The following is a 68,749-nucleotide window of genomic DNA, read 5'->3' as shown; positions in this document are numbered from 1 at the left end:
TCTTGCTGGAAGGCATGGCCTGTTGGGAGTGTCTAAGGACCCTGGGTTTGTCTTAGCTTGCAGAAGAGGAGGCTGAGGGGCGACCTCATTGTTCCCTACAGCTTCCTGAGGAGGGGAAGTGGAGAGGGAAGTGTTGATCTCTTCTCCTGGGGATCCCAAGACAGGACATGTAGGAATGGTTCAAAGGTGCACTGAGGGAAGTTCACACCATTAGGAAACATTTCTTTATCCAAGAGGTTGAGCAAACACTGGTACAGATTTCCTAGAGAGGCGGTCGATGCCCTGAGCTTGTGTTTGAGGCATTTGAGCAATGGCCTTGATAACATGCTTTAACTGTAGGTCAGCCTCAGCGTGGTCAGACAGTTGGATTAGATGATTGTTGTAGGTCCCTTCCAACTGGAGCTGTTCTGTTGTCAAGTTTACACAGCAGGTAGTGATGTGGTCCAGTTCTGTTCCAGTGACTCCCAGTGCCAGTGTCAGCCCAGATTCCCCTGGCGCTGCCCTGCCACCATGGAGGGATGGGTGTGAGGAACAGGCCAGGAAACAGGCACTTCCCTCACCTTTCTGTTGCTGGCAGTGCAGGCCAGGTGGAGTAGGTGCAGTGGGATTTGTTCCTTAAGTGGGGGACAACTGAGTGAATGCTGCTGTAGTGCTACTGCAAAAGCTGGTGTCTTCTAAAGCCCTCTGCTAGAAACCTTTCAGTTTGGATGTTACCCAGGGAGGCAAGAATTGGATCAGAACTTGGCCTTGAAGTAACTTTATAGTTGTCATGTGTATTATGAGAGACTTTGAAATGTTGTTTTTTACTGCTTTACTACCTTTTGTGTCTATTTGCAGCTTCTAGAAGAGAAGAACATTCTTGCAGAGCAGCTACAGGCTGAGACCGAGCTCTTTGCGGAAGCTGAGGAGATGAGGGCTCGCTTGGCTGCCAAAAAACAAGAGCTGGAAGAAATTCTCCATGATTTGGAGTCCAGGGTTGAGGAGGAAGAGGAAAGAAACCAGATATTGCAGAATGAGAAAAAGAAAATGCAGGGCCATATCCAGGTATGCTGCTTGATGGTGTGTGTAGGTACAGCACTAAAGGTAGCAAGCACTTAGAGTGGGCAGGAACTGGGAATGACTGCCTGGGGCTTCCCTGTGGAAATGAAGACTGATGGGATGATGGCACTTAGGGGACAAATGTCCTTTTTGACTGAAACCCAGTGAATACCATAAAGAGTATTTGTTCTTTGACTTTTATGAAACTAAAACAGTTTTGTCTCCTCTGAGTTACTTGGTTTTGCTTTGAGGTTTTGGGTTGGGGTTTTTTGAGTGAAAACCAGCTGATTTAGATGCTTCCTTTTGAATTACGGGGGCTTTGGAAAAGAATATCAGAACTTCTCTGTCTTTCAGGATATTCAAGGTACTTGAAGGGGAAATAAACCTCACATCACAGCTCTTGATGCCTTTTAATAAATGTCCATTAATGTGCGGCTAAGAATCTTATTTAAAATCACAAATGAATAGAAGCATTACTTACTGCTTTTGTGGTCATATCTAGGTACCTGTGTCAATATCTGAACCGTTTCAGCTGTAGCACTGAGATCTAGTTTCATAGTGAAATCAGGAGGTCTGTTTCCTCTGGTGTCTCTTTGTAGATACTTGCCCTTCTACACCAGATGCCCTATTCAGATGCAGGATGCTACAAAGTCTGTGACATAAAGCCTGAACTGTTAATGGTTGTCATTAAGTGGAATGTTCAGAACTAGAAAGGTGAAAGAGTGGTGAAGTGACTGTATGTTTCCTAGACAGCATAGTTCAGCTTTGGCTGGAATACAGAGCATAAGAAATTCCATGTGTATCACATGGCCTTAATTTCATTACCATTTCAATGCTACTATAAAGGAATCTAACAAAGCAATTGCATTTTCAGTGCTGGTTTGGGCAGGTGGCTTTTGAAAATAATACATCTTTGCACCGAGTTGGAAACAAAACTAATACAAGTGAAAAACCAACCCAGATGCAATTGCCTTCCTTCCCAGGACCTGGAGGAGCAGCTCGATGAGGAGGAGGGAGCTCGGCAGAAGCTGCAGCTTGAGAAAGTGACAGCTGAAGCGAAGATCAAGAAGATGGAGGAAGAGATCCTGCTGCTGGAGGACCAAAATTCCAAGTTTGTGAAGGTGAGAGCAGTGCATGGTGGGGACCCTGCACAGAAGTGGTAGGAGGGCCAAGTGACGGCTCTCAGAATATTGGAGCCTGCTGTTACATTATCTGTCAAGTTTGGGCCTGAAGACTTGTGGGGTTTGAAGAGGTTGAATCTGAGATGCTTAAGAAGTTCCTTGGAACTGGCCTTCAAAAGGGAGGTGTTTGTCCTGTATTCTTTCCAGTTCCATGAGTCTTAAAATGGAAGAACAGGAGCCAGTGTCTTTCACAGCTACAGTTGTTCTCTGCAAACAGATTTCCAAAGCTGTGGAGGAGATGCTCTCCTAACCCAGGCCCCTGTGTGTTAAATCCCCAGTCTCCCTTTCTGGCAAAACAAATGTTCATGTTTCTGTACTATGCCAGTTGATCCTTACTGTTGACAGGCCAGTCATTTGAAATAAAACCTGTATGATATGTGCTGTGTGGGACCTCTCTATATTTTTTTATATATTGAGGTTTTTGTGCTGCTTTTAGTGACTCTGCAAACTGTGTTTCAGAGTTGCCCTTTCTCCCTTTCTCCTAACTAGGAAAAGAAGCTGATGGAGGATCGCATTGCTGAATGTACTTCTCAGCTGGCTGAAGAAGAAGAAAAGGCCAAAAACTTGGCCAAACTCAAGAACAAGCAGGAAATGATGATCACTGATTTGGAAGGTTTGTTCTTATATTTGCCTATTAACAGCTTGGACACGGTGCTAGAGATAAGTGGAGCACTTAGTACAATGTATGCAGCATCTGGTCCAGTTTGCTCAGTGTAACCTTATACCTTAATAGCTGTTATTTTTATCTAAAGCTTGAAAGAAATTCGTGTCACTTGCAAGCCTTGTTGTGTCTGGCTGCTCAGTCCTTCCCATCTTTAACTTGTTAGGTTTTTATTTCTGAGCATCCATTTCATTTTAGAGGCACTGAGAAGTTCATGTAGGTGCAGGCATCCCTTGTACCATGGTAAAACATCCCTCTCTTGGGAACCCCACTTGGTATCCCAAACATAAGAAGGACACGGAGCTGTCAGATCAAGTCCAGAGGAGGCCACGAGGATGATCAGGGTCTGGAGTACCTCTTATACAAAGACAGGCTGAGAACATTGGGGCTGTTCAGCCTGGAGAAGAGAAGTTGTGAATGCTCCATCCCTGGCAGTGTTCAAGTCCAGTTTGGATTGGGCTTGGAGCAGTCTGCTCTAATGGAGGGAGTCCCTGCCCGTGGCAGGGGTTGGAACTGGATGATCTCTAAGGACCCTTCCAACCCAAGCCATTCCATGATCCTAAGTTGCTACATTTTCCTATAATAACACGTCAGAACAACCTATTTCTGGAAGAGTGTTCCTAGGCCCTCATTAGGCTTCCAAGATTTTCTGAATCCGCCAACCTGAATTAATTTGCTTTTTGTTTAAATGCTTTGTTTTTCTAAAAAGGCTTCATTTCTCTGGCAATTATTTCCAGCCCTATATGTAACCTTTCTTGATTTGATGCTTTCTTAAATTACTTACGGCTGTAAATAGTTAGCTATTGTGCAACATTAAAGTGCCAAATCAGAGTTGCAAAATATAAGGCAAAGTTGCTCTCTGTGCCCTAATTTGGAAATGGTGTTTTCTTTACTGTATTATGGCCTGTCCTGCTACATATTTTAAAACTGATGTGCTTATGGAAGAATACCAAACTTTAATCTTATCTGTGTAGGAAGGTATTGAACTAACAGGGAAAGCAGGAGATTGATGTACCTTTTCTTTATAAATCGTATTCAGAGACCTTAAAATGGTCATAATTCAGCTTTACTCACTGGAAAATAATGCTCAAGTAGGTGGATGCTTAAAGCAGGGCTAGTGTTTCTCTGAAGATACTTGACAGATGTGTTTGGTTATGGTGCCATGCCAAGCCTGATGACCTTAGAAATGGAAATTAAAGCTTAAATATAAAGCATGCAATTTCTTGGCCAGTAAAGCACAGTAAAATGATATTTACTCTTGGGCATGATTCAAAGAAGCCATTAAGGTCTCTGCAAGGGTCTTGGCACTGCTAGGCACTGACACTTGAAGAAAAGAATCTAATTCAATTTATTGTGAACTTTCTCAATTACAAAATCGGGACTGACGACACTGTCCTCTCACTGCCCAGGGATATAATGGAAAAACAGAGGGAAAAGTGCTGGTTTTTCTCTTTGAATGAGGAACTGTTCAGGGAAAACCAGTGTTACTTTAGATTGTCTGGAAAATCCCCATTAGTCCTGGGCGGCTCGAGGAGATGGTTCTTGACCATGGCTCCCTTTCTATGTAGAAGATGTCCTGATCCAGTAGCAGGTTCAAGAAGGGTAAATCTCTGCACTGAGGACCCACAAAGTATTGAACAAGTGCAATAACTTCGGTTGATGCTAATGCACTTAGAATTGTGCTAATGCTATGCTAAGCAAACCTCCCTGTGCCTTAACTACGTTCCATACCTGGTCATTAGCTGGCTGTAAACTGTGCAGCCAGGAGCTGCCTCAAGTCAACAGCAGGCAGAGCAGCCGGATGTGTCTTCTTGCTGTGGCCCTGATAACAGGATGGTTTTCACAAAGCAATACCTCAGGGCAGGAGTATCTCAGCTGCACAAGTACGTTACTGGAGGCTGTCGGGGTTGTAAAGTCTTGCTTAAGCGTTGATGGGATGTGTGTTAGTGGCACAGATACTTGCAAAAAGGGTTTATCCAAGTTTTCTTTCAGCTATAGTGTTTTCCAGTAGGCCTGTTGGAGTCTGGCCTTGCCCTTCCAAAGCTGTGCAAGCCATCACTTTTTCCAGTCTGTAGCTGGTCTTCATTTTTGAACAGTGATGTCTGTGATTCTCTGGCCTAGCAGCTCAAACTGTCTGTTAGATCCCACTCCTTATTTTCTATCAGGTTGAGGTTATGTTTGATTCCCTTATTTCAAACTTGTTTCTCCAGTCACTGACTTTCTGTCTAAACCATGCGGTTCTACTTCGCTATTTCATGTTTCATCAGCCTTCCAGCTGCAGCCTGCAGAAGGAATTGACACAGTAGAAATGAAACTTCCCACCCTTCCTGCCAGCCCATGGCCGTGTCCCCAAACCTTCTGAGGATGACAAGATTAAAAATGCCATCTAACCATCGTTCTGTGTTTCCTTAGAGCGCTTAAAAAAGGAGGAGAAGACCCGTCAGGAGTTAGAAAAAGCTAAAAGAAAACTTGATGGTGAAACGACAGACCTACAGGACCAAATAGCTGAGCTGCAAGCCCAGATTGAAGAGCTGAAGATCCAGCTGGCCAAGAAAGAGGAAGAGCTGCAGGCTGCTCTTGCGAGGTCAGAGCGCGACGGTGCTTAGGGCTGCAGAAGTGCAATAGAAACCTGCCTTCCCAGACAGAGTTCCAGTTAATACAGACATCCAGAACTGGGCATGTTAAAGCAGGAGCCAGTTCATGTTTAGCATCTCTAGACACCTGTGCTGTGTGTAGACATGGTAAAAAAAACCCAATTCAATGTTTTATTGGCATCCTTGGGCTGACAAGCTGCCAAAAAGTGAAGTTTCACCAGGGTATGATAGTGTTTGCATTCTGGAAGCTGTTCCTGGTCTCCAGAGGTTCAGCCTTAGGAGGGGAAAATATGGAATTCTCAATGAACCTTCTTAGTAGAGTGTGTTCAGTGATTGGGTGGGATAGACACTATCAAGATAATGCCTGCCAAGTCTGTCAGCATCAAGGTGATCAAGGTTAGATGGGGCTTGGAGCAAGCTGCTCTAGTGGAAGGTGTCCCTGTCTGTGGCAGGGGGCTGGAGCTGGGTGAGCTTTAAGGTCCCTTCCAGCCTAAACCACTCTGTGATGCTCTGAAGATCGGTGTGGCAGCCTTGCAGTCCCATGTTAGGATAGAAGCTCAATGCCTTTTGTATTTTGGAGCACTTTGCTTGTTGGGATCTTGACAATAACAGAAGTGGTTTTCTACTTATGGAGTTTTAGAAGGTCTGTTTTATTCTAATGGAAAAGTTAAGGTATCATTTCTGTACGTAGCTTACATAATGTCAGACTGTTCCGAGAACAGATTTGAAGCTATGCGATGCTGACTGTTGTGCCCCTGCTCAACAGAGGGGATGAAGAAGCAGTTCAGAAAAACAATGCACTGAAGGTGATAAGGGAGCTGCAGGCGCAGATCGCAGAGCTGCAGGAGGATCTGGAGTCAGAGAAGGCATCACGCAACAAGGCGGAAAAGCAGAAAAGAGATTTAAGTGAAGAGCTGGAGGCTTTAAAAACTGAACTGGAAGATACACTGGATACCACTGCAGCCCAGCAGGAACTGAGGTAGGACCACGTCTGTGTAAAAAGGCACCATTAAAATTCACCCTAAATTCATAAAACACTGAAATGCTGACTTTGATAACCTGTGATTCTTCCTGTAGGACAAAGCGCGAGCAGGAGGTGGCTGAACTCAAGAAAGCAATTGAAGAGGAAACCAAAAACCATGAAGCACAGATCCAGGAAATCAGGCAGAGGCACGCTACTGCCCTGGAAGAGCTCTCTGAGCAACTTGAGCAGGCCAAAAGGGTGAGAAGAATATGAATGGTAGAAATACACTTTTCTGCCTCTGGACTTCTTATTAATACCATCAGTGTTGTGGTCCCCTCTGCTGAGATCTGCAGAGCTACGTTGTCTTCTCTACTACAGGCATAACAATTGCAATTGAATCAAATACATCACACTGGTTTGAATATACTGCAGCTATTTGGCAGACTCGGCATCTGGCTGAAGTGTTCATAGAATGTGTGGAGATAAATCATGTAGCACTTATCTAGGAATTCTCCAGCATTATTTGTGGAGATCTGCTGGTGAAAAGCAGTTCTCTGCACACTTCGTATGCTATAGTAATGGGAATATAGGGAATACCTCACAAGCTTCCTTAGTATTTTAAACTAAGGGAGAAACAGTAATTAAAGCTGGTGGAAATCATGGTGTATTCACTTGAAGATCTTGTGCATGTCTTCTGCTCCTTATTCATTAAGTATTTTCAGTAAGAGCATAAAAAGCTGGAAAGTTAGCCTGCAATCTGAAGCAGAGGCCCTGTGCTGGTGTCAGTTCTGTGGTAAGAGTGGCGCTTAATCATGCCTTGTGCCATTTATTACTTCTTTTCTAAAAAGGGTTTTGACAAATGTCAGTGCAGTGGGGAAAGTGCTTTGTTTGCACTTCCAGGCTGCTCTGCCTGCTAAAATCAGGGCAGCTGCAGTTGATATCTTGCCTTTTATTTGTGTGAGATGAGCCATGCTGATCTGTTAATGGGCACATTCCTTCCTACTTACAGCACTACCCAAACCAGTCATTTTACAGCACTGACATCCCAGTTCTTGTGGAATTCATAGAAGTATCTTTTGCTCCTCACCATTACCTGTGATACTAGAGTGGAATAACTTGCATTAACTTAGTCTTTGGCTAACACACAATGTTGCATAGCAGCATTTTAACACTCCCTGCTTACAGCTTGCTGAGCACTTGGTTTAGCTTTGAACTTGCTCTGATTTGTTAGGCTGAGTATTGTTCAGCAGAAAACTATTGCTGTGTGAAAGTGTTGAATTTCCTTTCTTTTGTTTTTCCCAGTTCAAAGCAAATCTTGAAAAAAACAAGCAAGGCCTAGAGTCTGACAACAAGGAGTTGGCCTGTGAAGTGAAGGTGCTGCAGCAGGTCAAGGCAGAGTCTGAACATAAGAGGAAGAAGCTTGATGCTCAGGTCCAAGAGCTGACTGCTAAGGTCACTGAAGGCGAAAGACTGAGGGTTGAGCTGGCGGAGAAAGCTAACAAGCTGCAGGTAAGGTGGGATGGAATCAGAGAATCACAGAATGGTTTGGGTTGGAGAGGACATTAACATCATCCAGCTCCAACCCCTGCCACAGGCAGGGACACCTTCCACTAGAGCAGCTTGCTCCAAGCCCCTGTGTCCAACCTGGCCTTGAACACTGCCAGGGATGGGGCAGCCACAGCTTCTCTGGGCACCCTGTGCCAGCGCCTCAGCACCCTCACAGGGAAGAGCTTCTGCCGTATATCTAACCTGCATCTCCCCTGTTTCAGTTTGAACCCATTTTAAATGGCAGCAGTGGGTGCTTTAGATAAATCAAGCTGAAGTACTTCAAAAAAGGGAATGGCCCAGATTCTCTTTGGAGGAAGCTTTCGGGTAGTCTCACTGTAAAAGTAGCATAGACTAAAACAGTAGGAGTTGGCTCCTGGCTGTACCATTTTCTCTTGCTTTGATGCTTTAAACCCAGCTGCCGCACTGATAATCCCTGAATCAATGCTCCCATAAAATGTATGGTCTTGTAATTAAAAATAGCATTTAGGTATGAATGCAGATATTGGAATGATGTGCTCTGCTGCACAGCATGCTTGACTCTTGTTATGTTATACCACTGAGGTTCAGGACTGACATCCAGCCTGAAGCTTCCAGCCAAACTTAAGTATTTTTAGATTGTTGTGTGTGTCTGTGGGGATCTGTTGTTGTCTTCCTGTACCTGGAATTCGCTGAGGTTTTGTGTTCTGCAGTTCCAGCTCCCAGTGGGACTGGGCTGTGCCCTGGGTCAGCTGCATGCTGCTAACCTTCAGGCTGCTTGCTTTGCAGAACGAGTTGGATAATGTCTCAAGCCTCCTGGAGGAAGCTGAGAAGAAAGGCATTAAGTTTGCCAAGGATGCGGCTAGTTTGGAATCGCAGCTTCAGGATACACAGGTGTGTGTGCAGTAAAGCTTCAGCTTTGCACTGAAGCTTTGTTCCTCTTTGAAATGTGAACTGCACAACAGAAAATACAGATTTTCATTCATGGTTTGGAAAGTCCCTTGGGTAGAAGTTGTATTTCCTACTGAAGTCTAGTGAAATGTGGTGTATGATGATTGCTCAGCTACCTGTGGAGCCTGTTTTTCGCTACCTAAGATCCACTGTTTGATAGGCGCTAGCCTTTCAGTTTCTCTGGGAAAGAAGAATTAAGTCAAAAGCCTCTTTCCAAGTACAATATTAATAAGAGCCTTGGGGTATACAAAAAGCATAAGGGACAATGCCCTGTCTTTTACTGGCAGCTGTAGTTCTTACGGCTTAAGTTCAAACTGCCAGGTTTTGGGTTTGAGCTAAATAATGCAGCTTTATGCATGTGTCCATCAGTTAAATATACTCCTTTTTTCCCCTGTATAAAAATGCTAATGGTAAATACCTGAATAACGTTCATGACAACTGGGGAGGTCTGTGGTGGTTGGAGGATGGAGGAGAGGGGGTGGTGGTTACACCTTTCATGAGTTTCCCTTATGACAGAAGTTTCCGCTGTCAGATTAGAGCTATCTTTAAACTGACCTTTAGATTTAAGCAATGCAGCAAAGCTGGAAGCAGAATGTCATTGCGGGATTTGCTGCTATGTGTTCACAGGTTGGTTTGGGTTGAAGGGACCTTAAAGCTCCTCCAGCTCCAACCCCTGCCACGGGCAGGGACACCTTCCACTAGAGCAGCTTGCTCCAAGCCCCTGTGTCCAACCTGCCCTTGAGCACTGCCAGGGATGGGGCAGCCACAGCTTCTCTGGGCACCCTGTGCCAGTGCCTCAGCACCCTCACAGGGAAGAGCTTCTGCCTAAGAGCTCATCTCAGTCTCCCCTCGGGCAGGTTAAAGCCATTCCCCTTGGCCTGTCCAAAGCCCCTCTTGCAGGACATCCCAGTTCTCCCAAGGTGTTTTCAAATAGGTGCTTTATATGCCTGTCTGAAAGAAGAGAAATAAATTTTGAAGGTGACTTCTGTGCTCGTTGCTTTAAAGATGGAAGAGTATCATCCACTGAATTCTAGACAGTAGCGTGGATTCCCTGCTCAGAAATGTGCTTTGTAAAGGCGTAGGTATGCCCAAATTAAATGATCAGTGCAAACCCAAATTACAGACATCCTTCTAAGCATGTCCGTGTACAAAAATGCTATGAGAGTAATAATCAAACCTGATGCTTCATGGGGAGTAATGGAGGGCTCAGCCAACGCTGCAGTTCACTCGCTGTGAACCAGACTGACCTGGGAACGTGCCTCTTTGTGTAACAGGAGGTGCTTCAGGAAGAAACCCGCCAGAAGCTCAACCTGAGCAGTAGGATTAGGCAGCTGGAAGAGGAGAAGAACAACCTGCAGGAGCAGCAGGAAGAGGAGGAGGAGGCCAGAAAGAACTTGGAGAAGCAGATGCTCGCCTTGCAGTTGCAGGTAACTGCCGTAAAAAGCAGGACTTCCCTAAGGCCCACACATTTCTGGTGAGAGGAATCAGGTCCCAAACCTTGTGAGAGGATGTCATTTGCACATGTGTTAGACCAGATTTCAGACTAAAATGTCCTGTGGTCTTTCTCTATTGCACTAATGAGCAGTGCAGCTGAGTGCAGGGGGCAGGACTCTCCCCTACTTAGCATCCTGCTTGCTCACAGGTTTTGTGTTGCTGTAGCAGTAACATCTGCTTCTGGTTTTGCATTTTGGACTTACTGCTTTTCTTCCCTTCTCATGATGCTCTAACGAACTTTATTTTCCTTTATTAAATTGCAGTTGGCTGATGCTAAGAAAAAGGTAGATGATGATTTGGGAACCATTGAAGGCTTGGAGGAAAATAAGAAGAAATTACTGAAGGACATGGAGTCCTTGAGCCAGCGCCTAGAGGAGAAGGCAATGGCTTATGACAAACTGGAAAAGACGAAGAATCGCCTGCAGCAGGAGCTGGATGACTTGATGGTGGATCTGGATCATCAGCGCCAGATCGTTTCTAACTTGGAGAAAAAGCAGAAGAAGTTTGATCAGGTACTCGAGTTCCATCATCTTCTTGCTTTGTGTGCTTTTAAAATGGCATCTTCACATTGTTACTGCATAGATGGGCCTTGTGTACAGCAGGGTCTGGTGGCGTGGTCAGTGACAGAACTTCTGTGAGCAGCTTGGCTTTGTTAAAAGTCCCCTGTCACAACTTCAGTGAGCTGAATGCCAGCTTTGAGTCTTGTTAGAGCAAGTGATTGATAACAAAAAGAAAATGATATTGGAACAAAACCTTAGAGTATTATTTGCAGTCAGTCAAATAACGTAAGAAAGGATGTGAAGACTGGAAGATTAAAATGATTTAATCTTGGTTTGTAGCTTGCTTTCCCCACCTCATCCCAGAGTAGCGGTGGCTGTTTTCTCACTAGCACTTTGATCCCTTCATTGACTAAAACACCTCAGGCAGGAAGCTGCTGGTTATAGAATGTATGAGATGGATGAATTGTTTCTTCTGTTCAGATGCTAGCCGAAGAAAAGAACATTTCTGCCAGATACGCAGAGGAAAGAGATCGTGCTGAAGCAGAAGCTAGGGAGAAGGAAACCAAAGCACTGTCTCTGGCTCGGGCTTTGGAAGAAGCCCTGGAAGCTAAGGAGGAATTTGAAAGACAGAACAAACAGTTACGCACAGATATGGAAGATCTAATGAGCTCTAAAGATGATGTGGGCAAAAATGTAAGTACGTTTCCTCACTCAATTTTGTTATATCCCACATAGGGAGTAACACAGGGAGCCTCCCTGCCTGGAGAAGTATATGTGACACTCAAACTGAACTTGTTGAAGCTGGTTCATAACCCCAAATTCTGGAGACATTAATGGGCAGAGTGAGGAGCTGGTCTTCAGTAACATCAGGCCTCCTCAAAAGATGTAGGGAGATGGTGAGCCCGTGGGGCTCAGAATGACTGGTGGCACCTGCTGTAGTTGAGAGCTTGGTTTACTGCTGCTTTTCCTGTGTGACATTGCACAGCTCATCACTCCAGTTCCAGACTGGTTTGGGTTGAAGGGACCTTAAAGCTCCTCCACCTCCAACCCCTGCCACAGGCAGGGACACCTTCCACTAGAGCAGCTTGCTCCAAGCCCCTGTGTCCAGCCTGGCCTTGAACACTGCCAGGGATGGGGCAGCCACAGCTTCTCTGGGCACCCTGTGCCAGTGCCTCAGCACCCTCACAGGGAAGAGCTTCTGCCTAAGAGCTCAGCTCAGTCTCCCCTCTGGCAGGTTAAAGCCATTCCCCTTGGCCTGTCCCTACAGGCCCTTTCTTGTTGCCCCTCACAGGTTATTGGAAGTTGCTCTGATCTCCCCAGAGCCTTCTCTTCTCCAGGCTGAACAAGAAATCTGCAGTCATGTGCACAGATGTTTAGGTTCTCTAGTACAGACTTAGAGATGCTGCTGTGCCTCTTCTCATTCATTGTCCAGTTCAGAGCATCACAAGAATGCAGTGTACTGAGTTCCTACAGTGCCTTGTTTTGCTGTTAGTAACTGCTGATGTTGTGATACCTGAAGGAGAGGGTCTGATTCATGTTTGTGGCTTAGGTCCATGAACTGGAGAAGTCAAAAAGAACTCTAGAGCAACAGGTTGAAGAGATGAGGACTCAACTTGAGGAACTGGAAGACGAACTGCAGGCCACAGAAGATGCTAAGCTTCGTTTGGAGGTGAACATGCAAGCTATGAAAGCTCAGTTTGAGAGAGATCTGCAAGCCAGAGATGAACAGAATGAAGAGAAAAAGAGGATGCTGGTCAAACAGGTATGACTGTTTTACTGTAGTTCACATTAAGAAGGGTGTGAGGATCTTTTGTCAAAGCTCTGTGGCTTCAGTGATAGCTTGCTACCAGAAAAATAAACCTCTTTGCTTAAAGATCCTGTTCTATAGAAATCCCAGGCATTGGTCTTCACAAACACCAGAACAGGTCTTGTTGAGCAGTGGCCACTCTCAGTGCTGGTGTTAGACTGACACCAATGGGCCTCCAAAACCACCCAACATGCAAGCAGAGGTTGGGTTACTGCTTTGTGGCTGTATTTCAAGGACAGGGGTACGTTATGTGGACTTTCAGCTCATCCTATTTAATCTGCAGGAACAAATCCATGGATGCCAAGGTGGGCTGACTGGCTCTGGTGAAGTGAACAGTTTCCTAAATGCAAATTGTGGCAATGGTTCATTCCAGATTTGCCAGACTTGAGAATTCCAGTAACACAAAGTAGATGAGGAGAGACTTAAGAAATATATTAAAGTATTTCATGCTTGCAAGAGAAGCTGGTGCTAAATTGACATTAAGTTTTGAGGCGAAAACACCCAGTATCTCTAAAGGAATGATTTTTTAATTCTCTTGAGAAAATGAGGTGACTCCACTTCTTACGTTCCTCTTGGTGGTTCAGTCAGGATTAGTGAGATCTGCCCTTGGGTGATACCTGAATGTGGGGAGATGTGCTGGGCAAGATGCTGACCACTATGGAGCTGAACAGCTGAAATGGAAGTGCTTCAGGTGCTGAGTTACCGTCTTTGGGTTCTTTTTTGTCAGTGCAGAGATGTGTGCTTCCCATTTATGGTTTCAGTTTTGCCATCTGCAGTGTCCTCCCGTGCAGCTTGCATTCTGGTGGCTTTTCCAATGGAGTAACGGCAGTTCTGCTCTTCCAAGGCTTTTTGGAGTCACCAACCACTTTGCTGGGGGTCTGTGTTTGCTCCACTGAACCTGTTCCATGCCTCTGTGTCACAGGTACGGGAGCTGGAGGCTGAGCTGGAAGACGAGCGCAAGCAGAGGGCTCTGGCTGTGGCAGCCAAGAAGAAGATGGAGATGGATCTGAAAGACCTGGAAGGGCAGATAGAGGCTGCAAACAAGGCTCGGGATGAGGCAATCAAACAGCTACGTAAGCTCCAGGTGAGCACAGCTCATCCATAGAGCTGCTTTCTCTCCTGGTGGCTGTCTGTCAGGGCTGTTGCTTCTCATCACATACATTTGAAGGCAAGAGGAGTCTCAGACTCGACTGTGCTGACAGTCAAGAGTATCCATCCTGAACTTAGCACTTGCTCAAAACTCCTCTCACCCTACTTCTGAGAAGGGGTTAGGGTTGTCCCCAGCAGTCACCGTCAACACTTGGCCCAAGGTCCTGCTGGGGGCTGCTTTCTAGGCTGCATTGTTCAAATTGAAATTGCCTTTCTGCCCTGTCCTTGGGTCTTTGGCAATCCTGCTTCAAAGCCTCCCTCTGCCTGGGGGCAGGCCTGGACTGAGCCCTCACTGAAGAGGGAGCGTAGGTTAAAGTCAGACCTGCTGGTACCCAAAGGGGACGTGTGAGTATGTGCTTCACGGGCTGCACACTGAATGTCACAGGTGGGTGGCTGCTGCACCAAGAACACTTGTAAGAAGTTTGGGTGGTTTTAGTTAATTTAAGTAAATCATTTACGTCAATCCAACAGCTTTACGTCTCCATCAGTTCTGTGACAAATGCAGTTGAGCAGCTCTGTATTAGAGTTCTTTTCCTACAAGACATACACCAGATAAAAGAGACGAAGTCTTACAATGTGATATCTCTGACAAGTAATCGAGTGATGGGAAGATAAGAAAATGAAGCTTTACTATTAAATAAGAACTGAAAATGCATCGAAATGGAATAAGGCCACTTTGGGAGGAAGGTCTGACCTCTAAATCATAGAATCACAGAGTGGTTTGTGTTGGAAGGGACCTTGAAGCTCCTCCAGCTCCAACCCCTGCCACAGGCAGGGACCCCTTCCACTAGAGCAGCTTGCTCCAAGCCCCTGTGTCCAACCTGGCCTTGAACACTGCCAGGGATGGGGCAGCCACAGCTTCTCTGGGCACCCTGTGCCAGCGCCTCAGCACCCTCACATGGGCAAAACCAAAAGGTCAGAACACTTCAGAGATGCCAACAGATCTCGTGCTTGTCCTAAATCAATGTGGCTTTTTCCTTCCTGCCTTCCAAACTGCAGGCTCAGATGAAAGACTATCAGCGGGAGCTGGAAGAAGCCCGTGCGTCCAGGGATGAGATCTTTGCACAATCCAAAGAGAGTGAAAAGAAGCTCAAAGGTCTTGAAGCAGAAATACTTCAGCTCCAAGAGGTGAGACTGAAATCCAGGAAACTTGGGTTTCTTGCTTGAATGAGGTGAAGATCAGAGTAAAACAAGTAAAAAGCCATCTGGTGAGTTGAACAGGGGAAGAGGAGCAGGAGAACTGGGTGACCCCCTGCCGCAGGGCATTGGTGAACTTCTCATGGCTTTGTAGGCATCATTCTGATAGTCTGCACTCCATTCCTCTGCCTGGGCAGCTGGAAAGCTTGACCATTGCTTGAGAGGTTTGAGACCTCACTGAAACTTGTTCAGGAGTCTCTGAAAGGTGCACAGCCCTGTGCCAGCACCAAAACTGAGTACTGGAGATGTGAAAACGCTGAACAGCAGCTCCAGAACCTCAGTGGAACACTTTGGTCTGTGCAGGTTTGTCACTGCCCTCTGGCATCTTCATCCCTTTCTCTTAGGGGCAGGGTTAATGTGCTCCATTGTTGGCAATTCATGTGCAAGCTGTACAGGTGCCACCCATCTCCTGTCACCTCCTTGGTCTGCCTCAGAGTCAGACATCAGCAGAATTGCCTGGTGTGAGAGCCAGCCTCTCTTGCCGTGTTGTAGCTGCAGACCAAAGCTGGAGCAGTCACTCATAAAGTTATCCATAAATGAGTCCATAAAGGAGTCTTTACAGATAACCTGGACCCTGGAGCTTCTCCACCTCATTCTTTTGTGGAGTTCAGACTCGTCAGTCATGCATTTGCAGTGCATTTAGCTGCCCTGCCTAGCAAACACTTGGGTGCTTCTGCCATTTGATATGGTTTATAGTGTGAGATTCCGTGCTGTTGATTCTATGGTGCTAAAGCTTTGATTTCTACCCTCTGCTTTCAGTCATGCCAAGTGCCCTGTAAGAACCTCAACAGTTTATTTCAGTTGGTGCCCACTTCACACTGCAGGTGTCTGTTCACATGTGACAGTGGTTTTCTTCTGCAGTTTAGGGCTTGAATGTTACTGATCTGCACAGACACTTGTCCTTAACTTCATGAAGGAACACTTCAGGGACCAGAAGTAAACCCAGTGTAGTCATGGCGGTTACAGGGGGAAACATCAAGATGATGTGTCCTGCTCCTGCAGCTGTTGCTTCTGCTTATCCATGAAAAGACCCCAGGGATATTACACTTCACAGCATCTCCCGGAAGCTAAATTGTTTGGGGAAGTTTTGAGATTCCTAATGCTGTAAGGGCTCTTTTCCTGATCCTCCACAGGAATTTGCTGCCTCTGAAAGGGCCCGTCGCCACGCTGAGCAAGAAAGGGATGAGCTGGCTGATGAGATTGCAAACAGTGCTTCAGGAAAGTGAGTCTGCAGATGTATTAACTGCGTCTGAGGAGCTTGGGGCACCAGCAGCTGCAGTAGCCCGCTTGCAGGTTCTGCACTGCCCTGCCCTGCCTTCATCACAGCGATCCCTTGTTCTGAAGGGCGCTGCTGACACAGGAGCTGCTCATGCAGTTTGCGGTGCCTCAAGCAGCAGAAGCAAAGTGGCCGGTGGCTTTGGATCAGATCTGAACACGTCTTGACCCAGATGCTTCCTTTCCAGGTCAGTGCTGCTGGACGAGAAGCGCCGGCTGGAGGCCCGTATTGCCCAGTTGGAGGAAGAGCTGGAGGAAGAGCAGAGCAACATGGAGCTGCTCAATGAGCGCTTCCGAAAGACCACGCTGCAGGTGAGCCCCCGCGGGCGGTGCTGCGGGTGCCGGTGGTGCCTGCGGGCAGCACCCAGTGATGCTGTGTGGTTCCCTGTGCAAGGTGGACACGCTCAACTCGGAGCTGGCCGGGGAGCGGAGCGCAGCCCAGAAGAGCGAGAACGCGCGGCAGCAGCTGGAGCGGCAGAACAAGGAGCTGAAAGCGAAGCTGCAGGAGCTGGAGGGCTCCGTCAAGTCCAAGTTCAAGGCAACGATTTCTACCCTAGAAGCCAAGATCGTGCAGCTCGAGGAGCAGCTCGAGCAGGAAGCCAAGTAAGGGGAAGGTGTTTGCCCGAGTCCTGTCAGTTGGGTGTCTGAAACCTCGGTGGCTGGGTTTGTGTAGGGCTGAGCTGGGAGCCTGGAGCACAGGCACGGGGTTGGTTGCCTGCAAGCCTGCTGCTCAGGGGACACGCTGCAACAGGAGAGCTGGGAAGTGGCCAGGGTTGCAAATGTCAGAATCAGATTGCTCTGTAACTGGTGCTGCTGCATGGCCCAGGTGAGCTTGGCCCAGGGACCACACGGTGCTGCTGAAGTACCTTGAGACAAGCTGAAACATCCCCTTGAGCCACCTGCTCTCTCTGGGTGAAGGAAGGAAGATGGATAGCTCAGGGGTGACAGTCCCAGAGGGCGAAGGGCTGTTATATCACCTCCATGCTTCTTGTGCCTTTGGCTCAGTGGGAGGACTGTGTTGCTGGTGAGCAGTAACTTTAAAGCTGCTCTGTTCGATCTCATGGTGAAGAAGCACTTTTGTATCCCTCTCTTCAGCCTGCACACCACACTTGCACTGCTCCAGTGCTGAGCTCATGCTGTCAAAGCTGCATCCCAGCCAAGCACCAGCTCACTAAGTCAGTTCTGTTGGTGGTGGCAGGCGTGTTAAGGGGACTCGAGCATCAGTTACGTGAGGAGGCGAGAGCCCTGCAGGAGGGGCAGTGCTGGTGGTCCCGGTGGCCCCGGCTCTCAAGCACTGGGACAAATCCTGGCTTTTGGTTGTTGCAGGGAGAGAGCAGCTGCGAACAAACTGGTCCGTCGTACAGAGAAGAAACTGAAAGAAGTCTTCATGCAGGTGGAGGATGAGCGTCGCCATGCGGACCAGTACAAGGAGCAGGTGGGTGGAAGGACTGGGCTTCTGAAGTCTGGTGCTCCAAAAAGGCACATAAACCCATCCCAGGAGCAGAAGGGGCTCAGAAAGAAGCATTTTGTGTTCTAGAGGAATCTACCTTGATGATCATGGAATCCACCTTGATGATCATGGAATCCCAGCCTGGTTTGGGTTGGGAGGGACCTTAAAGCTCACATCAATTCCAATCCCTGCCACAGACAGGGGCACCTTCCACTAGAGCACCTTGCTCCAAGCCCCTGTGTCCAACCTGCCCTTGAACACTGCCAGGGATGGGGCAGCCACAGCTTCTCTGGGCACCCTGTGCCAGCGCCTCAGCACCCTCACAGGGAAGAGCTTCTGCCTAAGAGCTCATCTCAGTCTCCCCTCTGGCAGGTTAAAGCCATTCCCCTTGGCCTGTCCCTACATCCCTTGTCCCAAGCCCCTCTCCAGCTTTCCTGCAGCCCCTTCAGGCACTGGAGCTGCTCTCAGGTCTCCCCTTCAGGAACCTTCTCCTCTCCAGGCTGACCCAGCCCAGCTCTCTCAGCCAGGCATTAAACCACAGGAGCACGCGTTCCCAGCATCCCAGCCCTCCCCAGGTGGGCCCTGTGTGATGGGCTCTTTGGTCCCTGCAGCTCTGCAGTGTGCCCAGGAGCCTGCGGTGGGGCCCATTGTCCACCTCCAGTCAGGGGGCTGGGAGGGCAGGTGCTGGTTCCCTCCCCGTCTTGGGGCTGCAGATTCCAGCCTGATCCCGAGCGCGTGGGTTTGTTTCAGATGGAGAAGGCCAATGCCAGGATGAAGCAGCTCAAGCGGCAGCTGGAGGAGGCTGAGGAAGAGGCCACGCGTGCGAACGCTTCCCGGCGTAAGCTTCAGCGTGAGCTGGACGATGCCACAGAGGCCAACGAGGGCCTGAGCCGGGAGGTCAGCACCCTGAAGAACCGGCTACGGTAGGTGCTTGGTGAAGCCCTCGGGTGCCCACAGACCCTGTGTCCCTGGGGAGCATTTGGTTGTGGGGTAGCAGCAGCAGAGCTGGGGATCGGTACAGGGCAAACTGGAGCCTGCTGGGAGCTGCTGCCCAAGCCCAGTGATGGCAACAAGGGAGCTGCCAGACCACAGGCATGTTCCTGGCACCTCCTGTGCCAGAGCCCTTCGGGGCTCACACTGGCGGCAGGTTCCCTGGCGTTGACAGCTCAATACAGCCCTAGGTCAGCACGACAGAGGAGGGAGGCGGCTCAGCCGTGCTTCGCCAGCGGCTGGTTCCCATCCCTGTTGTCCTGACCCACCTTGGTGGGAGCGTTTCAGCATCTTTGGGATCAGGGCTGTACCGGGTACAGATGGGAGGCGGCAGTGGTGATGCTGCTGCTGAACAAAAGCCATGTCAGGAGGCAGAGCAGTGCACAGTGAGCGGCTGATGTCCGCTGGGAGCACCCGCTCTGCCCTGCTTGGTCTGGGCTTGGTGCTCACTTGAAGCTGCTTGGGCCTTGCACGGTTGAGGTGCCGATAGGAGCCAAGCGGCTGGGTTGGAGCGTGTTGGGGCACAGTGCGGGCCCGTGGCCAGGGGGAGGGTTCAGGGCCCGGAGCGGAGCCCGTGGGCGCTCAGCGGGTGCTGCCTGTTTGCAGGAGGGGGGGGCCCATCACCTTCTCCTCGAGTCGATCCGGGCGGCGGCAGCTCCACATCGAAGGGGCCTCTCTGGAGCTCTCGGATGATGATGCAGAGAGCAAAGGCAGCGACGTGAACGAGGCGCAGGCGGCCCCGGCCGAGTAGAGCCCGTCCCTGGGCATGCAGAGACCTTCCCGCAGCGGGCGCAGGAGCACGGGGACTCTCCTGAGCACCAGGGCTGCCACGAGGCCCTCAACCTGCCTTACGGAACGCCGGCATGCTACTACAAGGTTACGTATCGTAGGTCAACCATGTCTTAAGGCTCTCCAGCCTCACCATACTGTACCCTGCTTCAGATAATAGGTACAACTGCTTTTTTATATATAGCAAACGAAATGGGATCGTCTCTGTTCAGTGCATCTCTTTTCCAGATACCCATTGTAAAGCCATTTTATAAAGCATCATGTGAAGGATGAAACTCTTTGTTTTTTAATCACCACAGAAACTTCATTCCCGGCGGGTGGGTGGTGGGGACAGACCCGGTGTCACGGCGATGCATGCTTTGTACAGACAACATCCCCCCTCCTCCCGTGCTCGGGCAGCCCTTGGGCACGCTGAGCCTGTCGGATCGTTGAAGACCAAACCTCACCCCATCTTTCTTTTCCTCCTCCTCGTTGTGATCAGTCGCACACAATCAGCGCGGGAACTGTGAAAAGGCCTTGGGCAGCGTAGGGAGGACTGAGTAGTGTCCACATTTACCCCGCAGCGGCACCGGGTGGTGCTCTCCGCGCTCCTCCGGCAGCGCTGGCGCAGCACGGCCCCGGGGCAGCCCCGCTCCCGCACACCCCGCATGGGACCGCTCCATGTGAACACCAGGAGAGCCCCGGGCCGGCGCGGGCACCGCTATTTATTAACTCATGGCCCAGGGCGGGGGTCCGGGGCCGCGGGTGCCCCCACCTGCAGGTAACAAACAAGCCAGTGGATGTGAATCCTTTTGTTGTTGTTTTATTTGTTTGGAGCAGTATTACAGCCCTAGTTTAGCCTTCTTTTGTTTAAATAGCTGGAAACTGACATTACAGAAAGTGCCTTAGACACTACAGTACTAAGACAATGTTACATATATAATTTGCCTCTATAACGATGATTTAATGTATTAATTTTGACTGTGCTTCATATCATGTACCTCTCTAGTCCAAGTGGTATTATGGATATTAGTGACAATGAATCAGTGTTAACTAGGAACCTTCCTCTGCCACACGCTCAAACAACGTGGATTTCCTTTTTGGTTAAAAGCTTTAACATCTGTCGCAAAGGTTTTGTTGTGTGTGTTTGGATATTTTTAATCAAACTGGCTGTTGACCACCAGGCATCTGACTGCAAAGATCTTGTTTTCTTGTATACCCATATTTCTAGACAATGATTTTTGTAAGACAATAAATTTATTCATTATAGATGTGGCCGCCTGCTCTGTTTACTTACCAGAAGAGCTCTCTCCTGAGGCTGGCATAGACCTTAATAAATGAGACTATGACTGGAAGCTGCTTTTCCCTTCTTCCTCTTTTGTTTTCCTCTTGTTTTGACCTGGATCCAGGATAAGGGAGCTGTGGTGGGGATGTGTGGCCAGAAGCACACGGAGCTCTGAGCCCTGCTGCTGCTGGCCCAGGGCCCTCGGGCAGGGTCCCGTCTGCTTCCCGAGCAGTTGAAGGTCCCATTGGCGTGTCCGGGGGGGCAGCGCAGGTCTTGGGGCAGGAGGGAGCTGGGGCTGAGGCTGTGGCTGGGGGCAGCGCTGGATGCTGAGCCATGGGGAAGGGGCAATGATGGCTCCAAGTGTGGGGAGGGATGGGAAGGAGGGGCTGGGGGCAGGGCTCTGCTCTCCAGGCCAGAGCAGGGATTTGGTGCTGTTGGCACAGGCCAGGGCCGGCCCCGTCCCCAGGCACTGGGCAGGAAGGGCTCAGTTCTGCGGGAGGGCTCCAAAGGGGAGGAGGAGGTGACTGCAGCGAGGGGGTCCCACTCCCCCCGTGCTGCTGCTGCACCCGCCAGCAGGGACCAGGCCGGGGGCTGTGGGAGCCACCCCGCAGCACCCACAGCCCTGCCCGGGGCCATCCCCTGCTGCTGTTTGCTGCCAACCCACCCCAGCGGGTGCAGCTCTGCCCCAAATCAACCCCCAGGGCTCAGCCAGGCCAGCGGGTGCCTGTGTGCTGAGCCCCCGCTCTGCCCCAGGGGGACCCCAGCACCAGCCCCAGCGCTGGTTCTGCACAACCCAGAGTCCACATTAAAAGAACTTTATTGTTGGAAGCTGACTCTCACTGGTTCGTGTTAACCCACAGCATGACCCGTGTCCCCCCGGGGGGCTGGTACACTGTCCTATGGAAACATGCCATATAGAGTTTGAATAAATAAAGCTACAAAGCCCAAGTTATGTACAAAGGAGGCCTCAGGCAAAGGTATTATGTTTACAAACCTATGTACAATAAAACAAATGTAAACAGTCATTCGCAGCAGGGGACGCAGGAAGGAGCACACAGACCCTAACAAGGGGTGGGGGGGGTCCCCATCTCCCTCCAGGTTTCTCCATGCTTGTAACTAAACCAAGATGATGGCTCTGACCAGGACCGATGAGTTCTACACCCCCAGCTCCAGCCCTGGCTGGGGTTGCTGGGTCAGTTAAAATCCACCCCCTCTGAGGCACATCGACAGAGATCACACAAACACGCTGCTCGAAGGACCCACACGGAGCACTCGCCCACCCCTGGCACCGGGGCCCACGGGTGATGCTGTAACAATCCAGGCGCACGTTACACAGATGGGGCCGGGATGGGGAAGTGTGTGGCCATGGGGAGCGGTGGCATCCTAAGGCTGTCCTGGGGTCCCTGTATTGGAGGGGAAGGCTGTGACCAGGGCAGGAGATGGTGGGGCCAGGAGGATGGGCTGCAGCTCCACAGGCACCATGCACCGAGGGAGAACGGTCAGGCTGCCCTGCTCACACTAAGGCATCTGCTGTTGGGATTGAGGCGGCTGGGATACGCTCACCCCCACGTGCAGGGAATGCTGCCCCCCCGTGCCTCCATCCCTCCAGGCCCAGTGAAGCCCCGTGTGATGTGCACAGTGCAGGGGCAGGGCTGGGGACCACACTCACCCTCCCCAGCACCCGGAGCTGTGCCTGTGAGTGATGGAGCTGCAGGAACGGAGTCAAGGCGCCAGCGCCTCCACCACGAGGGCTGAGCAGCACCGGGGGGCAGCAGCCGCCCGGCCCCAGCAGCAGGACGCTGGCGCAGGCAGGGAGGGCAGCGGCCAGCCCTTGTGTGGTGCCAAACCCAGGGGAGAGAGGAGAGAACCCGAGTGCCGAGGCTGCCGGGCCAGGGTCTGGTGAGCAGAGCCCCGCATCCCCTGCAGGGCATGGGGCCGAGCCACAGCACGTCCGCTGCAGCGGGAGAACAGGAACTGCATTAACATGACAAGGAGGCCGGGTCGTGTTCCAGCGGGGCGGCAGCGGGGAGCGAGCTGGAGCGCTTCTTCTCTGGGTGGGCTGAGAAAAGCATCCGCAAGTCCGAACACGACCTCCCGCGGGCTCATACGCTCAGGGGCAGCATTCCAGGCGCTGAGGAGGGGCGAGAGGCTCCCAGGCCGGGGGGACCTTGATCAAAGCCGTTCACTGCCCTGAGAAGCAATAAGAGAAGCCAGTGATGAGGAGCAGCCGCAGGAGGGGCGCCGCGTGCCTCGCCCCAGCACCAGCAGACACAGACAGACCGCTCCCCCTGCCTGTGCAGCAGGGGACAGGGCCCCCCCCTCGGGCTGCAAGGGTGGTGCTGATCCCTGCCTGCAGCAGGCACGTGCAGCCCGCGTGGAGCAGGAGAACCCAGTAATGTGATGGGCACAACCCGGCCGTGGAGCCTCAGCACCGCACTACCCCTGCCTGGGCTGCAGCAAGGGCTCGGGGTGCCTCCACCCCCCCCAGGATCCAGGGGTTCCTCTGGCTGCTGGGAGAGGTGAAGGTGTGGAGAACCTGGGCTCCTGGCGGGCTGGAAGGGCAGTGCAGGGCTGTGACAGCTTCTCCATCTCTACTCTGCGGTGGCATTGACAGATCTGCTGTAACCAGGTTCCTCTCTGCGGATCACCAGCGCTGCAGCCCGCACAGCCAGAAGTCCTTGCATCCCTGGACCAGGACAGCACCCACTGCTGACCCACATGAGAACCTGCCCTCATGGTTGGGTTTGCAATACTGAAGGTGGGGGAAGAACCCCATCCCCTGCAAGGCAAGGCAGGTCCCCCTTGATGTCTGCCTGCTCCCACAAAGCACTGCTGCAGCACTGCACCAGCTCGGCCTGAACCACCAGCACCCCATGAGAAGCCACTTGGATCCCTTCTGGCAGAGCTACGCTTGCGAGAGTCCCAGACTGGTTTGGCTTGAAAGCACCTTAAAGCTCCTCCAGCTCCAACCCCTGCCACAGGCAGGGACCCCTTCCACTAGAGCAGCTTGCTCCAAGCCCCTGTGTCCAACCTGGCCTTGAACACTGCCAGGGATGGGGCAGCCACAGCTTCTCTGGGCACCCTGTGCCAGCGCCTCAGCACCCTCACAGGGAAGAGCTTCTGCCTAAGAGCTCATCTCAGTCTCCCCTCGGGCAGGTTAAAGCCATTCCCCTTGGCCTGTCCCTACAGGCGCTTGTTCAAAGTGAGCTTCAGGACATCTTTGCTGTTCAGATCAGCTGCCGTGAGTGAAAACGGGAAGGAAAAGAAGAGCAAGGGCTCCATCATGAGGAAAACGGCAAATGCGCCAGGGCTCAAGGAGCACATCCTGCTCCCCCCTGCAGCGCTGCCACAGGGACCATGTGCCAGCAGCTTCTGTGCCAGCAGCTCCGGGCAGCATCCCCAGGACACAGCAGTGCTGTTCTAGGCTCCCTTTCGCATGCACACCCTTGCCCTGCAACTCGCATAGGGGTGACCTCGCACCTCCTGCATCCAGGGTGCAAAAACCCTGGCAGGAAACCCCCGAGGCTGCTGCTGCTGCCCTGGGCAGTGTCAGAATCCTCCCAGCTGAAGAGGTGACATCTCAACCCTGGCTTGCAAGGACAGATTCCCATGGTAACAGCTCCCCCAGCTGCTCCTGCTCCCTCTCTTCTTGTTCAACACCCACATTACACAGCCTGAAGCACATCGCAGCAGCAGGGCAGAACAGGGAGAAATGACCTTTCCTGCCTCCCCCTCCTTCAGCCTGAAGCTTCAACTCCCATTCAAGTGTTGCTTCAATACATTCCCAAGTGCCTCTTTGCTGCACGCAGTAAAAAGCTGCTGGACAACACTGAGGGGCAGACATATTTTGCTATCTGCAGTGGGATGAAGGGGCATGAAGCCAACCTGGTCACAGCATGACTCTGCGAATTAGTTATCAGCCAGAAAGCACCTCTGCCAAGTGGGACAGGGAAGAGGAAAACCACCACCAAAACATCCAGCACCAAACAGCATTAAAGCTGCTCCCCTTTGGGAGGGTTCAGTCAACAGCAGCAGCCTGGAAGTGCTTGTGCTCATGTTCAAGCCCAACACGGGGCTGGCTCCCAGTGTGTCTGTGCCCATGTTTGCTTTCCCATTAGGCACAACCAGGGCAACTGAGCACTGGCAAACCAACACTGGAGGCAAAACAGGACCAAAGGGCAAACTAACTTTCAAAACTACATGAAGAGCAGCGATACTTCATCCTGCGGCTCTGCTGCGACCAATCCAATCAGAAACGTGCATGGACTAGAAGAAATAATTAGATCAAGAAAGCAGCAACACTAGATCTTCCTATTGCAACAGGTCACAGCAGCAGAGGAGTTTATCTGAACTAAGGAGAGAGATTATAGCCTCAGGCTTTGATCATGGACCATTAGTTTGTAATGCTCAGAGAGCTACCTCATGCAGTTAGATAACCACCAGCTCTGCCCCTTCAAGCCCCAGGTTAAAATGCATGCAGCTTATCATTGCAAATGAATTCATTTACCCATGACCAAGGTGGGGAATGTGACCTTTTCACGCCTAGTGGAGAAAAAGTGGAAGAGTTTATGCACACCATAAAGACATCGTGGGCATCCCTGGATGCAAGAGCTGGAGCAAAGCTAAAGTGTTAACTAAACCTCACCAGACCTCTCTTCCTGCACCTCTGCGTGGCCAGGCAAGGGGACAACCAGCACTCCCACCACATTCTGCACCTTGCAGTGGCTTGCACGCAGCCAGATAAAAGCTCGGAGTACTGCAAAGCACATTCCAGCACAGGGAGTTACTCACCTGTATCCCAGGTCCCTCTTTTCCAGGGAAACCTTTTCATAAGGCAGAGCAGGCAACAGGAGGAAGACCCCGATTTCCCAGCCTGACGTATGATGAGCAGGGTGGTGGGTGACAGTGTTCACAGTGCAAATACACCTGCATGCTCCCTGGCACTGCAGAGCACCTCTCGTGTTCAAACTTGAGCTTGGTTCATTAAAACAAAGCCCAAGAGGTTCACAAAAATAACTTCAGAATAAGAATTAACTACAAGGGCTTGGACATTGAAGAGTGCAGGAGTGGAGCAGTGAGCTTGGAGCTGATGCCCCAAGGAACAGCACCATGCTGGCTCACACGCTGCCTCGGCTCTGCTGCTCAGGTGCCTCTGCAGAGCCCTGCAAGGTCCCAGGCATTTTGCTTCCTGACTGGATCCAAGCTTATATCCAATTCAGAATAATTACAACAGCAAAAATGAAGCATCTGAGAACAGGCTCAGGTGCTGCCCTGCCAGGCCCTGGCATCCGCACAGGAACAGCGCATTCCTGAAGGAACCAGCCTGCAGACACTGGCAAGATTTCCAAAAGCAGACAAGTCCTGACTTCCAATTCAAGAGCCACGCTCCAGAGCGAGCCCAGAGCCATCCAGGCCTCCCCTGCCTCCAGTGCCTGCGCAGCTCCACTGGGCAAGCTGATGGGAGATGGAGACTCAAACATTTTAACCAACCAAACGGCAGAGGCAGAAAAGGCCACAAGGATGCTCAGGGCTCTGGAGCAGCTCTCTTAACAAGGAGACACGCAGGAGCTGGGCCTGGTTAGCCTGGAGATGAGCAGACTGAGAGGGGATCTCATCAATGCAGATCCATATCTCGAAGGTGGTGCTAGGAGGATGGGGCCAGACTCTTTTCAGTGGTGCCCAGCAACATGATGAGGAGCAATGGCCATAAACTAACACTCACCAAGTTTCACTTCAACGCGAGAAAGAACTTTACACTGAGGGTGGCACAGCCGTGGCACAGGCTTCCCAGGGGGCTTGTGGAGTCTCCCTCTCTGGAGACATCCCAAACCCACCTGGACATGTGTGCCCTGCTCTGGGTGGTCCTGCCTTGGCAGAGCCTTGGACTGGAGGATCTCCAGGGGCCCTTCCAACCCTAATGATTCTGGGATTCTGTAGCTGGAACTGTAGTGATGTGGCTGTGTCACTGTTGTCCCAGTACTACTGCCCAACAACTGGCTGTTCTTTAGGCAGTGGCTGCAGATTGGATTTGATCTATGATCACATGCAACAATTAGAGGCAAGGAGAAGAGTACAAAGGCTTGAGAGAGAGCAGAGGGGGGCAGAAAGGACACAGCCCCTCATGCTCAGCCCCCACTGTGCACCCTGGATGTGATGGCTGCCAGGGACAGGTGCCAGCATGGCTGGGAGCTCAGCTGCTGCTGCAGCATGTGAGCACGATGGGCTGACCTCCTGCAGGTAACTGCTCAGTTCAGCCTACATGTGCAGACAAAATCATACAGGTTGGACACAGCACAGCCACTGCCACCCTACAGCACACACAGACCTCAACAGGGGCAGCAAGGCAGAGCAGGAGCAAAATGTAAGGGGAAAAGCGTGGGCCACCGACCCTGCTGTGAACAGCATATGGGGTGTAAAAGAGAAGGACAAGACAGCAGGGCCATGCAGGGATCTTTAACACTTTGCAGATAAGCACATCAGTCATTTCCACCGCCTTTTTTAGCCCACTAACGTCCCCCAACTCTGCTGTAGAAGTTCTCTTGCAGGAGGCTGAGTTTCTAAGCTTTTTCCAGCTACAACCTGCTCCTAACTCCAGGCAGCCAGCCCAGATAACAAGTGTGATGACAATCTGGATAATTAAAAGTAACCCCCACCCCACACAGCAATCAGCTTATTTGTCACACCACAACTCAATATAGCCCTGCTGCCTCTTAAGAACAGCCATAATCTCTCCCTAGCAACTCCCCTGACAGCTTGCACCTGAAACACAGCCTGCGCACTGCAAGCGTGAGCGCTGCTGTGGTGATGCACAGCCCCAGTCAGCCCTGCAGTACACAGACAACTTAAGGTCTGATTTGCACATGACACTTAAATCTCCAAACTCTTCCTTTCCCAAAGCAATAGTGACTCTAAAAACTCTGAATGCCAGTTTCTTAGATGCAACTTGCCCTGCTACCCACGTAGCAACGCGATTCAGCTCAAACCAGGATGACTGTAGGAAGCTCAGCTTGTCTGCTGTCTATAAAGCACTCCTCAGCTTGGTAACAGCTCATTTAATTCTCTAAATTCTGGACTGAGGATACACTGAATATTAGCAGTAAATTCCCCTGACCCGAGGTTTAGTACTGAGGATAACTATACATGGAGCACGGGGGGGGGGGAGTTTTGCCCAGTGACACCAGCACATCTCACAGCACCACCGTGCTAATGCTGGAGTTGTGCTGTGCTGTTCGTCCTGCTCCTCAGGGCTCCTCACACAACCTCAGGGCCCTGTGGGAAAATCCTCCTGTTGAACCACTTCCCAGTATCCCAGAGGAAGCTCTGACCACGAGCGAGTCACGGGAGGCACGTGGGGCAGTTCTTCCTGTGAAGGCAGTTTGTGGCTCTACAGCTGACGCACAGCATCATCAGCACCGAGACAGCTTCCCCTTCCATCAGCCAGAATTACACTGTTGATGACGTTTTCTTTTCCCCTAATAGAAGGGAAAAGAGAGCAAACAGGGCCCCACCCTCCTGTGAGGATCTGCTGCCTGCACTTAGCTGTTCCCACCGAGGGAATCCCCAGCTCTGTGGTGAATGTGCTTCCCCATGCACCAGTAGCTATGGCAACACCACCACTACTTACTTGAGAACCTGTCTAAGGGCATGTTTATTACCTGAGATGTAACCACCAAGAGATTAGGCAGCAGAGGGACAGAACAGGCCCTGCATGCTACCAGCTAAGACACAGCCACGCTTGCTTTTCTCTTCGCTTCGCAGAAATCTGTCAGTGTCCCTGTCCCCTTGAGACTTTGGCTCCACAAATTATCTGTCCTATAGGATGAAAACTGTGGTGTGCTAAAGACCAGCCAAGAAAAACTTGTGCTCCGAGTAGCATCCTGGAATGCGCTCTCCTTTCAGGTAAAAGGAAATCCTTTCTTACCCTTTGTCAAAGAAGGAAGTGTGCCCGGGGTGAGGGTACTTTGTGCCGTTGCTGTTCATCACGCTGCTGTTAACGTTCCCCGACACGTAGGATTTTCGGGATGCCTGGTCCTTTGCAAAGTTCCTGCAAGCAGCTAATTTGGATTCTAAGGCCTGGGAAACAGGAAAACCAAGATTATGTCAAAAAAAAGAGCAATACTAATTTACTAATAATTTAACAAGAGGAAGCATTTTGCTGTTCAAATTTAGGCTTTGTCACAACCCCAGGGTCACCAGGAGCAGGACCCCGATTTTCACCTTTGGCAAAAATGGAACTAAATGGGAACAAAGCTCATGTTCTCTGTCACCAACCCCAGAGGAAATGCAATGCAGAGGCAGGTCTCCAGGTGTGACTCAGTTCCATCAGGGCTCAGACTTTAGAACTCTCAATTACCTAAAAGAAGGAAGCCACCTCCCAGCAGAAGTTACCAAGCCTCCTTGCCTCAGCAGCTGCACAAAGGCTGAGGTGAGCTAACCAGAAGTCTAACAGCCTGAGGCACAATCCTCAGGTTTGGGGGAGGACTGTGTATTTGTGAAGTTGAGAAGCTGAGTTTTCTCCCCAGGACAATGCCTTTTAGCATTTCTTTCTTAATCTCTGCCTACAAAACAAAGCCGCTTAAGCCCCACTGATATGAACAAGAGGTGCTACAGCAACAACATCAGAAGGAGCAATCAACTGCATTAGCTAAGCCCATCCCTGTGGTCTGTACCTCATCCCTACTACTTCCAAGCAAGCCTGGTGAGATCTTTTTCGCCTATACAAGGTAACAGTCTCTGCCTCATCCACTGACTCCTGGCAGGAGGGAGACCAAAATCCTGATTCTCTCCTTTCTTTCAGGACATCACCCGCCCTTTCTGGCAGGTATAACAAACTGAGCCATAATGTGACTCCTTCTGGCCTAGCAGAATGTCCTTCCAACTGTCTGTTACATCCACCCTGTGCATGGGTACATTCAGACACTTCCAAATGCATGCACCGGAGACAAAATCTCATCTCCCCATATTTGGGAGCTTGGTCTGGTTCCATGTAGAACAATATTCCATCGACAGGCCACTGACATGCTACCACAAGTAAGTGAACGCTATAGGGTCTTCTAGAAATCCGTGTGAGCTCAGCGAGCACACAGGGAGATAGCTACTTCATACAGGTACCTACCTCTTGGTCGCAAAACACCTATCAGCTGGAAGGAGCCAGTGTGATCTCTCCCTGTGTCAGCTGAAGGCAAGAAAGCCTAAGGGAAACTTCTGGCAGAGAAAGCAAGTCTAAGGTTTGGGATGAGGCATCCTATGAGTGGCCAAACGCAAAGAAATCCTGAGCAGGCTGTAACTGCTGCTAAACAAATGTGTGAGCTGGAATTCTGAGCGGGTGTCTAAGGGCAGGCTGGGAAAGCAGGATGCTTATTTGGCATTTCCTGTCCTTGCAGAGTAATCACACAGGATTGTGATTAAGCTCCCTAAATCCCCTGCAGACTCTTACTCACAATGATCCCATTTTAGCCATGTCACTCTAACCACAAGTGGGCCTGCTGCCCTTTCTAACCAACCCCCAGCTCAGTGGCTCAAAACGCAAGCAACGAGGTCACTTTTCCTTCCAAACTTCACTAAAGCGGCTGCCTCTCCTGCAGCTACTGCCTCATCAGTGGTACCCACAGGAGACAGAGGACAGCCAGCACCAAGGCTACCCACGCTTCCACTCACAGCTACCCACTGAGGCACATCAAGGAGCTTCTCCTAACTTCAAACTCAGCTGGAAACCTGGCATCCTGAAGAGCACACTGACAGAGTTTTAAGCACTTGTCCCTGCTTACAGTGGTAATCCCTTTAAAGGCTCACAAGTTTCACTGCCTCCTCAACTAAAGATTTGGCTTTCTCCTCATTTCTTTTCTCGCTTTCTTAGCAAAGGTCTCTCTCTTTTTCCCCACTTTCAGCACCTGCTGCAAATGCCCACAGGCACATGAGGGGACACTGGCAGCGTGATCTCAGCTCCAGATCTCAAGCTCCCCACTTGTGTGCAGCAGGCATCCAGGCTCTGTGGCCCAGATTTGCATCTTGGTCTCATTACAGAGGAAGCTGCAGGCCCTGTTTAAAGTCAGAACAAGCAGCTGATGGCATCCAACCCCATATACCAAAGTGCTTGAGAAACTTCTTACTTCAAATATGAATTTCATCATCCAAAACTGGCCTCAGAACCCTAGCAACATGCTTTACAAATCAAGATAGTTAACCCCCCCCAAACATTACCACATTCTAAACACTGCATGTACTCAGCATGGGCCCAGGCCTTGCTGTCACTGCACACAAGGAAGAAAGCTCAGTGCCAGCACTGCAGAGTGAGGAACACTTCAGGTCAGAGCACTCACCCCCACTTTCCGTAGCAGATCCCCCACAATGTTGAGTGCAGATATTCGAGCTGAAGGAGTAAGGGGGCTGGTACCAAATCCATTTGGTATAGCTGCAAACACAGACACACTTGATTATATGCTCCACTCCTCCACAGTTCATTTATTGTTTTAAATTTAAATAAATCAACTTCTACATGAAAAGATGAATCTAAAATCCTACTGCAGAGTCTTCACACAGCCACCCCACAAGAACACAGACTACATGATCACTGGTCAGGGAAAATGCAAAAGCCCAATTCCTGTCCACTGCCCTCTTTGCATAGACCTACATGTGGAGATCATGCACTGTTCATCTGCAAGGCTATTGCCTGCAGTCCATCTACTCCAGCTAGAGCCTCCTCTGGAATCTGCTCCTTCTAATTTGAAGGATATGTAATAATCTCTGTGATTTTCCAGAGCCTTCCAGATGGGGAATGGGACTGCGCTAACATCCTGCTGCCTCACAGAGAAAACAGGAGCTGTGTGATAACAGCCTCTAGAGCACCAGAATCACTGATCGCTGTTTACCCACCACTGCTGCTCCACAGCTGAGCAGCACTACCAGTTACTACACTTTCCTGCAACCCCAAGTGTCTTCAGTGCTCCACTGCAGGCATCTACTGCAGAGTGCAAATCCCTCCCAAGCAATAGGTAAGCTTCTTTCTTTTCCATGCTATTTACTCATTATACTCCTTAAACACACTTATGCTGCCCCAGGATTTAAACACACCTTATGCAACATGTGTGGGGTCTACACACACGTACACTTGCTTCAAGCCCACTGACAAGCACCTGGTCTGCAATGGTTAGCAATGCTGCCAACCAACCAGGCACAGTTTCTGTGGATACCTTTTGGGGAAGGAAAACTATTTTCTGATCCTTTTCCAACAGGCGTGGCTGGCAGGGAGAGGGACGCCTGCACAGCCGAATCCATCTTCTCACAGTCCAGAGTTGGGGAACTGGGTGCTGACTTGCGCGTGACTTCTTGCTGCCTTTCCCGTACGGCCAGCTCCTGCCTCAGGTCTGAGGGTTGACAGAACACACACCCCAAACACCGATTAGTAACTGCTTTCTCTAACAGTCTATTCATCTGGGAGGAGGAGGAGGAGATGCTTTGCAACAAGCCTCTGTTAACTGCCTGTGGCTGGAGGGCCCCATCTCAGAGCAGTCACTGCCATTCACCATCACTTCCCATTTCAGCCCGGAGGAGAGGGGCAACAAACAGAGCCCTCCCTGGGCCCAGCAGCCCCCTTCTCCCCAGCATTCTTCCCCATCTGTAGTGTAAGTCCCATGGGAAGTGTGTCACAAACATCTGCTGAACTACGCTCAGCTCCTGCTCTGACAGAGGCTGGAAAAAGGGAGGAATGACCTATTCTTGTGTACCCAATTGCCCACATTACTCTTCCAGTCTATAATCCACAGGATTCCACACTAACCAAAAGGCTGTATCCAGTTTCTTGATGCCTCAAGAAGAAAAGAGCAGATAGGAGAGACTGAGTATTCCACATGACAGGGAAAAAGCCTGGAACCTGTTTCATTCTCACCTCCTCTCCAGCCTGCTGCTTACCCCTGCCTTGTCCCCTCCCATTCCCACACGTATTTGCTACAAAGAGCATCCAGCACAGCTCAGCAAAGAATCCATAAAACCTTTAGAAGGAACTAGATGCAAATAAAAAATATATTACAAATGGGTTGATCCTTTTTTGGATAGAGCAACTTCATCATTCACAGAATCCCAGACTGGTTTGAGTTGAAGGGACCTTAAAGCTCCTCCAGATCCAACCCCTGCCATGGGCAGGGACACCTTCCATTAGACCAGCTGGCTCCAAGCCCCTGTGTCCAGCCTGGCCTTGAACACTGCCAGGGATGGGGCAGCCACAGCTTCTCTGGGCACCCCTGGGGCTCTTGAATCAGAAATGCTGTATTTGACTTCAACACTGTAGCAGTTCTTTCAGTGGCTCCTGCTTGCTGCCAGGGGAACACGCAGCTTTGCTACCCTAACTAATGCTAAACTTTTCCAGATGACTCATCCAAGAAACAACATGTCCTTTTTGGCCAATTATTCCAGTGTTGTAGGAAACAGTCCCCTAGGTTTGCTGGGTTTTCCAGTGTTATTGCCCTAACCCCAAATTACAACACATATATTTCCTCAGAAAATACTTCCTCTCCCCTTTCATACTTATTACGAAACCCCTGTACTTCCAGCAGAGGCTTTCCATTTGTGGGGCACAAACTTGGTTCAGAGAGCTTCACAAAGGTGAGCAACTGCTGAAGGGTTTGTTGTTGTCTTACACTCAGGTCTAACTGAGGAATTGTCTTAGAAAGCCTCCCTTGGGAAAGCCAGTTGGAAGCCACTGGTCTCTGCATGACAGTAACAGCAGGCACTGACTGCAGAGCATCCCCACTAGTAGAAAAATCAGTTTCCACCAACCATTAGAAAACGCTTCCCCAGGATTCTCCAGGTGAAATCCACTGGGGAATTCCCACCTCCTGATCGTATCCCAGAACACTCTCTCAAAAAGGTCTAACCACAGTCTTTACTGGAGTATCTTAAATAAACCAGGCAATTTCCAAGAGGATTAGAAACAACACAGGAGACAGGATTTAAAAACTAATTTAGTTAACCACTTAGGTATTTCCCTGACATTTCCTGTGCTTTCCCTTCCTACGCAAGGCAGAAAACCACAGCAAGTGGGAACTTTTGAAGCACACTTCCTCAATTCTATTACATCTGTGGAATGCAGTATTTTTCTACTTACCTCTGTTAAAAAACCTGAATGAACCTGGTATTAATTTTGCTCTACACAAGGAAATTTTTCCTCTCAACTACACTGGGCATACAAAGAATAGAGAACATGCTGTTAGTAATACCTAACAGGGTAAGTATCCAGATCAGGTCTCATTATGCGAGGCTTTCTATAAACATGAGCTTTGGTTGCTACATAACTCTTAGGAAGCCAACAATGCAGTGGGACACAGAACTCATCAAGCCATACCTCTCGCTTCATCCTTTAATCTCTGTACAGAAACCAGTAATGACTCCTTGTCATCCAGTTCACTTTCTAGAAAGGCATTTCTCTCAATAGCTTGGTTCAGCCTTTGTTCAAAGTCTTCCAACGAAACTATTGTTGCCCTAGAAACAAAATCCAGAATATTGGGTTCTTCAGCTCAACCAGCATAAAAGCATATTTAAAAACATAATAGAAGAAAAATGTTAGCAGGGCCTACTTTCAAGTTAGTCATTTGAAAGCTATGGAAATAAACTCCAGAGAAGCAGGGGAATAAGATGAAAAGAACATGATAGCATCTGGCTCTCAGATGTACCAAAGGGCTGGGAAAGAGCCAGGCCAGCACTCCCATGCCATGTTTCCCAAGCCATGCTCCAAAGCTTCACATTTAATAAGTGCAGTAGCTCAGGTGGTGCTGCACTCTTCAGAGCTCTGGACAGGGAATGCAGGAGGCAGGGCAGTGAGGTATTGCCTATGACCCAATTTGTTCAGAAGTTAGTCATGAGGTTAAGAGCCTTGTGGAAACATGGCCTCAGCTCTCAGATCTTTCTGCCAGATAGCCAGAGGCTCATTCCTGGTCCCACTGAATCAGCAGCAGAATTCCCATTCTGCAGAACGGAAGCATGACCTGCTCCCAAACTGGGCACTTCCAACAGCAGCCTCTTCATTTTATGCATTTATAAAGGACACATTTGTTCCCTACAGTCATTAAGCTGTTGTGCAGGGAAGAGAAGACTCCTTTGGCCTGCTTTATTTGAAAGGGACTATGTAAAGCAACAGCTTATTTCAAAGCGGCTTTGAGCTACAAGGATCACAAATACAAGAGTCACCTAGCTGGTACTATAACAAGCAGTGCAGTGGCCTGGCTTGCTCTGTGCCTGCTCGTTTCTCACAGGAACACAAAGAGCTTTTGGGCCCCTGCCCTCCCTGTTGTAATGTAAAGCTCTCAGCTCATGAGGTGACTCCAAGGGTAAACTGCACTGTTCAAAGAATCACACCTTGGGATTTGTTTTAGGGGTTTTTTGAATGTTTGCTCATTTCCCTCTTAAGGAATAGTAAAATGATCAATCTGGGAAGCAAAGAAAAGACCTAGTGAAAACTTTAAGGAAGAGGTTTGCAGCCTTCACCTCTTGGCACGTTCCAAGTCATCGTTGGCCTGCTCCAGCTCCCTCACATACTTATGCAGCTGATCTTTAATGGCCCGTGTCTGGCTGAGGTCATGCTCCAAACAGGACACTTGCTTGTAACTTTGTGTATACTGGTGCTCCAGTTTCTCCTGAAAGAAAGGAGTAGCGAGATAAACATACACATACACGCTCCACATCAACAGCAGTGAAATGGGACAAAGAAACGAACATCCTTCCTGCAGCTTGCTGATCTGGGATTGCTGGAGATCCAGAGCAGGAACTGGAGAGGCAGAGGGAACGTGCTCTGAGCATACGAGCTGGGCACAGCGCAAAGCCACAAACACCGCACTGTGCACTGACACCTCACCACAACAGAGATGCAGGCCTGCATCTGCTCCCAGCAGCCTGCACTGACAGCTGCTCTGAAGCCTTAGACATGTAGGAAGCTGGAGAGAAATCCAACTGTGCAGCCTCCCCTCCCCTGACAATAGCCACACTGTCACCAGAAACTGACTGACATCTCCATTAGCAAAACTGAGAGCTACTGAAATGTGCTACAAAACCTGCAGGTCCACAGCCTCATAGGTGAAAGACTGTAAGAATTCACTCCCAAACACACTCTCACCAGCTCTGAGGGTACAGAGAGGGGCTTATGGAAAAACTACTGACCTTATCAAACACATCCCGACCTTCAGCTATAGCTGGGACTGGATACATGAACAAGTAATCCCATAAACTTCACTTTCACTGGGTAAATTGCTAAGCTTTGCCTTCACTGAAATAACCCAAGACTACAAAACATGATGCTTCTCCAAGATTCCAAAATAGGCAAGAGCTTGTTAACGAAGAGGCATCAATTACAAGTTCCCTTCTGCACATGCAGATCCTTATGCAATTCCTGTCTCCACAGCTACGGCTGTTCAGAGTAAGTGAGAAGCACAAACGAAATACGTGCACAAATCACTAATCTTCAGCTTTCTTCAAGGTTTCATCAAACCAAGGAGACCTTCTGGGTAAAAAAAGCCAGTTTGCAAAGAAAGACAACGCAGAGGTCTGACAAAACCTGCTTGTGTTGCCCCCCCCCCGTTGCTGCATTGATGCTGCTTGTGTAACAATAAAAGTACTCCTTGGCAAGGCTTTGAGAATTCAAACTCCATGATGAGAGCTTCATGATGTGAACAAGAAAAAATCCACCACAAAATTCCCTGGGAAGTTGCTGGCCTTATTTGGAGCACCTGCCATGCTGAAGCGTGGATCTTAAACAGACAACTCCTTCGCTTCAGTTGGACATTCAGTGACCAAGAACAGAGCAGGCAATCTACAAAGAGATCCAAGGCATATCTGTAAGAAGCAGCAATGCTGTTACAGGAAAGACCTACCTTTAATGTTTCCACTTCATACTTCAGTCTTTGGTTATCTGCTTGCAAATCTCTGTTCCTCTGCTCAGCCTGCACTAGCTGTGCCTCCAGCTCAGCTTCTAATTCCCTGCTTCCTTCCTGAAATTCAGCCAGCTCTTCCCGAGCTTCCTGGAAGCTGGAAGGAAAGGATTTCATCAGTTGAAAAGCATCTCCCAAGTTAAAATAACATCCACAGCTCTCCTAAAATAATAAACTGAAAGAAAGGGGAGTTTTAAAGTAGTTAAGTGTCATCCATAGACCTCCAAGGGGAAAAAGAAAGATGGGGAAATGAAGAAATTACATTAAGCTTAGCAATAAAAGGAAATTAATTCTCTTACATCAAACCAAACAGCTACATTAAATGAATGTGTGAATAGGAACTTGTCTCAAGGCTATTTACAGGATTCATGGGAGTATGAAAACCACTTTGTACTCCATTAGCTTCCACTGCTAAAGCCCTGAGAGAGTCAATGAATTTAGCAAGCATTTAACCTGATTTTGGTCAAGAGCTGTAAGAGAGACCATCAGTTCCTGGGGCTCTGCACTACCTGGAAATTGAAGGTTCTTGCAAAGTGTGAAGGTCTGAATCTGGGGTTGCTGAGCCCGTCAGCAAGAAGTCAGCACCCACCTACCTCACACCACTGCCAGTTATTAAGGGCTAGAAGGAGCCACTCCACATACTTTGCTTATTAAATTCATGTCTTTACCATAGGTAATAGCTCAGCTCTTAGCAAACAGCAGGGAAAATGAGCAAGGCTTTAGGAATCAGCATACCCACTGGTGTCTGAGACAGAATGTTCTGACACCCAAGAACAGGTTGGGGTTCTCTACATGGACACATGCCTAACACCTCCCCCCCAAAACCCAGCAAAGTAACAACTTGCACCTTGGGCTTGAGAAAGGCCCAACTGGCTTCAATTGCACATGGGTATCATTGAATGCAAGGCAAGCTTTCCAAAGAAAATGAACTGGGAGCCCCCACTGCAAAAATCAATCCCCAAATAATCTCCACCCCAGCAGCAGCACAGCGTTACACAAGACAGCAGCCTCCCTGGCTGTTTTGCATTGCCAAAAAGCCCTGTGCCCCCCTAACAGATATGGAGCCCTGGTACAAGATCAACTATGAGCTACAGCACACTTCAGTAAATTGCAGCAGACACCAAATCAGCCACTTCTCATACCAGTAATTCCACTACGAGAAGCTCAAGAGAACAGTAATCATACAGAGCCACCCCAAAGGCACCTTCCACGATAAAACATCAAGATATTACTTAAGGCAGCACTTTCATTATTCAAAGATGCACACGATGGCAAAAGAGCTCTGCTCTTGCTCAGACATGCTCAAAACATAGCCTGGAGTTCATGGCATGGTAACACTGTGCCAGAAAGACTCAGCTCCCACCAGGCTGGAAATGCAGATTCCTTCCAAAATATCTGCTACCCATTTTGGTGTGCTCCTGGACAGGAACTGATTAAACAATGCTCTGGCTGCCAAGAACCAAATCCAGCCTGCAAATATCCAACAGTACCTTTGTTTGTACTTCAAGGAAAGCTCTTTCCAATACGCAGTTTCCTCCTTTGGACTCGAGAAAGTCGGGATTTCTTCACTGTCCATGATCAACACGACCTGCAGGATACAAACGTAATACACTCAGGATAGAGACAGGCTGATTGTCCCCCCAGAACTGCTCCTAAACACCGGGCTTCATCACCACAACCTTCCTGCCCACGGCATCCAGGCCTGGCAGTGCCAGCAGGAAGGCAGGGATCCCCGGGAGGCGGCATTCTGCACAGAGACCTGCCCCAACAGGCACTGTGATCCCAGCCAGCTCCTGGAACTGCGCCTGCAGCACCCTCCAACCACAGCACAAGTGTTAGCTGTATTTTGTACCTGCTGCTGGAACAGCAGTTCATGCCAGAGGCCCACCCAGGCCAACAGCAGGTAAGGATATTAAAGTGTACACCCATCACATCTTCCACTTTTATTCCTAAAAGGTTCTTAAAGGGATTTTGCCTCCTGATGCGAGCCCAGCAATGCACGCTACAGCTCCTGCCAGAGCTGCAAAGGCAGGTAAAGGAGGACAAACACTTCGAGGTCAACCAATAATACACTGCTGCAGAGATTCAAATTCAATTTTCTTGTCCCATGTTCAGGCCCTGCTCATTCCTGTTCCTATGGAAAACAGGCAGGTAACAGAAGTTACTCACATAGTTTCGCTCTCTCCATCCTCCCAGACACAAGAGAGATCAGCCTCTCCCATAAAAACAATCTCAGAGCCTTCTCTTCTCCACACTAAACCCCCCAGGTCCCTCAGCCCTTCCCCATCACACTTGTGCTCCAGGCCCTGCACCAGCTCCGGTGCCCTTCTCTGGCCCCGCTCCAGCACCTCAATGTCTCTCTTGCAGTGAAGGGCCCATACAACAGTGCTTCCAGCCTGGAGGGGTCTGGAGCTTCCCATGCTGAGGCAGGGGGACCCCCGCTCTCTGCATGAGGACCTCCTTTGTTCATCTGTCTGAGCCACTGGATGCCACTGCAGCCCCACTCGGTTGTGAGCCAGTGTAAGCAACACACCCCATCATGGACTTTCATACTGCTGCTCAGCAGGGGAGCAAGGCACAGTCCAGGGGGACACAAGACATCTGAGGCCTTGACAGACACCAGCTCTCAGAAGCTGATGAAGATGATGAAGATGATGGTCATGGTCCTGGCATGAACAGCAGGACCAAGACAGGCGTTGAGATGGACACAGCTCCCAGCCAGAGCCAGGAGATGCACCACACTGTGTACCACTTCTGAGCTCTCCCCAAGCAATCCCACAGCTCTTTTACAAGCTGGCATCTTTGTCTCTTCCCAGAAGCCAAGACTCAAATTCTCTTATTAACACCCAGAAGAGACTAAGCTGAAACCAACCATTTCTCTGTTTAAAGCAGAGGCTCTAAACGAGGCTTGCATCAAGCTCATCAATAGCAGCTGACCTACAAGTCCTGACTTTCACACTCTGACAGGCATCAACAGCCAATGCTGTCCCTTCAGGCTTGAAATTGTCACGCTAATATGTCCTGCATCTCAGTGACCCACATTTTAGCCACCTAAAAGTGGGACAAATCAATCCCCTGCTTTCATCAGAGGGCAGGCACGCTCATTTCAGAGCCTGGCACTCAGCTCACAAACAAAGCAGAGCAGAAGTGGCACATTTGTTCTTCAGCTAAGCCTCCAGCTGCCACTCTCCGAGGACACCATATCAAATCTGTCCAGAGGGTGCTGAGCACCTCAGGAACACCCCTCCTCTTGCAGGGTGTTTGTTTAACTCTACAGCTCTCCTGTAGAATCACAGAATGGTTTGGGTTGGAAGGGACCTTCAAAGCTCATCCAGTCCAAACCCCCACAATGAGCAGGGATTCTTCAACTAGACCAGGTTGCCCAGAACCACATCCAGCCTGACTCTGAATGTCTCCAGGGATGGAGCATCCACCACCTCTCTGGGCAACCTGTGCCAGTGTTTTACCACCCTGTGTAAAGAATTCCTCCCTCACATCCAGCCTGAATCTCCCTCTTTTAGTTTAAACCCATCACCCCTCGTCCCGTCACAACAGGCCCTGCTGAAAAGTCTCAATCTTTCTTACAAGCCCCTTTTAAGGACTGAAAGGCCACAACAAGGTCTCCCTAGAGCCTTCTCCAGGCTGAACAGCCCCAACTCTCTCGGCCTTTCCTCACAGGAGAGGTGTAGAAGCAAGTTTGTCATGAATGGACCTCAGTGCTGGTGAGAGAACCGATGGTGTTCCCTGTCCCACACTGCCCTGTACCCAGAGAATAACCCATGGCCACGGAGCTGTTTGAGCTCCTGCAGTATGTGTCCTGCCGGTCCTGCTGCACCTCCTTGGGTAAAGACATCTTCGGGTGCCCTTGTTCCAGGAGTCACACCTATTAACAAAGCAGCTGAATCCCAGCACAGGGCAGGGCAGATCCCAAGTCCTACACCAAAGCTTTCTGCAGTAGAGGCAGAGCCCATGAATCACCTCCCAGACTGTCCTGGGTTCGCAGGCGGGTGCATTCAGGCGAGCAGAGACCTGCTGCAGCTCAGACACATGCTGGGCAGCTCTGAACCACCATTCAGATGGCCAGGAAGAGGTGAACAGCTCAGCTACTGCAGCATGCTGCCCACAGCATCAGTCCTGCACTGACCTCTGAAAGCCCTGCACCAAAAGCCTGCTGACCTTGCCCTCCAAGGCGCGCAGCTCTCAGCCAGCACATTCCAAGAGGCTTAGATCACCAAGAAGCACATTCTCCCCACAATAAATGACACACAGAACTCAACTTCCACCGCTCCAGAGGAGCTGATCTCAAAAGGTAAACAGCCAGGAAGCCACCCATCAGCAAAGTTCAGGATGTGCTTAGAAAAACATCTGTATAAGGAAGCATCTTACATCATTTCCTAGAAGTAGCAGTGCTAAGGCACAGCTGGGGCCAGGGCTCCTTCCTGCCTGCTCACACCCTTGGCAATGCACCCCTGAGGCCTCCCTGCACCCAGGGCAGTGTGGGAGCCACAGGAAGGGCTGCCTGGGACTCACAGACTCACCAACTGCCCACACAGGAGATTTATGTCTTGTTTCCCCAATGCCCTTGTCAAAGACCCTCTCCTTTTAGACACTGAAGGGAGGAGATCCAGCCCTGCAGTACTTCAGGCCCCTCAGAGCAACTCCCCTTTTCCAACCCTATCATCCCCTGCCCACCTTGGTGAAGCAGCTTGATGGTCCAGGGTCACCTAGCCCCGTGTCCACCATCATGCCCATCACCATCAGCATGGATGGGTGACCTGCTCACTGACCTGCAGAAGCACCCCCATCAGACATGATGCCAGGATGCATCCAATATCCATATCCTGCTTTGGTACACAGCTACATCACTTGTCTTCCCTCATATGGGTGAGGGCCAAGTGAAAGAGTTAGGAGCACAAATACACTCTGCAAACAAGGTGGTTCACATTGAGACAAGGAGGCACAAAAGCACAAGATGTAATCAGCTCTAACCTTAAGTTTGATGGCTTTGTAATGGAAAACAACTGAGGTGCTTGAAGGTGGCTGACACAGGTTTAGGTCCTTAGGACCTCAGTACAAAAAGCATATGAAAAACAGGATAGAAAAACAGGACCTGAGGATGGGGAGTATGTGGGACTAGCAGAGGTCCAGGATGGGCGCAGTTAAACTAACTGAGAGGTAGAAGGACAGGACGATTGCTGTTTGTGGTGTTAATGAACCCATTAAGCTGGTGTAAACATCTACTGGGGAGTATTGGGGACTAGCAGATGTCCAGGATGGGAGCAGTTAAACTAACTGATAACTAGAAGGACAGGATGATTGCTATGTCTGCAGTGTTAATTAAGCTGGTGCTTCAAAGACTGCCAAAAATGATGAAGATTGCTGGGAGAAGTAAAGGACCCTCAGAGACCACCACCACATTTTGGTAGGCATGCAGGAAACTGTCTGGAAAATGATGTAATTCATGTGTAGCCTCATGAATATGTATGTATGTATGTATGTATGCCCAGTGACTATATAAGGATGGCCTGTGTAGCAACACGGGGATACGCGTTAGGAGGAGCTATCCCCCGTGTCTCTGGGCACCGCAGTAAAGAATACCTGCTTGTCAGCTCGAGAACCTTGTTGGCGAGTTTGTTCCTGGAGTTTTCCCCGAATCAACAGCCAGAACGCTAGCCTGCGAGCTGGGAGGTGCAGGCAGCTCCCAAACCTGCCACGAGCGCACACATGGCTCTACGGGATCCCTTCACTCCTGTCAGCCTTTGCCCATTGTCACTATTGGAGGCATAGAAACACAGGCCTGGTGCACATGCCTGGCAGGACACAACTCCTGGGCATGGTCAGAACATAGCCAGGCAGCTTAAACCCCTCACGTGTGGGACAGTGGATGCCCACAGAATACCAGAGTGCAACAAAACCGCTTTGCTTCAGCCAGTTGCCCCGGCCCTGGGCATTATGTGGGGAGCTGAGAACCAGCACAGCGAGCCCTTCCTATTCACAGGCTTCTTTGCATACGTGGCACTTGCAGAATCCAGCCTTTGACAAACAACACTGAGGCTTTCAGGATACAGACAAGACAATGCAGCAGCGTCTTCCAGGGAAAATGAGAGCAGGCTTATGCTGCTGCCCACTTGAATTCATTAGAAGACAGCTCAGCATTCACACAGCGCCCTGGGAAAACTCAGCTACACGGGCACAACTCCAGGATCCAAAGCAGCTCTCAGACAAGAACTATGCTCAGAACACGGTGGCTCCTTTCAAGTCCCCCCCCATACTCAGTCAGTGGGACAGAGTAATGCTCCACTGTTAAAATGGAACAGCTTTTCTACACTGCCATCACTCTAAAAGAATGCAGCAAGTAGGTTAAGAACTTCTCTAAATCCACTGGGGTTTGTAAAGCACAAATGTGGTTTCCCGCCTCCAAAAGCATCCTCACGAGTGAGATGCTCAGTATCCTCTGAGTATTACAAGAGCCAAAGACTGAATCCAATCTGTAGTAGAATTAACTACCATGCACACAGTAGTTTTCAAGTAGCTGAAGGAATCTTGCATTCATTCATTCATTCATCTGCCAAACTGAAGTCTTTATGGAGCCACCTTTCAGCTAAGTCATGAAAACACAAACACAGCCTGAAGTGTAACACAGGACCTCAAAAAAGCTTCCCAGGCGCGCCATGGGGCTGGAGGCTGCTGCTGCTGGATCATGTGTCAGAGCAAAGCACTAAGGGTGAAATATAACACGGTGTTTTGACTTCTACCCGCCCCCTCCCACAGTGAGGAATCCACTCCTCCCCACCCACAGCTTCAACACAACTCACTGATGTAAGGGTGAGCTACAGAGGCACGTCCAAAATGATTGTGGAGGCAGCTGCACTTCACCCAGGCTGTACCTGCAGCATCTCAAGTGGCTGGACAAACCATTCTTCCCCAGCTTAGTCATCCCACAACCTCCCATTTAAATCTACCTTATAAATACTTGCTATATAAAGTGAATATCATTTAATGGTCACAAACAGGTCCTTTTTCTCCACACAGGCCAACTCTTCCTCACAATCCTGCTCACCCAGTGTTTATGGACACCAACCAAGAAGAATTAACCAGAGGCAAGGCAAGGCCACTCAAACACAACAAACTATGCTGCTAAGACTCCCCCATCTTTGCTTTGCTGTCGCCCCACCGAGGGCAATGCAAATGTCCACTGACCTTTGGAATTAACCAAATAACAACCTAAAATAGGACTTGATAAAGAAATGCTGCCAAGCTCCCATCTGGCCTTCAGCTCTGGAGATAACCACCCATTCTGGCTATCGGAGTTCCCCAAGCTGCCAAGTGCCATGTTTGCAGGGCATGACTCTAAGCAAATGCAGAGTGTATGCTAAAAAATTCTCCAAGTCCAGCAACTTCTGTACAGGAGAAATGTGGCTTCCCACCTCCAAAAGCATCCTCACTCTGCTGTTGAGTGCTGGCACTGTCCTGAGCTGCCATGGAGAGCAGGAAGGACCGTCAGCAATCAGGTCTTCTTCCTCTTCCCTTTTTATGCTGATTCATAGACAGAAAAGCAGAAGAAACCTTGTTTCCACCATTCTTCACCTTCTCAAGCTCTGAGAACCAACAGAGTAACCCCCCATATCCCATAAGCTCTATTTTTCTCCAGACCCCATCAGGATTCAGAGCAAAGGGACCTGAGCACTCCAGCCAAACACCGAACTTGCCTTGCCTTTCACTTCTAATAATATGAAAAACAAACAAACAAAAGCCATGGATTAGGTTTCACTGATCAATTTGTGCTTGTTTCTCTCATCCTGAAATAGGAGCTGGAAGCATTTTCATATGGGTTTGGAAGGCTGCCTGCATCCATCGCTGCTTTGGAAAGTGAACCTCTGTCTGTTCCTGCAGTTGGTTTGGAACCGAATGTTCTCAGGAGAACCACAACAAATGCCTGCTCACCTCTTACAGCAGCAGCACAGGAGCTTTCAGGGGAAGCAAGAAACTCAGAACACAGTGTCAGCCCAACACTCCTGCTCTGCTCTAATAATACGTCCTGCAGTTCTAATTTGGACAGCACAGGAGGTGGAACATAGCCAAATCCTACCTGCAGGAACTTTGTCCAGGTTTAGACTAACAGCCTTGAAGATAACCAAACACCACACAGCAAAGTCTTGTTACCTCCACAGCCTCTCGTGGAACTGGCTTTATTAATCACATAAAGCAGGAATGGTTTATACACAGCCATTGCTCACATGCCTGGTGAATATGTGATATCCAGAGGGGCAATAAACCTCTGGGAGGTAGCCAGCACTGCAGTGCAAGCGTGGAAACCAGAAGAAAGGTACTGATGCAATAAGTCCCTTTTCAGAAATCAAGTTACAGCCACCACTAAAGGCATCAGAATTTAGTATTCAAAGCATTTACCCCGTCACAAACATGGGAAGTTTAAAACATCTGACCTCTGTTTGTTCCCAAGTACTACCACTGAAGAACCTTAAAAAGGAAATCTGGAGAGGCTGGAGCTCCTGATGCAGGTTCAGTGTCTGCGGGGATGAAGGAAAAGCTGCTGGAGATGTGCATGTCCCAGAACAACCTGGGCCTGACCATGGGAATGATCTGTTCCCAGCTCCATAGCCAGGAAGGCCAGAGGGATGAATCCACACAGAGCAGAAGGGTGCAGAGCAAACTGAGAAAGAAAGGAAGGCTGTGAGAAGGACACGCTTCTCCCTGCCTCAGCCTCTGCTCCTGATGAGCACCAGCAGCACTGATCCTGACTCTACACCAGATGCTGACCACAGGCAGAAGCTGGAGGCCCTTGCCTCCCCCACCAGGGCTTTGCCACCCAACTGGCTTCTTCCCCAGCTGCCTGGTTTCCCTTTAAGCCTTGAAAATTACACAGCATCCTGCCCAGAAGCAATGAATTCATCCAAGAGCTTATGACATACACGGCAAAGAGCTTGTGACAAATGACAGAACACGGGTCCCCTGTGCCTCCCTGTTAGCTCAGCAATTAGCAGCAACCCGATGACGACATTCCCTAAGAAGGCAGCGGCCAGAGGGCTCAGATGCTTCTGGACACTGCAGAATGACAAACAACCAAGAAACTTAAAGGGAAAAGCACTCAGCCCGGGTTTCTTGCAAGGGGAGTGAATTCTGTTGCCTTTACACGCCTGAGGTTCTACCAGTGCCAGGGAGGAGAAAATGGTTCTGAAGAACTCTGTCCCAAAAGGGGTCCCGCGCCAGGCAGCAGCAGCAAGGGCCTTGGCTGCTCCTGTAAGCACTTAACAAGATGAGAGTTAAAAATAATCCCTCCAGCTCACTGCCGATCAGGAGAAGGAAGCAGCACAGCCTGGTGCTGAGCTGTGCTGACAGCAGAGGCCTACAGGGACACGGTCCTATGAAGACATACATATCCTGATGGGTACATCTCACTTCGTTCCCAGACAAGTGCAGTACAGAGGTGAAAAGACAGTTTGCTTGAACACAGCTCCTGGTTTATCTTGGTTATGTTTGTAAGGTCACAAATGTCAAGAAAGACTGTAAAAAGGCTGTTTCCTTTCTGCAGTCTGATATTCCCTGCTTCTCAAAAAACAAATGTGATAGGCTGAGGAAATAAATTACACTTTAATGCTGTACTTTTTTGGTAGTTTACTGCCAGACATGTCTCTAAAGACAAGACTCTGTGTGGCACCAAGCTCACAAACATCACCAGCCTTATGCTTTCTCTGTACTTCTTGTTCTTTCACTTCTCCACCAAAGGAAGAATTACCTTGCATGTCTGCAACCTCTGAAGAGTCAGGGAAAACAAAATAAAACGAGGGGGCTTTACCCTGAAGAGAGGGAAAGGAAATCAGATAACTCTTCCTCTGAACACAGCCCTTCACCTCTACTTCCCAATAACATGCAGGACCCAATCTCCACGTGTGAATATGTGGCCTCTGCCTCCACACGCACACACCACAAATACACAGCCCAGGCAGGTCTGGGTCTGCAAGCAAGGCAGAGGATCTCTTCCAGGGCAGACCTAACTGTAGTAATGAAACCCCACACTGCCCCCCCACCTGACACAGCCTGCACAAGTGCAGGTAACCAGCACCACCAGCCTGGGCAGTCACACTGCTGACACATCACATTTCAGTATAAAACAGAAGTCTCTCAGTCACTCTTCTGCCCTGGGAGAGCTCCTTCCTTTTACAGTTATATTTCTAACAAAACAGTGACGTTGACGAGGCCCTCTGCCCTCTGCTGTGTCCAGGGACTGCTTTGGGGTGGGGAGAAAAGAGAAAAGAAAATCTCTTAGGTATCCAAGGAGCTCTTCTACCACTGCTGCACAGATTTAACCACCTCTCAGGGCAATAAATGCCATGGGCATCCAAAAGTGCCCTTCTCCTCTCTGTGCTCGTCACCAAGTCAGGAATGGTTTCAGAGAACACAGAAACCCTGAGTCACCAAACAGTCCCAACCCAATCTGGTGTAGAGCAATGAGGCTGCATGCGGGCGAGGGCAGCTCTCCTCTGCCCTCAGAAGGGAGAGATGCGTTAATGGGAAGTCGCTTGACTGAAGTAGCCCACCCCCTCCTGTGTCAGATGTGTTCCTCCTCTTCGGCACGCCTGCTGCGATTCAGGTCCAACTCAAGGGGCTGTTCAAGTTTCATCATGTTTATACCAAATACAACAGGACTCTCTAGGCTGAGAGGGAGGTGATAACCACGTCAGAGAAAAAAAACCACAGAATTACTGAAAGATATTCGATAGGGATGCGCCCTGGGCACTTGATTTACTGAGTATTCTATGACAACGGAGGCAAACCGCACGTTCAGCTTCCCATCACTGACCTGGGATGGTAAAAAACCCTCTTCTGGAACAAAGCCACCTACAAAGGAGGCACAGGGACCGCGAAGGGAGCAGCGTGCTCCTGGCCGCAGCCACGCAAGTCCCCGAACTTCCCCTCCCGCACACGGGCGAGCCCCTTCGATCGGGGCTCGCTCCTCCCGGCGCACGGCCACCGACTGGAGCGGAGGGCAAAGAACGCGAGCGTCCTCCCAGCGCATGGCACCTGAGCGGTGCGGAGGCCGGCGCGGGGAGGCTTCACCCCGCCCGCCTGCAGGCCGACGCGCAGGGCGGGGCGGGGCGGGGCCAGGAGCGGGGCCCGGTCTGTGGTCACCGGTGTGACCCCGGAGTGACCCCGGAGCGACCCCGGAGCGACCCCGGTGTTATCCCGGTGTGACCCCGGAGCGACCCCAGAGTGACCCTCGTGTTATCCCGGTGTGACCCCGGAGTGACCCTGGTGTTATCCCGGTGTGACCCCGGTGTGACCCCTAGCGACCCCGGTGTTATCCCGGTGTGACCCCGGAGCGACCCCAGAGTGACCCTCGTGTTATCCCGGTGTGACCCCGGAGTGACCCTGGTGTTATCCCGGTGTGACCCCGGTGTGACCCCGGAGCGATCCCGGAGTGATCCCGGAGCGATCCCTGCCGCCGGCCTCTGCCCGGCTCCTGCTCAGCGTGTTGGCTCGCTCTGACCCCTCCCAAGCCTCCTCCCGGCCGAAACAGGCCGAGGGTTCCTCAAAGCCCCAGACCCCTTCCCTGTCCATGGAACCATGGAATCAGCTGGCTTAGAAAAGCCCTTTCAGCTCATCCAGTCCAACCCTTACCCCAGCACTGCCAAGGCCACCCCTAACCCATGGCACTGAGGCCTCGTCCCCACGCTGTGTGAATACTTGCAGGGACGATGCCTGCAGCCCTGCCCTGGGCAGCCTGTTCCAATGCCTGAGCACCCCCTGGGGCAGGAATTGTTCCTCAGCTCCATCTAAACCTGCCCTGGTGCAGCTTGAGGCCGTTTCCTCTTGTCCCATCCCTTGTTCCTTGGGAGCAGAGCCCAGCCCCTCCTGGCTCCATCCTCCTCTCAGGCACTTGTAGGGAGCCATCGGGTCCCCCCTGAGCCTTCTCTTCTCCAGACTGAACTCCCCAGGACCCTCAGCCGTTCCCCATCATCCGTGTGCTCCAGGCCCTGCACCAGCTCCATTCCCTTCTCTGGCCCCACTCCAGCACCTCAGTGTCTCTCTTGCAGTGAGGGGCCCAGAGCTGAACACAGGATTCGAGGTGCGGCCTCACCAGTGCCCAGTGCAGGGGCACAATCCCTGTCCTGGCCCTGCTGCTGCACTGGTGCTGGTACAGGCCAGGATGCTGGGGGCTTCCTGGCTGCCTGGGCACAAACTGCTCATGGTCAGCAGCCATCAGCTGGATGCTTTCCCAGTGCTTTCCCACCAGGCAGGTTCCAGCCACTCTTCCCTATGTCCATCCCTTTGTTTTCCCTGTTGTCTCCACAGCCCTGTGTCACTGCCCTTGTGCCCTGTGGGTTGGGGACAGCCGGTTGCCTCTTCAGACAGGTCCTGCCAACGGCCAACCTCCAGCTCCCTCACACTGACCTAATACTTAAGCTTTGTTTGCATGTTTAATTTCTGACCTCTGTAGTTAGCAGCCTGTCATTAGTGGCAGGCGGTGCCATGGGGATGCCTCATGCTCCCCTCACAGTGCCCTGATGCTGCCGGCAGTGTGGCACACTGGTGGCTGGAACCACAGCCATGCCAGCTATCCTTGTCGGGACAGCCTGTCCCCTTCATGTGCATGGTGCCACCACAGCCGTGTCTGTCCCCACAACCTCTGCTCTGCCACATCCACCCGTATGTAGGGTTACCCAAGGCTGATGCTCCAGTGCCTTTGCACTCTTCCTGCAGCGGATGGGATGGGTGGTTGCCGACAGCCTGAGGATGAAGATCAGGCCCTGCTCTCTCCCCAGCCAGCACTGCTGGTGTCCTCTGACGCCTGCGCAGGACTTTCCGGGTCACCCAGTGTGACCTGGGGATTGCACAAGGCCACAGGAGCTGCTGGGCAGCGTCAGCATGAGCCCAGGACGTGCAGCAGAGCACAGCTCCCAGGTGAATGCTGCGCCTCAATTACAGGCTGCAAAAGGCGAGGAAGCCACAGCGTCCTCTGAGAAGCCATCCCAGTGACGAGCTGCCCTTGGAGCTGTCTCATCCCTCCTGGAGATGGAGCCTTATTCCCAAGGTGCATTTGTGCACCTTCAGCTGTACCAACTGTGCCCAGCCACATCTGGCTGATGCCAGTGATGCTCAAAGAGCCCTGGTCCACCCCATCCACTTCCCGCCTTCCCACTTCCACTGACCCTCTGCTTGAACTCTCCAAAACCCCATGTTGGGGGTAGACAGGGAGATGGAGGTGGCTGTGCGGAAGTAGGAATCCTGGCTGGGAGAACATCTCCTTTCCCAGCATCGAGCTCTGTGCTGCTCTGAGCTGGGAGCAACCACATCAGCAGTGCTGAGGGCTCTCTGCACGTGTCCTGTGGGATGCAGGGGTCAGGGCTGCTTCAGGCTGCACATCAACCCCTGGGCTGCTCGGCATACCTTGCCACAGTGGATAACCACCCATGCTGGATGTGTGTGGAACAACCTCGCTGAAACCATCACAGAGATCACCCCTTGTGAGGGAGCTGGAAATGAGCTGGGGTGTGTGTGTGCGGGTTCTTCTTTATAGAAGTGCCAAGGGTGTATCTGTGCAACCCTAATGGAATGTCTCAAGGGGCACCCATGCAGTGGCATACCCCTCTCTGGTGGGATCCTTTAAATCCCAGCCTGAGTGCCTCAGTCCCTCTTTCCCACACTGGGTACTAAGGTTAATGAAATCTCCTTTGCCCCTCTGTGTGGCCAGTGGCACCACTGTCCCAGCACAGCTGCCAGCACAGCACCTCCAGGACCAGGGCTGAATGTCACCATCTCCATCAAAGCCGCCTTTACCAGCTGCTGGTGTCCCAGCCCAGAAGGGCTTTGCCCCCAGTGACAAAGGCACAGTGTTGGTGGGGGCTGGATTTCCCAAGGGCTCGCCTGGTTAACACTGAGTTTTAACTCAATGTTTGCTTTGAGGTCGCTCCCGGCTGCTCCCCATTGTCAGCTGGAGCTGTTCCCATGCGTTCACCGGGCTCCGTGCTTCCAGGCACACAAAGGAGCAGTCACTTAGCATTAGTGGTGGCACAATGCGGCCGTGTCTGCCACCAGCACACACAGGTCTGTGTTTCTCCAGCAAAAGCCCCTCTGCTGAAAGGCCACGAGAGACGAGGCAGCCGTGATGGATGGGAGCAAAGGGGGATCTCTCACAGGGCAGCATGGGCAGGAGCTGGAGCTGTCCCACACCCGGACTGAGGGGCTGCCAAAGGTTGTTCCCATGTGAGGGACATGGAGTCAGGATGGGTTATATGTGTACAAGGGCTGTGCCTCAGCACAGGGAGATCTGTGGAGCAGCCAGCCCCAAAGGGTGGGGTATGGGGTGGGTGTGCATCCCATGGAGATTGGTTATGGGCTGGGAATTATTGGTTCAGACAATGAGGCCCTGCAGTATGAACATAATCCTGAGCATCGCCTCAGAGAGAGGCTGGTGAAGGTTCAAGGGGGAGGAATAGCTGCCAGGAGCGAGCTTTAGAGAAGGGCAGGGATGCTCCATCCCTGGCAGTGTTCAAGGCCAGGTTGGACACAGGGGCTTGGAGCAAGCTGCTCTAGTGGAAGGGGTCCCTGCCTGTGGCAGGGGTTGGAACTGGATGTGCTTCAACGGTTTGGGTTGGAAGGGACCCCATTGTGGGGACCACGCAGCCTGGCCAGAGGGATGGCTGGATCCAAGGGAAGAGCTGTCGCTTAACAGGACATTTCTCCAAGCACAAAGGCAGCAAAGCATCTTGTACTCAACAATGGGGTCACTTCATTTCTCTTTCCTTCATCCTGCAGCCACAGTCCCCGTGCTGAGCTGGCAGTATCCATCCATCCCGAGATGGGTTTTGGTAAATGTTCCTATTTTTATTGACTGAGTGCTGCCTTTGGTGCCTGGGCAATATCTGCCAAATCACTTCCTTCAGCAGATTCCTAAAAATACTGATCTGCAGCTCCGCTTGCCCCTCAGAAGCAGAGCTGCTCTCAAAAGAGGATTTCTTGATCATTACTCAGCTCCTCACTGGGGGCAGGGGTGAACCCTCAGGCACCCCACTTCTGCTCATGCTTGTTTTCCTGGGGGCCCCACATGATGGATGTGGAGGGTGCAGGTGATGTGGGAAATGGCTGTGGCAGGGGCCACAGCCCCAGTGCAGTCTCAGGAGCATGTTTCTGTGCTGGACCCATCATCTCCCCAGGCTGCAGAAGGGGACACCGAGGCAGCACATGCCCTGTCCCCATGGTACAATCTGGCTTGGGGCATTGTCAGGACTCGTGTGTTTTCCAGCCAATCCCAGCTGGAAGGGAGGGCTGGGGTTTTCCTTCCCTTATTTTGACAACAGGGAGCACAGAGCCCTCAGGATGGTGGGATGGGGAGCTCAACCCTTGTCCCTGCTGCCATCGTGTCTGGGCAGATGCTCATCCTTCTCTCAATAACCCAACTGGGTTTCTGATTTGCAACCCCCTGAGTGATCCCAGGTGGTGGTGAAGCTCTACCAGCAAATCCTCCACCCACAGCATCACACTGGCTGTGTAGTCATAAGACCCTGGAAAAATCATTAAACGAACCCAATCTATATATTTAGTGCTCCTTTTATTCAGCCTTTTCTTTCCATGCTGCTCCAGGATGTGTGCTGTTGCAGGGCCAGGGGCTGACCTGCACTTGTTCCTGTTAAAGGCAGCAACCCCTCTGCGATTTCAGCCCTCCAGGAGCCAGGCTTGGAGTTAAAACCCAAACCACAACACAACCAGGCAGCCAAAACCCCAGGGAACATCCCATTTTGGTAGAAGGCCCCAGACCCCCAACCCCAGCAGCCTTTTCTCCTGACACTACAGGGTTTCTGTGCCACGTCCCCCAGGATAAGGCTTGAAGAAGCTTCCTGGTAAAAAGGCAGCCAGAGGGGATGGTGTAGAAAAGTCAGGTCCCATCCTTTGCTGCAGGGGACATTGGAGGTGAAACATTCCCAGGGTGGCATGGCTCATGGCATGGTAGAGACCAGCCACAGGGACTGTGCTGGGTCTACATAGAATCATAGAATCACAAAGTGGTGTGTGTTGAAGGGACCTGAAAGCTCATCCATCCAGTTCCAACCCCTGCCACGGGCAGGGACCCCTTCCACTAGAGCAGCTTGCTCCAAGCCCCTGTGTCCAACCTGGCCTGGGATGGGGCAGCCACAGCTTCTGGTTTGTGTGCTTCCCGAAGGGGCTGGTGTGCGCGCTGGTGTGGGAAGACAAGCGAGGGGAGAATCTAACATTGCTTGGCCATGTTTGGTGGCAGGGCTTGACAATGGGTTCCTCCTGGGGTTCAATAGCTACTCCCAGCCTGCCCCTGTCCCCACGAGGGGGTGCAGGACCCCAGAGTGAGCCCGGGTGAGCTCAGCCCCTGCAGTGCAGGGCTCTGCAGGGCAGCTGCTGCCCCGGCTGTGCTGCTCAATAGGTGCCTTCTTCTCCCTCGAGCATCTGCCAGCTCCCCTCAAAGCCGGATTGTTCCTCCATTACACACACAGTGCTATGGCTTAGCACTGCAGCAACTCCCTCCTGCACTGAACCAACATCCTGGAGGGGCCAGGGTGGGATGGGAGGTGGGACCGGGGCCAGGGAGGTGGGGAGGCATGTGGGAGGCAGCCCCAAGCCAGGGAACCAGAGGGTAGCTCTTTGCCACCAGCTCTAGGAGGGTTTGTGCAGCGCTGGCCTTGCTTATCGCCTGAGGTGGCTGCTTTTGGGCTGCTCCCAGATTCACCGGGTGAGCTGACCCCCTGCTTCATGAAGAGCATGTCTGGGGGCGGGGGGGGGGGGTAAATAAGTGTTGAAGAAGACCGTGGACACTGCAGTTGCCCTCCCAGGCATGAGAACCCCCCATACATCATGGGGCTGGGTGGCTCTGCAGCGGCTGGGTGGGACAAATCCCAATATCTGGTGTCAGAATAAAGCCCCAAGGGCTCACGCCAGGCTCAGGGTCACTCCCGGAAGGGTGTCAGACAGGTCGGAGCCATGATGACCCTGGACCGTGCAGGTCCCTTCACAAAGCCTGCACCATCTGACAGGAAAACAGAGCTCACAGAAGGGGCTGGGGACATGGGCACGAACCCAGCTGGGGTCTGAGGAGCATTCAGCTCATCAAATGGCTGGGCCTAACTTTCTGATCAGCCCGAGGACGAGCAGATCCCGTCCATCCCAGCTGACGGGCATCACCAGCTCCAGCCCTGGCACCCTGCGCAGGCAGGATCAGGGCTTTCGGTGCATCCCGGGCTGAGGGTGACCAAAGCGCATCCGAGAGCACCACCTCCTGGGCACGGCAAAGAGCACCGCGGAGGAAGCTGAAGGGAGAGGGTTTGTTCCGCGGTTTGGGCTGCCTTGGCTACGCCGGCAGCCCGATGGTGGGTCTGCATCCTGCCGGGTGCCTGCCGGGCAGCATGGAGGCACCACGGAGGAAAAGACACTGATTTCCTCATTATGAACTCAAGCCACGAAAGTCTGGGAAAAGATGGATGGACTCCGGGGCACCCAAGACCCTTTAGGAAGTGTCAGACTCCCTGAGCTTGTCCTGTGTTCTGATAGCACAGGACTGGATATGAGTCAGACATAACCTGGTGCTGCCAGCACCATGCAGCACTGGGAAAGTAATTTTGCTTCACTAAGCTGCTTCACCAGCTGGGAATATATCCCTGGGCTGGGGTCAAATATGGGTTTACTCTTTTCCTGCCTTCCCTTCACCTCATTCCCACCAATGCCAACAACTCAGTGTTTGAGCTGGGGCTGAGAAGAGGTGGGAAGAGAATGGAAAAGAGCTGGAGGAGAGGCAGGAGGGGCAGCATCCCCACAACGCTGCAACAGGACCTGCCCGGCAGCTTCACCATGGACACAGCTCTGTGCAGGGAAACCGACCATGGCAGCCATCATCTCTTGGGCATGGCTCTGAGGGACAATGCAGACACGGACACAGCCTTCCCCCTCCCAGCCTTTCCAGCAGCCTCCAGCCACACGGGTGGGCTGTGATGTACAGCAAAGCTCCCTGCGTGCATCCTGGCACCAAGAATAAATCTGGGATCCTCTGACCAGGATCCTGGCCCCAGCTGAGCAAAGGGATGTGGGAGACATCATTGAAAATGTCCCTGTTTCATCAGTTAGGATCTGAACAAGTGCAGCATGGATTTAGTATGAACACAAGGCTGAGATCTGGGCTGGGTCAGCCTGGAGAAGAGAAGGCTCCTCAGAGCAGCTCCAGTGCCTGAAGGGGCTGCAGGAAACCTGGAGAGAGGCTTTGGACGGGTCTGTAGGGACAGGCCAAGGGGAATGGCTTTAACCTGCCAGAGGGGAGACTGAGCTGAGCTCTTAGGCAGAAGCTCTTCCCTGTGAGGGTGCTGAGGCGCTGGCACAGGGTGCCCAGAGAAGCTGTGGCTGCCCCATCCCTGGCAGTGTTGAAGGGCAGGTTGGACACAGGGGCTTGGAGCAAGGTGCTCTAGTGGAAGGTGTCCCTGCCCGTGGCAGGGGGTAGAACTGGATGACCCTTAAGGCCCCTTCAATCCAAACCAGGCTGGGATTCTGTGATATTGAGACCTATGGTGATTATTTGCCTGGCTCATGCATAGATCAAGTTGCTTTAAATGTGCTTTGAAAATAATCATTCACATAATTATATATAATATTATTTGCCTCCACACCTGCTGAGAGTGGAAAGCTTGGGTGAAAGGGCTGTCTCTGCAGCATCCTCTTGTCCTTGCAAAAGGCTGCAAAGCTCTGCCTTAATACCAGCGTGGTCACAGGGAAAGGACCCTGCAGAGAGGGCTGTGTCCTCTTCTGGGTCAGAAGTGTCCTTTGTTCACAGGAAGCCACTGACCCCAGAGGAGGAAAGGTCTCAGCTGTGATTTTTGGACAGCAGCTGAGCCTGGTGCCACCTTCTTGCTTGGACAAAAGGATCCTGGAGCCCTTGACTCTGCCTTGGGTTTGAGAAGGTTGAAATAGTGGCCTTGATCTGCGCTTCTTAAAGCCCAAGAAAAAGATACAGGCGGGATTAGGGCAAAGCAAGTCCCAAGCTTAGCGACAACTCCAAAGCTTAGGGACCTGCTTTGCCCCTGAGCTTGACTTCTTGTTCTTCAGGCTCCTGCAGACTCAGTCCTGGCACTCAGGTAAGATCCTGCTGCATGTGAAAGTGGAGCAAAGGCCCCGAGAAGAGCAATGCCTGGGAAAGAGCGAAACTGCTGACAAAGCCCGGCCTGTGATGTGCCAAAATCCCTTTAATTTTGGCGTGGTCAAAGCAACAAAAGGAAACAGACTCGTTTTTCCAGTGCCTATGTATAGACCCATGAGCTCATAGTTTCCTATAGTGGAGAGCATTCAAAGTATGGGAAACAGGAATTTCCACCCCGCCTCAGTGCCAGCAGAGAGCAAACTGAAGCTGGGAGCTCCTCGGCTGCCCCAGATCTGGTCTCGCTGGCCCAGATGCCTTGTTCAGCACTGGAGATCTTGGTGGATGCAAACAGCCCTGGCACCTCCAGTGGCATCAGGAAGGGACCAAGGATGGGGATGGTGACCCCAGGGGTGACTGCGCAACCTCAGCCCTGGCAGGATCCACCTGGAGAGGTTTCAGCCTCCATTTCAGACTATCCCAAGAAAACCGGGGTAACAAGTGGAGTGATTTAGTTCCCGATCCTCACAGAGGTGTGGAAGGTGTTGATGTGCTCCGGGGCTCCCTCCAGCAAGGGACAGGCTTCCTGGCTGCACAGGTCCCCCCTGCGGCACAAGCCTCCCACCCCGGCTGCTCTCTGCTCTCTTTGCAGCTGCCCCAGTGCATGGGGTGTCCCAGTGGGGCTGCACCCACCTTATTCTCCCAGAAACCAGCCCCGTGTTGTAACCAACCGCTGTGCCCATGAGCCACTGATACTGCTGCCCACGCTGCGCCCTGCCCAGCACCCAGCCACGTGGAAACACCTCTCCTGCCCACGGGGGGACCCAGGAGCCATCTCAGGAGGTGAAAGATGCATCTCCTGCCTGTTACAGAGACCCTGCAGAGCCCTGGGCATCTCTGTGAAGCAGGAGGAGCTCAGGGCTGGGAACGGTTCTGCAGAGCACCTCTGCCCCAAGGCAAGACCTCCCTGTGCGTCCAGGTTTTTCCTGGAGGCTTTCCATGATGGAGATGGGGCATTCAGGCCTCTTAACGGTGCAAATCCTGGTCCTGAGCCAGGAAAACCATGCAGGCAGGAGCCTTGGGGTCACTCTGCTTGTCCTGGGGACCTTCTCTGTATGTGACAAGCAGCACCAAGGGCCACTTGGCCAGACTGACATGGGCTGGCAGCCCTGTGGTCACTGCCTGGGCTGAGGAGGGGTGGCTAGAAAGAGTTGAAATTAAGGCAGGAGCGATCCACCCTGTAAGGCTCTACAGGGAAGTGCTTCTCAGCTTCTTGCTTGGGGGGTCGGCTGAGGGATGGGCAGCACCCTTGAATAGGGGTAAAGCCACAGGGAACCTTCTCTGTGTGGGTTTCCAGCCCTCACATGGCCAAACAGTGACTCAGGAGCCAAGGAGCCACCCATAGCAGCTGAGATGGCCAAGCATGGGGCTCCTGCCTGCCCTGAGCCCCGAGCTCCTGCTGCTGCCTGGACCACCGCTCCCAGAGATGCTGGAACCCCTCAGGGTGGGTGCAAGGCGGTGGTGGCCCCACTGCTGCCTGAGTGCAAGTGTTGGGCAGTGAACCCCCACAGCGGGGCTCTGGTGAATGTTTGACAGTGTAGGATGAGGAGTGGGGGGATGAGCAGGGGGGATGAGGAGGGGAGGGGATGCGGCCAAGGTGTGGGATGGGAGTCGTGGTGAGTGGAGACAAGAAGTACTTGTCAGGAGCCCGGCCCCTGTGCTGGGTGCTGCAGCTCGCGTGCTTTGGGGTCCCGGCATCCCCTTTAGTGCCTGTTTCACTGGGGTTTGACCCCAGGGATGAGCCCAGCTGCACCTTCCCACGGGGGAAAGCAGGCTCCTGTCCCTGCCCTCCGATGCCTGATGCCGGCTCCTCGCCCACTCCCTGGGCAACCAGGCCAGCATTGGGCCTTTAAAACCCGAACGGGTTCCTCCGCATTCACTCCCCGGGAGCTGTCCCTGTCCCTGCTCCAGCCTTTGCGCAACGCAGCCGCACGGAACGCGCAGCCAACACCTCTGCGCTGTGAGTCCCTGTCCCCTGCCCAGAGGTTGCCCTGCTGCTGCGGACAGCGCATGGAGGAGCCCCTGCCCCGGTGCCCTGCAGCAGGTAAGGGGGCTTTGGGGCACAGAGCAGTAGGTGCACGGGGGGAAGGTCTCCTTCTGCAGTGCTTTTGGGGGGGCACTAAGTCCTTCTAAGTCCTTCTTCACTCCTAAACCAGAGTAGGAACCTGGATCTTCCTCCTATTGCATGGGGGGGTGATGGCTCTTTGTCTTTCCCGTGGCCATCCCGGTGCAGGGGGTGGCTCCTGTGCACGAAAAGGGCAGCCAAGGAAGGGATAGCAAACCCTCCAGAACTGGGTTTGAGGATGTCCGCGGGCATGGCCATGTGGAACAAGAGGGGTGCAGGCTTGGTTTGGGTTTGAAAATGCTACCGGGTCTGGAAAAACCTGCAGGTTTAATGAAGCTCCAGTGCCTGACCCGGTCCGAGAGCAGGGAGCTGAGCGGAGAAACCCTCCTCCCCGCTCCTTGCCCTCCTCTCCCGTTCCCCTCTCTGCTCTCCCTTCTCCCCTCTGCCTCCCCTGAAGCCGCTCCTCTCCCTGGGACGTGCCCGGGGCAGGCACGGACCGGGATGCGGACCTGGGGCTCGCAGCGTCCCCCGGTGCCGCGGGGCAGGGCGGGGGCCGGGTGAGCTGCCCGGCTCTGCCCTGCCCGCTCTGAGTAACCGGGACGCGGGAGCCGGGCGCCAGCAGGAGCGAGGGGACGGGGACGGCCTGGCCCCGAGCCTGGGGTACCCCCCACAGCCGGGGGTGGGTGCTTGCTGCCCGCCCGGCCTCCCCATGGGGCCCTGCGCACTGACCTGGCCTCCCCCTGCTCCTTTCTGCATCCGCTGAACGGGAGCATCTCCCTTCCCTTGGCAGGTCTCTTCGTGGGATGGGGGTTCCCACCCCCTGCACGGGGTCACTCGTGGCACGAGCTGGACCTGGTTTATCTGTGCCAGGCACACTCATCCAGACACAGCTCCTTCCAGGGCCTTACACCTTTTTCCATGTACTTTTGCAGCCAGGGATTATTGCCGCCAGTGGCTCTGGAGCTGAGGTCCTCCCGTCTTCTCTCTCTTGCCCTAAGGGTCACACTGAGAGGCTTAATTCTCCTGAGAATGCCCTGCCTTGCTAAGACCATGCCTGCTGGCCATTCACTGCAACTGTTAGGGGCCAGAGGGCAAAGGCAAGAGAGCAGGGAGGAGAGATGAAGAGATCGATCATAGAATCATAGAATGAGTTGGAAAGGAACTTAAGCTCGTCCAGCTCCAACCCCTGCCACGGGCAGGGACCCCTTCCACTAGAGCAGCTTGCTCCAAGCCCCTGTGTCCAACCTGGCCTTGAACACTGCCAGGGATGGGGCAGCCACAGCTTCTCTGGGCACCCTGTGCCAGCGCCTCAGCACCCTCACAGGGAAGAGCTTCTGCCTTAGATCTAACCTGAACTTCCCCTGTTTCAGTTTGAACCCATCACCCCTTGTCCTATCGCTACAGTTCCTGATGAAAAGTCCCTCTCCAGCATCCTTGTAACCCCCTTCAGATACCGATCATGATGGTCCTTGCAACACAGACCCGTATTAACCCATCGCACCTCTTCCTCGCAGCTGGGGAGTGCCTGTGGCTGTCGCAGGGATGTCTGAGACCTCGTCCAGCAAGGAGAGTGCCCCGGCCGAGTGCCCCGTGTGCTATGAGAAGTTCCAGGCGCTGGAGGCCGCGCACCGCAGGCTGAGCTGCGGGCACACCTTCTGCCACGACTGCCTGGTGAAGTGCCTGCTCTGCGCCAAGCTCGACGGCCAGCTCCAGAGCAGCATCATCTGCCCCGTCTGCCGCTACGTCACCTTCCTCAGCAAGAAGAAGCCTCCGTGGCCACCCAAAGCAGGCACCAACCCCCGGACGCTGGAGATACCTCTGTCACCTTCCTCCTTGTCCCATCTGACCAAAACGGAGGCCAGCAACACCTTGGTGGTGCCCAGTCATTTTGTGAAGCCAGTGCAGAGCTTTGACCGGTGCAGCAGCACAGGCAACAGCGCCCTGGATGTGCAGGAGGTCCCGGGAGAGCTGGCGCGGGAAGCCCACATCTTTGTTATCAGCAACCATGGGATGCCACTGGTGGACACAGACTGCGGCTCCCTGGGGAGGAGGAGCAGGGTGGAAACATGGAGCTCGGTGTCATCCAGCTCGGCCCTGGGGGTGAAATGCTGCCAGTCTCCCATCGCGCTCGCCGTCCTCCTCATCCTCACCGTGGCCATGCTGGCAGCTGTGCTCCCCTGGCTACTGCTGGTGAAGAGGGACTCGTAGCAGGGATGGGATCAACCTGGAGACTAGAGGGGTGTCACTGATGCTGGGACAGAGCTAGGGCTGGAACCTGCCCCAAAAGATCCCTGGAGAAAGCCCAGAAGCAGCTTTAGGTGAAGCTCTTTCCTCTGGCCAGGGACTGAATGGACTTGCAGACCTTTCTGCAGATCTTTGGGCACTCACAGTGTCACTGCTGGTTAAAATATGGCAGGACAAACCCTGCTAGTTGGGTTCCTCCAGTGTCAGAGAAGGTCGTGGCTCCTCCTGCACCCTGTGACAGCATCTGCAAGGAGTGAGGGGGCCTTGCCAGTCCCTCCCCTCCATCCCAGCTGCTGGCAGGCTGTGACCAAGCACCCAGAACCCAAGGTCAGCCTCTGAGCAGCAGATCAGGGCTGCCAGGCTGTGGGGCTCTTGGAGGTGCCCAGGCTCCTCAAGCTCTTAGGATCATTTGGTACATGATGCAGCCACCCTGGAGCAGAAACACATGGATGTGAAGCTCTATTGGAGCCTCTGGCTACTGGGAAACAAGGACAGTGAAACCAGAGGACAGAGAGAGTGATCCTGACCCCGTGTGCTCACCGTCCCCACTGCCAGCCAGTGCTCACCTCCACAGTGATGGGAAGGGACGTCAGCTCATCCCACAGGCAGTCCCAGCCTTGCCCTCCATCTTCCTCCCTGAGCTCCCAAGGATCCTGGATGTCATGGGCATCCCTCCTGCCTTGGGGATCCAGGGACAGACAGCAAGGTGAGGGGCAGGGAGCTAAACCAAAGGTCTGGACCGCATAAGGGGCAGATCTGGGATCCCATCCTGCTCTCCTCCCTGTGCCTTGGCAGAGGGAAGTTTCATTGTCTCCGTATCCAGCTCCTGAGGGTTAGCACTGGATGGCTCATTTTCACCTTTGTTGAACAGCTCAGGCACTGTTCTCTCTGGGCCTGGATCCCCCCAGGGGAGTCTCAGCCCCTCACCCCAGGGGCCCTGGTTTGGGAGGGGAGTGGATATCTGAGATGCTCAGTTGAGAATCTGGGATACTCTGTGTTTGCTCTCATTGCAGGGAGCTTGCTTTCAGTGGGAGCTGCTGGTCCCTCCCATGCTGAAGCTGCCCAGTGGTGCTGGGCCCCCTCATCACCCTCTTCCCCACCCCAACAATGTCTGCACCCTCATCTCCACCTTTGCCCTCCTGGCCCAGTTGCTGGCCCTGTGGCTGTCTCTCTTGGCCCTGTCATTCAGGAACGTGCCCTGAGGTCCACGGTGCTCTCATGGGCACCCAAACTGACCAGGAGCAGGAGCAGGATGTCCCTCACCATCACCCATGGGTGCACACTGTTCCCATGCTCCCAGAGAGAGGATCCTGCTGCATGGCTGAGCATCAGGTAGGACAAACACTGCCATCAGTGCCACCGAGGCAGGCCGGGATCAGCCAGAGCATTGCAGGGGGACAAATGGATCCACTTGGGGCTGGGAAGGGTGATCAGGCTGGTGCAGAGAGGGTGATGGAATCCCACCCCTTCCTCTGGGTTACAGCCAGGGCATGGTGCCTGGGCTGCCACTGCCTGCTCTTGGTGCACTCCCCACCCCGTGCCTCAGTTTCCCCACCCACACCCGGGGTGCAATGACACTGACCCCTTCACTGGGACAAGTGCTTGAGACACCGCACTGGAATGGGAAGCCTGTTTCTTAAGAACTGATTATCTGATAATGACACCTCCATACCTTGTATTTAATAATAAACCCGATTATTGGTGTGCCTGGGGAATTAATGCGGGGTTCCAGGGAGCCAGAGGGCTGCTGGGGTGGGAGTGGGGCTCCGGGGGTGGGGCTGGAGGAGCCCACTTTTGGCTGCTGCTGCTGGAGCCCCGGAGAGACTTGGGCAAAGCACTGGTGATGGGGAAGAGCTTCGCTGGCAGCACGGGGCTGAGGGGGCGTTTTGTGCTGTGCTGGGGGAAGCGCAGCGCCAGGGGAGGGGAGCCGGGACTGGGGCTGCTGTCAGCAGCGGCTGCCGGTGCCACGGGCACGGGGCGCTGGGGGGGGGTCCGGGGCATCGCCCCCGCCGGAGACGGGAGGGCGCCTGCCACAGGGTGGCGCTGTGCGGCCGGGAATGCGGCGGGGCTGAGCGTCCGCTGCCCCTGCGGGGGCTGACGGGGTCCAGAGCCCGTTCACACCAGCACGGGTCCGTCTGCTGCTCAGGGCCAGCTCCTCACCCACCCTCCCCAGCTCCTCACCCACCATCCCCAGCTCCTCACCCACCCTCCCCACCCTCCCCAGCTCCTCACCCACCATCCCCAGCTCCTCACCCACCATCCCCAGCTCCTCACCCACCATCCTCAGCTCCTCACCCACCCTCCCCAGCTCCTCACCCACCATCCCCAGCTCCTCACCCACCCTCCCCAGCTCCTCACCCACCCTCCCCAGCTCCTCACCCACCATCCTCAGCTCCTCACCCACCATCCCCAGCTCCTCACCCACCATCCCCAGCTCCTCACCCACCATCCCCAGCTCCTCACCCACCATCCCCAGCTCCTCACCCACCATCCCCAGCTCCTCACCCACCATCCCCAGCTCCTCACCCACCATCCCCAGCTCGTCACCCATCCCCAGCTCGTCACCCACCATCCCCAGCTCCTCACCCACCATCCCCAGCTCCTCACCCACCATCCCCAGCTCCTCACCCACCATCCCCAGCTCCTCACCCACCATCCCCAGCTCCTCACCCACCATCCCCAGCTCCTCACCCACCATCCCCAGCTCCTCACCCACCATCCCCAGCTCCTCACCCACCATCCCCAGCTCCTCACCCACCATCCCCACGTCCTCAGCTCGTCACCCACCCTCCCCAGATCATCACCCACCATCCCCAGCTCCTCACCCACCATCCCCAGCTCCTCACCCACCATCCCCAGCTCCTCACCCACCATCCCCAGCTCGTCACCCACCATCCCCAGCTCCTCACCCACCATCCCCAGCTCCTCACCCACCCTCCCCACGTGCTCAGCTCGTCACCCACCATCCCCACATCCTCTCCAATCCTCCTCACCCCCAAGCAGCAGGACCCATGTTTGGTGTTCCCAGGATTGTCAGTGCCTGATTTTTAGGTCCAAGTCTGCCTGCATCTGGGAAAGATGCTCCCTGCCCCTTCCTGTGCAGAGGAAAAAGTTGCCATCATCCTATTGTTATTAGAACTGACGGCTGGAGCCAGGCCTCTCTGAGCCCTTTTCCACTGACGGCCGTGGGGGCCATGTTTGGATCTCCAGCCATCCAGAGCACCTAGATGCTGTGTGGCTTATCCTCCCACAGGGCATGTGCCCATTAGAGGATACTGGGGCCATTTCCAGCTCAGTGCTTTGGTTTATCATGGTGACCTAATGTCTCAGAGATAACTCATGCCTGTGACTCTCTTGAGCTGTGCATACACCAGGGGCACATTTCCAGTTGGGCAGGAGAGGGTCCCAGGAAACCCTGTCCAGTGCTGCAAGGGGACAGAGGCCGGAGGCTGGCAGGCATTCCCAATGCAGCATTTAACAGGTTCTCCTGCACAACATCCAAGCATTAACCCTGAGTGCTCTTCCACCACTGCCTCCACCCACCACCATGGCATCATTTGACTGCAGGTGATGTCCTGCAGGCAATCAGCACATCCTGCTAACAGCTTTGCAGCACCTGGGGTGCCAGCTCATGTGTCCTCAAGTGTCCTCTGTTATCTCTTTCCCTTCCCTTCCCCTGCCTCAAAGAGCTGGGATGTCTGCAGGCCCCACTATCCTCTAGCTATTGACCTCAGAGCAGCTTCCAGTGTCTGTAGGGGGGCTACAAGGATGCTGGAGAGGGACTCTTCATCAGGGACTGGAGTGATAGGAAAAGGGGTGATGGATTCAAACAGTGATGCTCAGGTTGGAGATAAGGCAGAAGCTCTTCCCTGTGAGGGTGGTGAGTCTGGGATTCTATGATTCTCTTGCCTGGGTTGGTACCCCACCACTGCTCTACCCCTTCTCCCTGTACAAGCTGATCTCCAATGGACTGTCACCCCTCCATCGACCTCCAGCACGGGCAGCACTGCCGGCAGATCCCAGCAGATTCCCTGGCTGGAGAGCACGCACTGACCTTCCCACACTAACAGCTCAGGATCTTTGCATGATGGCAGCAGGGCTGTGAACCCTGAGTAATGGCTTCATAATGCATCATTAGCAAGAGAGGGTGGCATTCTTATGGCACGGAGATGGGAGAAGTGGGAATTGCGCGGGGCCCAGGAGTGCTTACTGGCCAGGCACGTCAGCAGGCTCCATTAGGAACCAGCCTCTGAAAGCCCCAGCTCCATCAGCTGAGATCTCACCATGAATAATTGAGGAGGAGCCTCCTCCAAGCTTCCTCCCCTCCCCTGCACCCAGCCAGGGCTCCTGGAGAGCCATGGTCCATCAGAGGCAGCCCAGTTAGTCCAGTGTGGCCAGAGTGGGACAAGGACAAGAGACGACACCAGCCTAGCTGGCTGTCCCTTAAGCCTGTGTCTCTGCAGCCAAGACCCTTTGAGCTCCATGTCCAGTGCGTGGCAGCCACCTTTTTACATTGTCCTCCTGTGCCAGCACATGGGGCACGGGCATGGGCTGGACTCTTCTTGGCTTTGCACAAGAGTGGGGCTTTCTGAGCCTACAAGGGCATGTGGCAGTGCATGAGCAGTCAGCTAGTGTCCTGCTGCGGGATCAGTGCTGATGGCAGGGGTACATCACTGGGACAGGCGCTCAGCTGAGGGATCATGGGGACAGGAGCCAGCCCCTTGGCAAGAGCAGTGCCACGGAGCAGTGTGTGCCTGGTGCTGGGCTGCTCTGCACTGCCTGGCAGCAGCACCCCGGGACACATCCTGCTCAGCTGGCTCAGGAGGTTTTACACTTCCCTGTGTCATTGTTACAGACCCTTTTGTCAAAACCTCATCAACCTACCATGAATGTCATCAAAAGTCTGCTCTTTCCTACCAGCAACTGCTGGCAAAGACATGGAGATGGAGGCTCTAGGAAGAGCTTCTTTTCCACAGGTCTCGTTTAAAGGATGTCTCATTTCACAACAGCAAATTGAGCTGGGAAAAGCACTTCTCTTGTCTCAAGTGTGACTTCTCTGCTGTCTATGGCCAGTGCCCCGCATGGTTGCCTGTAGCAGACTCGTGACTGGTGCTCCCATTGCTGGGCGCAGCAGGGCTCAGTGAGGCTGAGGTGGGATGAGCCCAGCGGTGCTCCAGGGGTAGTACTGGGCACTCAATTCACTGTGCATAGACAGATCCTGGCATACATGTGCAGGAGCTATTACATGTCCTTTCCACAGCAGAGCTGAAGACAAGCAGGGTTTGCTGCCTACCACCATCAGGGCTGCCTGAGTGAGGGAAAGTCAGGGGTTTAATATGAATCTGTACTGAGAAGCATCTGTGCTTGATAAGAAAGCCTAAGGTTACTTTACTGTAAGGTGCGGAGCCTCCTAGAAAACCCATCCTGCCCCATTAGATTCCTCAAGGGTCAGAGCTGCCTGACACTGGTACAATCCAGGGGGCCATGGGAGCACATCCCTGGGGGGCTGATGACTGCATCTGCTGGAGTGAGCTCTGTTTCCCGGCCAGCCCTGGCTCCTGTCCTCATGGAAGCGTTTGGACCTGAGGTTTTCATTCCTTGGAACTGGTACTGAGAGCAGGCATGGAACAGTGCTGAGCACCAGGGAGCACTTGGGTCAGAGCAGGCATGGAGCAGTGCTGAGCACCAGGGAGCAGCTGGGTCAGAGCAGGCATGGAGCAGTGCTGAGCACCAGGGAGCAGCTGGGTCAGAGCAGGCATGGAGCAGTGCTGAGCACCAGGGAGCACTTGGGTCAGTGGCCGTTCGGGGGAAGCATGCAGCGGCAGCAGCAGCCCCTGGGGCCGGCTCCCTGCAGCCAGGCTCCGGAGCTGCACCACGGGGATGCGGGTGCTGGACAAGGTGGCTGCAGGGCTCAAAGGTGCCTTCCAGCTGAGCAGCAACGAGCTGCTCCCTTCTGCTCCTGCACTGGAGCCCAGCAAGGGCTGGGGCCGGGTTAGCACAGCCCGGTGCGTTAGGGGAGGCTGGGCACGGCGAAGGGTGAAAGGGACCGGCTCATCCCTCCCCTTCCCCGGCTACAGGGATGGGTATCTGCTGCGGCGGGTCCCTTCTCTTCCTCATGCAAAACAAGCGGGATCACGCTTTTCCGTCCATCCGTATCACTGCAAACAGCTCCGCGGCACCAACAGCAGCTGCTGGGTGTGATGATGGGTGAGGCGGTGCAGGGACAAGGTTCAGCCTCTGCCTGGGAGAGGAGAGGAGGTTTGGGCTCAGCTTGGCCACGCGCTGTCTCTGGCTTCTGCTGAGGGCATGGAGGCAGCTGGATGTAAGGGAAGATACACACACTTTGTCTTCCCTCCAGCCCCGCAGCGTGGAGGTCCACGTGGGCTCAGCTGAAGCCTTAAGCCTGATCTGGAAACTCTTCAGCGCATCAGTCTTTGTCAGAAACCCTGCATGGGACAGGGTGGGGTCTCTCCCACCCCAGCAGTCCTTGAGGTCTACGGAGTTCCAGTCACTTGAAGGCTGTGAGGGGATATGGATGAGGTCTCCATCCATGCTGTGGGTAGGAGGGACAGCAGGCGGATGAGTTACTAGGGGTGAGGAGGAACAGGAGGTGGAACAGCTCCTGGAATACCTTCCTGGTCTGATTACTGCTAGTCCAGGATGCTCTGCACCTTTCCCTGTGTCCTGAGCCTCTTCCAAGCTGTTCTTTGTGCAGAGGACATCTTACACCAACAGGACGTGGGATTGGGCCTGACATTCAGGACACTGGGGGACCTGTAGGGTTGGGTGAGAGCTCTCTGCTGTGGCTGGTTTGATGAAGACATTCCTGCATTTACATGGTTTCCAAAAGCATTACATCTATCATACAGCCTAACCGCTGTCAGTGCAGCTCGTCCCTTTTGTATCATCTTTTAGCTGCACCTCTCCAGAGTCTGTCTCCAGGAGCACCAGGGATGCAAGGAGAGGCACAAAAGGTCTGAACTGCTCTAAGGGGCTGGCTGTTGTGGCCAGGGCTCTGCAGCCCAGATCCAGCAGTGGCTGTTTCTGCCCAGCCAAAATATGCCCGTGACCAAGCTCCCCAGCAAACCCAGACCTTGGTTTGTCTCAGCACAGCAGACCCCTGGTCCATCCCTCCGGATTCCCTACATGGGATCACATCTCACCCCAACTGATTCCCTGGCTGGTGCAGGCTTGGCCACGTCCCCACTGCTTGGATGGGCATTGCTTTGATGGCAGAACAGGAGGAAGGGGCAGGCAACAGAACCCTCTGACTGTGCCATGCCTGAGGGTGCTGCATGCCCCAAGCGTGGCTGATACCAGCAGTAGCCCTGGGTGGAGGCAGAATAAACACGTAGCAAAGCAGCGCCTGGCTCTGAGCAAGGAAATGGTCTGAGGGTGAAGTCAGCACTGGCCCAGTGGGCAGTGCTGGAGGGAGCTGCTCATCCCGCTGCATCCCACCCCATCGAGCAGCCCTGGGCACCTCCATGACTGGGCAGCTGCAGTAGTGAGGGCCGGGAGAGTTAAATCCCAGCTGTGGGAGCGCAGCTCACCAGTGGTGCTGGAACCAGCTGGGACCTGGGCTCCATGGCCATGGCAGCACTGCCTGCAGGACCGGGCATCCCGCTCCCTCCACACCAGATGTGCAGGAAGAGCCGAGTGCTGCAGGAGGGTTGTGCAGGATGTACAAACCCTGCTTGTCATCCCCCCCCGAACATGGGTACAGGGTGCTGTGCAGGGCCAGACGTGCAGGAGGAGTCTGCGCTCTCTGGCCTGGATCCCCTGTCAGGCCAAGCAGTGCTGGCTCCTTTTCAAACGCTGCCTCTTGCCTCTGAGCAAGGCTGGCTCTGCCCATGGCTCTGGGGACAGCGGGGTCAGCTCAGAATTCCCTCAGACCCTTTACGTGATAACATTCCTGGCTGCAGGCTGGCTCCTTCCTTGATCAGCCATGGATAGATACCTGGCTCCATGCTGGCAGGATGCCCTGGAGACAGTTGGGCACACTTCCCATCCGTACCACATTTCCCAGCTCTCACTCTCCCTTGTGTAAGAGCTACACTTCCACAGAGGTGCTGCAACCGGAGGTTTCCAGCACTCCCATCAGTAGACAAACAGCTTTGAAGAGGAAGGTGGCAGCTCTAATGATTGAACCCAAATAGTTGAACAGAACATTATGCTGCAAAATACCCTGGCATAGACTCTGTTCTGCTCCACATCCCCAGGAGACAGCCTTGTACTGTGAGCGATGTGTCTGATGGCATCCCTTAGTGTTATGGCCCTCTGACTGATGTTCTGGGGAACCAGGAGGTGGTCTCTGTTCTACCAGGGGTAGGGTTAGGGCCCAAACATGCTGAGGTTTCAAATGGAAGTCATTTCAGTACTTGGAGGCTCTGGGCCCTGCACAGCACAGCTGTGAGCAGGGACCCCCCTTCCTGGGAAGACAGGGTGGTTAGATGGCTGGAGGAGACACCAGTTGCTTCCTCATGGCAGCGGTTGAGATGCCTCCAGTCTCATGCCCTAGGAACTAGGGGCAGAGAAGAGGTTC

At 52.5% G+C, this 68,749-nt stretch overlaps 3 protein-coding genes across 7 annotated transcripts in view; 2 read left to right on the top strand and 1 right to left on the bottom strand.

The window, feature by feature from the left end:
* The window catches only part of MYH10 (myosin heavy chain 10), a 93,158-nt gene extending 73,319 nt beyond the window's left edge, over positions 1-19,839 (top strand). For all 4 annotated transcript variants that reach the window (XM_057423516.1, XM_057423499.1, XM_057423507.1 and 1 more), the window contains 20 exons: positions 838-1,044; positions 2,022-2,159; positions 2,709-2,832; positions 5,293-5,464; positions 6,241-6,453; positions 6,552-6,696; positions 7,741-7,947; positions 8,752-8,856; positions 10,188-10,340; positions 10,671-10,919; positions 11,388-11,600; positions 12,457-12,669; positions 13,637-13,798; positions 14,863-14,991; positions 16,194-16,282; positions 16,524-16,647; positions 16,730-16,938; positions 17,662-17,770; positions 18,536-18,708; positions 19,382-19,839. In XM_057423516.1, coding sequence (XP_057279499.1) covers positions 838-1,044; positions 2,022-2,159; positions 2,709-2,832; positions 5,293-5,464; positions 6,241-6,453; positions 6,552-6,696; positions 7,741-7,947; positions 8,752-8,856; positions 10,188-10,340; positions 10,671-10,919; positions 11,388-11,600; positions 12,457-12,669; positions 13,637-13,798; positions 14,863-14,991; positions 16,194-16,282; positions 16,524-16,647; positions 16,730-16,938; positions 17,662-17,770; positions 18,536-18,708; positions 19,382-19,526 — 3,279 coding nt within the window. In that variant the 3' untranslated portion in view covers positions 19,527-19,839. The remainder of the gene's footprint in view (positions 1-837; positions 1,045-2,021; positions 2,160-2,708; positions 2,833-5,292; positions 5,465-6,240; positions 6,454-6,551; positions 6,697-7,740; positions 7,948-8,751; positions 8,857-10,187; positions 10,341-10,670; positions 10,920-11,387; positions 11,601-12,456; positions 12,670-13,636; positions 13,799-14,862; positions 14,992-16,193; positions 16,283-16,523; positions 16,648-16,729; positions 16,939-17,661; positions 17,771-18,535; positions 18,709-19,381) is intronic.
* A 2,946-nt stretch (positions 19,840-22,785) lies between these two features.
* NDEL1 (nudE neurodevelopment protein 1 like 1) lies at positions 22,786-44,852 on the bottom strand. Of its 2 annotated transcripts, XM_057423479.1 has the most exons (10): positions 44,829-44,852; positions 38,230-38,327; positions 36,683-36,836; positions 35,304-35,452; positions 34,165-34,301; positions 32,018-32,191; positions 31,148-31,239; positions 28,750-28,901; positions 25,336-25,370; positions 22,786-23,018 (listed from the first exon to the last, which is right to left on the bottom strand). In XM_057423479.1, exons 2-10 carry the CDS (start codon positions 38,313-38,315, stop codon positions 23,011-23,013), a joined length of 987 nt encoding a protein of 328 aa, XP_057279462.1. In that variant the 5' UTR covers positions 38,316-38,327; positions 44,829-44,852; the 3' UTR covers positions 22,786-23,010. The 2 variants fall into 2 exon arrangements, with proteins under 2 accessions (XP_057279462.1, XP_057279456.1); XM_057423473.1 differs by lacking the exons at positions 25,336-25,370; positions 44,829-44,852.
* A 14,637-nt stretch (positions 44,853-59,489) lies between these two features.
* Positions 59,490-60,233, top strand: RNF222 (ring finger protein 222). The gene has a single exon (XM_057423062.1). It carries the CDS (start codon positions 59,506-59,508, stop codon positions 60,169-60,171), a length of 666 nt encoding a protein of 221 aa, XP_057279045.1. The 5' UTR covers positions 59,490-59,505; the 3' UTR covers positions 60,172-60,233.
* The last annotated feature ends 8,516 nt before the right edge of the window (positions 60,234-68,749 follow it).

This window comes from Pezoporus wallicus, unplaced genomic scaffold (assembly GCF_028554395.1).
Source record: "Pezoporus wallicus isolate ANWC-B61680 ecotype Strahan unplaced genomic scaffold, APGP_CSIRO_Pwel_v1 contig_8723, whole genome shotgun sequence".
In the NCBI taxonomy this organism is placed as follows: domain Eukaryota; kingdom Metazoa; phylum Chordata; class Aves; order Psittaciformes; family Psittacidae; genus Pezoporus; species Pezoporus wallicus.
The sequence above is the reverse complement of the archived record's forward strand: the minus strand, read 5'-3'. Positions and strand labels throughout refer to the sequence as shown.

Bases quoted from the DNA above. Each gene is read 5' to 3' on its own strand.
- NDEL1 (XM_057423473.1), bottom strand. From the start codon at position 38,315: ATGGACAGTGAAGAAATCCCGACTTTCTCGAGTCCAAAGGAGGAAACT. The intron at 36,837-38,229 runs GTACTGTTGGAT...CTTTCCTTCCAG, and splicing joins TCCTTGAAGTACAAACAAAG to CTTCCAGGAAGCTCGGGAAG. The intron at 31,240-32,017 runs GTATCCACAGAA...CTGTGTTTGCAG, and splicing joins TAGTTTTCCTTCCCCAAAAG to CTATACCAAATGGATTTGGT.
- RNF222 (XM_057423062.1), top strand. From the start codon at position 59,506: ATGTCTGAGACCTCGTCCAGCAAGGAGAGTGCCCCGGCCGAGTGCCCC.